Here is a 70012-nt window from a genome sequence, read left to right as displayed (position 1 = left end):
TCTGAGCTGTGATTCATGATCCTCTGGGTCTGGTTTGTGATCTTTGAATGCTTTTGACTGGTGACTCCATTGCAATTTCCCTGGGGCACTGGTAGACCATGCTGCTTCTTGCCTCTCTTTGGACTTCAAAACATTCAAGGCCTTGACAAAAGTAAATCCTAGCCCTCTTCTGAGGACTCAGGCAGCTTTTTGCTGTGCAGATCCTACGCTGGCTAGGGAGGAATTGCAGGCACCAACCTCAGTGTGTACCACTGGCTACCCTCCCATCCCATTTTCCATTTTGCTGGGTGGCTGCTGCACACAGCATGCTTCTTTCAGTGCAACGCAGTGAGACCCAGCAAGGTGAAACCCCACAGCTCCTGGTTGCTGCTGCTCTACTCGTTGGCTGGAGATATGCTCTGCCCCTCCATAGACAGAGGTCCCTGGTGAACCCATCCAGTTTTGTCCAGTATCTCACCCACAGGTGGCACAGCAGGGAGAGGAAACTGATGGTCCAGCACTGGACCTGGGAGCCTCCAACTCCCACCAAACCATGTGGAGCCCCTTGCCTGGCCCAGGAGGAAATATTCAGCCAGAGATCCCTAGTTCTTTCTTGGGGATGATGGGAATTCTTGTGAATTCAATAGTTCATGGGATCAGTGGTTAAAAGCAGCCCCTGGCAGAGCAGAGAAGGTTTGTCACTTGAGGGGCATCTGCTCAAGGGTGCAGGTCATGTTTCCACTCCTTACAGAAGTTTAAATAAAAGATTTGATGCTTTGCCCCCACCAGAAGGACAGCTGCCAAATGCTGTTAATGTTAAAAGCCATCAATTAGGAAGAACACTAAGGGACAACACAGGAAGCCAGAAAGCTGCTCTATAGCTAAAATAACTACTGTGAGGCACTGTGCTAACGGAGTGAGACCAGAGGACAAATTGCCAGAGTGACACTGCCTTCCTGCCTGCAAGGATAGACCCTGCGGTGGGAAGGGTCGGGGACAGGAGCGGGAACATCCCAGAGCACCAGCAGCTGGGACTGCTACCTCTTTGCAGAGCCTCCCTGTACACCGGGGTTAGGCCATCGTGGGCAAATCCCACAGTCAAGGCAAACTAAAGGGAACTTCAGCTTCGCATACAATTGCTTTGCTCTTTCCCATACGTGCTGTGAGACAGGTTTTTTTTATACAGGTTTCCTGGTTTCAGCTGGGATAGAGTTAATTTCCTTCCTAGTAGCTGGCACAGTGCTGTATTTTGGATTTCGGATAAGAACAATGTTGATAACACACTGATGTTTTAGTTGTTGCTAAGCAGTGCTTACACTAGTCAAGGACTTTTCAGCTTCCCATGCTCTACTGACTGAGAAGGCTGGAGGTGCACAGCCAGGACAGCTGACCCCAACTGGCCAAAGGGCTATTCCATATTATATGACGTCATGCTCAGTACATAAACTGGGGGAAAGCTGGCTGGGGGGGGGGCCGCTGCTCGGGGACTGTCTGGGCATCGGTCGGCAGGTGGTGAGCAATTGCACTGTGCATCACTTATTTCGTATATTCTATTATTATTACTATTTTACTTTATTTCAATTATTAAACTGTTCTTATCTCAACCCACGAGTTTTCTGACTTTTACTCTTCTGATTCTCTCCCCGATGCCACCGGCGGGGGGGAGTGAGCGAGCGGCTGCGCGGTGCTCAGTTGCCGGCTGAGGTTAAACCATGACAACAGGCATAAATAAAGAGAGCTGCTTCGAGATGGTTTATTTGGACCCTCTAACTGCGGTTAGAGGAAGGTGAGCTCCCCCATGTGCAAAGAGCGGGGCTAAGGCAGGAGCAGGCTAGATTGAACTGGCTCCATCTGGGCCAAATTCTGATCAGAGAGGGGGAGGAGGAGGAGGCTTGCAGAAAGACAACCAATTTTCTCCTTGGAAATAAAAAGCTTCTGGCATCACCTGCTGCTTATCTTGCTGCAGTGACATGTAGTTTCTTTCCAGGCCTAAAGAGCACAACCCTGACTCCAATAGGGGCTTCATTGCTATTAATCCTGTTAATTGAATTTGGTTCTCCTGTGCCACTTAGCACTCTGACTGAAGGAGGGAAATAGAAAAGGAAAAAAAAAGAAATACTGGGAAACAAGCTCAGCTGACCCAAGGCATGTGACTCCTCTTGATAATACAAATATGTCATGTGTGTCCCCCACTCCTCCTCTAGCATCTGGGGGTCTGCCCTGGTGGGAGGCAGGCTGGGAAGAAGCAGTTCCTCCTGTAATTGGGCTTTGAGGCATCCACAGGCTGAATGTGAGTTCTTAAATTAAGATGAATTCCAGGTAATGATGATATTTGGGATAGTAGAGGACCACGTATACTCTCAGGGATGGCCCTGCTTCTGTAGGGCTTTATTTGAAAGCTGGTGTGTGATGTATGATAATATTTTTGATTTCAAAACCAAGTGTTTGGGGGGGGCAGGGCAACAAAGTGACTTTTGAATAGGTGGTTCCACTCCACAGTGGACCTCTCGCAGATGGCTCAGAGGAACAAGCTCTCCCATCAGAGGTGTGTCTGCATCTGCCTTTCCTCATGGGCAGGCAGGTTTTTGGTGTGTGCCAGGTTTCTAAGGAACCCTGCTAGGCTGGCACCTGCATCAGTTTCTGTGCTTGCCAATAACTCCCACAGCAAGAGAAACAGTGCAGGCTCTTTAGAAACAGGTTGCTTTATTCCTTTTTGTGTTGGAGGTATTTCTGTTAGAAAAGGATTTTGAGAAGGGGCTTTGTGGGCAATGAGCTCCATCCTCATTTTGCAAATGGACTATAGGAAATCTCTGTAGTGTTTGGAGGTTTTGTTCCCTCTGGGGCACATCCAGACCCTGGCTGCAATCTCTGGCTGGGTATTAGATGGCTGTGTAACAGTGGAAAGGTCTGGATGCTGTCTTCCTGATTTCTGGAGTGAGATCTGCCTGTTAACTAAATCCTTGGGCATTCCTCTCATGGAGTTGGAGCAGAGCAATGCTGCTGTGCTACATGTAAACCCACCATAGATGTATAAGGTGGTGGTTGATTTTTTGGGGAGAGCTCTTTGGTTTTTAGCTCTTGCCCTTAGTGTGTTCCTGTGAGCTGCTGATCATCGCCAGGCTGTGGAAGAAGCAGTCTCGGGTGTGTTTGGGGGAGTGCTGCCAAATAACAGCAAGGAAAGCTCTTGTAGTGAAGACCATGTAAACCTAAATCAGAGATCTGAGGTGAGTCAGAGGTTTAATTTAATTAGTTCTAAAATTAGAGTGTCTGTAAGGGGAAGGCAGGGCAGGAGGAGGGAAGATTTGGGGGTATACTTTATAAGTGAGAATTGAGGAGTACAAGATGGTGCTGTTTATACAAACTGATAGCAGTGTCCCATGGTCTGTAATATATTTAATAAGCATGTTTTATACACAAATTAGTGTGCACAGCTCAGTATTGCCATTCATTGTATAACTTCGGCTAGTCAATTAATTTCTGGTTTTGCTTCCACATGTGAACAATGCTTTCTTGTCTTTTGTCTTTTCTCTCTTTACAGTTTCTATAGAAAAGAATATTGCCTTTTAACATGTGCATATTATCTAGTACCTGGCACAATGGCACTAGGGCTTGTAGTGACTGCTGCAGGGTAAATAATCAGTAATAATGGTAGTTCATACGCAAAGAATGTGCCAACGCTCTTATTTCTGGAGATTTTCCCTTTAACTTGAACTTCATTTTGTAAACTGGTTTAAGTATCTGAACTAGTGAATCCTTTGGCCTCTCTTTCACTTCCCAAAGAAGACAAAGGTTAATGAGTGGTTGGTCAAGGAATGAAATAAGATGTGACCTAAGGATCTTATTGGCCAGTTAATGGAAAAGCAAATTTGGGCTTGAAAATGGCTTAGGAAGTGGATTTCTTGGGGAGGGGGATTCTACCTTCCAACCAATTCTTACTAAAAGAAGAGCAAGTTAAAGGCTTATAAGTTTGGGAACATGATGAAGAATAACCTGTCTATTAACAAACATCTTGTAGTGCATGTTAAGAGCCTTCCCAGTCCCTGAGGGCCGCAGAGTCCTGCTGAACTTGGTGGCTTTGCTCCATGTTTTGATTCTGCTTTAGGCCATGCTGCAAATGCTGCCTGGAGGAGTTCATAGGGGTTTTGTGAGGATGTTGCATCACTGCAGGTTCAAGCTAAACCCCACAACCATGATCAACGGCATTTTGGGTCCTTGGGCATGCAGTGTGTTTGCAGTATCCAAATGCACATCTAATCATGGTGCATGAATATGGTGGGGTGGTCTCCCTGCTCATTCCCAAGGTTTTTCTAAGCAGCTTGGGCTCCTCTCCATGCCCCAAAAAAGTGGTGAGAGGTTCAAGGAAGGGAATAGATGATGGCAGTGCTCAAGAAAGACATCTAAGAAAAGGGTTTTTGGTTTGGGGGGAAAGACAAAAGCACACCCAGAACCTGTTCCTTGCTATATCCTAGTGCAGGTACCTGTCTTTTCTTCCTTTCCTTGAAGAACAGTTTTGGCATGTGGTGCCAAATCCCATGCTACACTGATGGTTGTGGCCAGGCAGTGGGTCATCCAGCAGCTCAGTGTCTGTCCCACACAACCACGTGGAAAGGGAGAATGGCCCAATGAGCAGCCAAGAATATTATACAAAACTACTGCTGCTTTTGTGTTCTGACTAGCATGTGAGATATAGTTGTGCGGATGGGCTGGGAGGGTGCCTGGGGGCCCCAGCGGGAGGGATGGGATGGGGACCGGTGTCAGCAGGTGGCACTGTCTGCTGTGAGCCGGCCCCATGCTCTCCTGCACTTTGAGGTGCTCCTGGGGGAGCTGCAGCTCTGCCTCCCCTCCCTGGGGCCTGTTTGCAACCAAGTTGTAGGTGCAGATGTGACACCCTCTATGTAGGTGGGCAAATCTGTTTTTTTAAGGTGCTACTGTGACTTAAGGTCTGTGCTTAGCAATAAATTTAAGGCACATTACATGTACTGTTTAAGCAGGTATTCAGAGTGATTCTTGATGCTAAGAAAAGCCTTCCCTTGGGATGGTATTGTATCTGTAATAGAAGTAAGGCTTCTACCCCTGCTGTCTCTAATAGCTGCAGTTAGAGAATTGCATTTCATCTGCCTGAAATTCTCCTGCTGCTTCATTGAGATGCTGGACTGATTTCAGCTCTTTCCAGTATTGATCTGACATTGCAGAGCGTTGTTTAAAGGCTGCCCCTCTCCATCCAAAAGGCTTTGGGATCCCTGCATCTTCACAGGGTTTAGTGAGCAATTTGGGACCACAGGATGGATGGTGATGAATAATTGTCAGCAGTTAGTGCTGAGCCATAGCCATTGGAAATGATGAGGAAAAACAAACTGGCGCTTCCTTCTAAACCCGGCAATTGCGGGCTCTCCCTGCCACCGGAGCAGCAGCAGAGGAGCAGGAGTCCTGCTCCGGGTTGTGGTGTTGCAAAAGCAGAGGGACTTTCACTTGCGTACTCTGAGGAACCCTGGGGACAGAAACTGTTGCTGAAGTGAAAGGGAGCTGGGAGCAACCTCCCAGCCCTGCCTGGTCCGTCCCAGGGCGTGACGGGAAGACCGGGTGTGCTCCTGTGGCTCAGGTGGTCCCTTCTCCTGACCGACTAGTTTCATCCATGAAAAGGTTATAATAAATGCAGCCATCACTGAAGGTGGGGTCTGCTGTGCAACCCCTTCTTGTGCATGTGTGCATGCCACTTTCCCTCTCCACAGCCCCCTGTCTCTTGGGGCTGTTAGGGACCAAGGTGTTTCCTTCCCTCCTTCTGAGCACACCTAGATGCCCTTGCATGGGAGCTCTGCCCACCTGCCTGCTGGGTGAGGGAGGAGTGCAGCCCATGTCTTCAACAAAGAAATAGTCATTCAGACAAAATACTTTTTTGGCTGGTTGCACCTTGGAGGTATACGATGAACCTGGTGAACGTGGGTGCTGTGCTGCTTGCTGGCAGTGTTTGAGCGAGTCCTGACTGATGTAAAGGATAGCTGAGGGGGAGCATCACTCCTGGTGACATGTGTCCCACCCTGAGTGAGCTGCCAACCACACTGGTGTGACACATGCTGACTTCCTGCAAGTTTCCCAGTTGAAACCAGCTCCCTTTCCAGCTCCCTGCCCTTACTAATGCCTCAGAGGGTTGGGGGTTTCCCTAAACCAAGCTCCACCTGAGCTGGAGGAAACAAGTGTGATTTCATGTGCAGAATGAGCTGGGATATTCTGACCCAGTTTTTAACAAAAGCTAAGCACTGCCAGTAGCTCGTGCTGTGTTTTGGCTGTCTGTCTAGCTTCAGTCATGTCAAAGTTTGTCCCCATACTCTGGGGACATACATCCCCACTGGCCTCTGCTTTTTATTGCAAGATGTAGGACTTTTTATAGGCCTGTTAAAAACACTTACTCTGTGTGTGCCCCTGGCTCTCCAGCTGGTGCTGGTTACTGCGTGTCGGCGGCCTGCTCTGTCTCGCTTGTCTCGGATAATTTTCCTTCCAGGTCACTGACTGATGATGAACAGAAAGTGCTCAAGAAGCCAACTCATATGGGGCGCAGAGGAAAACAAAGGTGCTTGGTGACAGCTCTGCTTAGGCAGCTGTGACTGTTTCTGTAGCATTTCTGCTGTCTGAGGTGTACTGTGTGTGTTCCTCTGATGGCCCCAGCCTGGGGCTGGGAGTCAAGTGCAGTCAGCTGGGAGTCAGCTAGGGATGGCCTTGGGAGAGGCACTTAACTCTCTCCTCACTGATGGGGAAATGGATAAAAATAAAGATGCTCACCTCCCTCTGAGGGTGGTGAGAGGATTAATTGGTTAATGTTTGCAAAGTGCTTTGAAGTTGAAATAGGACAGATGAGTGCTAACCTGGATTGCAAAAGCTAGATGTGTCATGTGGAGGTAAAGGCTGTGCTGAGGAGGCATTGTGAGCCTTAAACCCTCTGTCCTTCAGATGTCAGGCGCCTCACGGGTTGACCTGTGCTCAGAGGCAGTCAAACACAGGGATTAGAGAGAACGGCAATTGCAACACCGAGACTTTTCCCTCCCCATTAAGTCCTGGGCCAGCCTGCACCCCTGCTCGCAGGGACAGGCTGTCATGCTGCAGTCCAAGTGGCAAGGTGCAGGCCAGCTCTTGCTGTGGTGGTGGTAATGCATCCTCCCCGCCCTTGGGACAGAGTTGTGTGGGCAAGGTGGGCTGGCACATTTTGTGAGGAGTGAAATCTGGTTCCGGGTTCAGTGTAGGGGAAACCAGAGCTAGAGCGGGCTTGAGCAATGCAGGCTCCCTCCCAGGGAGGAGCATGAGAACTAGTGCACCCAAAGCAAGAATGTGTTTGGTGACCTGGGTTTAAGCCATGGCGGGTGGGGGCGGTGGTACTGGAGCTGTGTTTAGCCTGGGTGTGTGTCCACCCACTGGTGGTTGCTCAACAGGCTGAAGAAGGAGGAGGCAATGTTTGAGGCTGCTCATGGTGCTGGGTGCCTGCTGGGGGGGGGTGAGCCCAGTGGGGAGCCCTGGCCACAATAGGATGTCACATTCCCAGGGAAAGGGGAGCTGCTGTGGGGTGCTCGATGGTCTGGGTTTGGGGCAGAGCGCTCCTGGGGCCTGTGTGCCAGCCACACTGGAAGAGAGGGTCAAAAACTGTTTTCTCTCTTCTTGAAGTAGTGGCCAGGGCAAGACTTTCCCCTGCAGGATGGGGAGCAGTGACAGAAGCCAGCAGTAGAGCTGGCTATCGCACCCAGCACTGTCCTGAATAAGACCAGACTTGAAACTTTTCTTCTGGAAGGACAGAGCACATGGAGGTGGGTCAGCATTTATCTGCTACCTCTTGTGGACCCTGTTGTCTAGCTCCCATGGCACAAAGTTGCTGGTGGACTGCTGGATGTAGGACAGTGCAAGTCTGGCCTCTGTCCCATTTCTCTGCTGTTTGTGGTCCCTAGCAAGTGGACCACCTCCACAGTCCTTCTGTTTTTTGTCCCTCATGATGCATGGAGAATTGGAGATGGTGCTGGCCTCTGGGGAAGGAAGGTTTGGGTAGCAAATGTGGAGCCAGGCTGGGGTAGTGACCCATGTGAGCCTGGTTTTAAACTAGTAGCAGGAGCTGCTCAGAGCTGTGTCTGGCTGCTGGATGAGCTGGTCGCTTGTATGCATCCACACTGGTTTCAGCAAGGGCAGAAGTGTTTGTCTTGGACTGTCTTGGTCTTAGTACATGGGATTCCCCTTCTCTGTACCTCATGGGATTGGCCTTCTAAGGTCAAGGGCCAGCACGTGGGGCAGGGCTGGTACGGGGATGGGTGAATTTCTGGACCTCCAATGGGCATTTGGGACAAAGCAAGGAAAGACCAGACCTAGAATCCCTGGCCAAGAGCTGAGCTGCAGCCCTGCAGTAATTGGTAGTACCTGGGCAGCCAGACCCTCCTGGAACAGGTTGGGCTTTGGCAAGCAGATCAAGGGATTTGAGTGGGAGAAGATAAGCAGCCTCCCAGGGAGGAGTAGCCTGTCAGAGAAGGCTGGGGTGGCAAGGTTGCATCTGGAGGAGGGTGCAGGTGTCTTTCACTTTCATTGGCTTTTCCTGCAAAAGTGGGACTGTGAGCCAAGAGGGTGGCACTGCAGACAGCACCCTGGTCCTTGCAGGGAGCCTGCTGTGGTCCCCCTCCTGCCTTGTAAAGCAGGTGGGACTGCTCTGCCTGCAACTGCTCCTCGGCACAGGTTGTGTGTGCTGCTTGGTGGTTATCCATGGCTGCTCTGCACCACTCCTTTCCCCTGGGAAGGATCAAACTGCTGTTTCAGCCTGTCATCCAAATGCCTCCAAGCGGGGAAGAGCCTGGAGACCTGTTTTACAAGGGTCAAACAGATGTAAATAGCTTTTCTACAAAGATTTCTGTTCCACTTCCCCCATCCCGAATGCTACAGCAGGCCCTGAGGAGGTTTCCTTTTGCTTCTGTTACTGTACCCTGCTGAGGACACAGCCCACACAGCCAGTTTTGGGCTCTCCAAGGTTTCTTCAAGAAACCAGCCAAATGTTTGTTTTATGGACACCCTCATAATACATATGGGTTCTCCAAGGAACAGCCAAAGGGGGGGGGGGAGGAGGAACTATGAGGAACTCTTCATCTGGGTTGACTCATGCTTGTTGCTTCAGATGTGTTTATTATTCAACATGTACCCATTACTGCCTGGGGCCTGCTTAGCTCCATGCTCAAGAAAGTTTGTTTTTTTTTCTTAAACTACATCGTTGCAGTGCTGCTGAGCACTTGTTTGCTGTTGCTGTAAGTGCTTTCACTCCAAAGCTCTGGGATGAAGCAGGAGATAACTAAATTCTTCCTCCTTTTCTGTAGAAAATAGTTTTGTTCCTGGACAGCCCTAGCCCACCCAGCCAGAGGAACCCTTTCTCCCAGCAGGAAAACTGTAGTGCCAAGTTAAATGGCATGCAGGTATGGTGGTCTCATTTATGGGTCTTTGTAACTACTGCTGCAAGCAAAGGGTAAGAGGGTGAGGTTAAAGTTTTGCCTGCGAGTCCTATTGTCCTAAGCACCAGTTGGATGCAGGATAATTAAAAGAGCAAAACTAATCTTGTTTGAAATTGAGGATTTCCCATGGAATGACAGCTGTGCTTTCCAGTACTGTTGTCTTCTGTGAATAAGTGTGCTCACCTGTGTGGGCACTGCATGTTCCTGTTGTAACCCAGAGGGCCATCTTCTCTGGAGGTCTGCGGTGCCAGCAACAGCAATGCTGTCCAAGGATATGCTGCTCTGAAATGGGCAGTGCCATTAGGGCAGTCTCACTATGCCTACATAGAGAAAATCACCAGAACCACTTCTTGGGCTTTATTTTTTGTGTCAGCAGGTCTTGTAGAAGCAAGATTCAGTGGTCGTGTGCTAGGCCTGGGAGAGGTGGACCTGCAGAGATGATGCTCTTAGGGAGGGAAGGTGGGCGGGGGAGAAAGGAGCTAAGGGCTCCTGGGAAGCAGTGACATCTGGTCTGCACCTGAACTATTAGAATTACACTTTTTGGGCTGGGAATCTCTATCACTGAAAGCTGCTTGTTACAGGAATCATGTCCAGTGAAGAACAGTCTCTGCTGCAGCAGGGTGAAATAGCTGTGCAATAGAAATTCTCCCTCACCTCCCAAACCTCACTGCTGTTATTGTGGAACTCAGAAGCAGATGAGTGTGAGTCTGGGGAGATGATGTGGGACAGTGGAATGAACCCCAGGCTCAGCTCCAGGGAAGGTGAAGAATGTCTTACCCTAACCACTGACTCGTTTGATGGCCAGTGGCAAATCTCTGCTTTCTCCATAGCCCAGCTGATAAACAACAGACACTACTCCCGGGTCACCCTCTTCGGGCTATTGGAAAAATGATTAAGTTGGTGTAAAGCCTCTAGGAGGTGATGGCCAGTCACATAAATGGCAGGTCTTTGTATGCCCTAACAGGAGGGCAGCACCTGGGGCTCTGGGTGCAAAGGTGGAAAGCTGATCGGATAACACCTCCCCAACCAGCCTGTTATTGTGGGAGGGATAGCTTAGTTCCAAAGGTAAGTCCTAAAACAGAAGTCAGGGCAGTAAGGCAGTGGCAAAACCATGCTTTGGGGGGTGTGAGATCCTGGGCTAGGACAGAGCAGTGCTGACAAAGGACAGGTTGCTTATTTTCTTGCCACTAAAATCCTTATATCCCTATATCCCCTGCTTGCTGAGTGTGCCCTGTTGTCTACAACACAAATGACCCAGTTTGAATGGACTAGTTAAATCTTTGAGCTGTGCTGATGAAACAGAACATAAAAAAATCTCAGACTATGCAAAGCATCTTTTCACTTAGATTCACTTAATTTGTGCAGTGCTGAGGCTAGAAGTGAAAAATTAAACTCATGATAGAGAAGTCAAGTTCATGGATGTCCTGAAGTTATTTAAGCATCTTGAGAGTTGTTCTTTATTCAGGGCAGGGGCATGGACTTTCCTATATCTCTTTGGTTTCCTCTTTGTCTTTTGATGCTTTTGAGTGCTGTCTTTAGTCTTGCTTATTAATCCTGCTCGTTGCAGTGGTACCACAGGGAGCCACTGCTGCTGGCATGATGAGCTTTCAGTCTAATTTGAAACAAGATGTAACAAGGGAACACAACCTGGAGTGGGAGGCAGAGGGTGTAATGAGATCCCAGGTTTGATAGCCTGCATGTTGCACAACATGGTGCGTTTGAGTGCCTTGTTTGCAAACCTGGGGTCCCTTTTGGTAAGTTTTAGGGAACAATATCAACCTGAAGGTCAAGATCAATATGTGAAGAATAACAGTGTTGCTTCCAACTGGCCCTGAACTATTAATTTGCCTGTATTTTTGGAGATGGAGAAACTCAGTAGAGGTGGTTTTTTAGACCTGGTGCACAAAGGGTTCAGTGGTGACGCCTGTGGGAGAAGTTACCAAAAGGAACTTCAAAGATTGCTAGTGCTGTTGAAGCAATAATGCAATATGATGCAAAACTGAACAAGAGCAGCCAAAGCAGGGGGTTGCTCTGGGGAAATTTAAGGGTGAGGAGGGCAATGCACCGGTTTTAATGGGAACACAGGGAGTTATTAAAGGAAGGATGAGGGATAAGCAAGGATGGAGCTTATCAGATGCCTTTAAAATGTAGGATGTGGGAAAACTGGGGGAAATGTGTTGGTGTGCGTCCCAGACTGCACTGATTTATTTTTAAACAAGGAATCTATCATTATGAGATGTAAAGACTTACAGCAGCTGTTATCTATGCAGGGATGTGAAAGTCCTTGGGCATCCTGGGAGTGATGTGAAAGTGGATCTTCCTTCTCTCTTCCTTATTCCTCCACCATAAAAGTTGATTAGCCCCCCTCTGCCAAAAGTGAAGTGCTAAATATTTCCCTTTGACTTATTCCTTTTACAATTAGCTTCCCTCTGCCCTTGCAGTTTTTTCTGGTTCAAAAAAATCTGCAGTTACCCTAGTACTGGGGATTTGGCTAGGGTGTTGTGACTCATGAAGTTTGACTTCATCAGTTCAAGGCAGGCAGCCAGCCAAAAGGACCTCGTTAGCTTGGCCCATGTTTATCTGGAAGCATGGGTGGCTTTGGGAGCTGTGTTGCCCTTTTACAAGGGTTTCTTTGCGGTCCATGCTTCAATTCGTAAAGCTACTAAAGGTAGAATTGAAATCGTGGGAGGAAGAGTAAAGGATCCATTGCCGGGAGGAAACTGCCCGAATTTCCCTGTGGAGACCTGGCATGGGGAGATCTGATGGGCTTTGGGGTCAGATCTGTGTATCTCTTTCCAACCTTGGCCAGAAGACTGTGGCTGGAGCTCAGATAAAAGCAAAGTGTGTGGTGGTTGGTTGGCTGTGGAGAGAAGGTGCTCTGCGGGGGGAAGAGACCCTGTCGCTGGCTCTGCTTTGCCTCCTGAGAGCTAGTCCATCAGTGGCTCATGTGGATGTCAGGGTTCAGCTCTCCCAGGCACCAGGCAAAGGGATTATTTCTACCACACATAAAAAGATTGCAAGGTTTGGCATCTGCTTTGAGGTTCTCACTGCCAGGCTTAGTAAAGAGGCTTAGGCGTGCTCAAACCAGGGAAATAAATCTGCTGCACCTTTTATCAAAAATAATGGATAGCAGGCTTCAAAGGAAGAGGAAAATCTTTGTTTTGTAGCCTACTCACGTGTCTGGTCTGACTGATTTTTCAACCTTGTCTTTGTACTGGTGTAACAGTCACTGGGAAAATAAATAGAAACCAATATGTCTAGGAATAGATCTGGTGAGTGGGTGGCCACCTCCAATGCTGGGGAGGCTCTTCAAAGAGAGGAAACATGGTCTCCACCTGGGTTGCTGCTGCGGGCTGCCGAGGGGCAGGGCTGCAGCTCTCTGGGATTGCACGCGGCTGCCTGAGGGGGATTTTTATGGAGCAATCATGGTAATTAGCAAGCACAAGTTTTTCCACGTACCAAACATTGTCAAGGGCAGTAATTCAGCCCCGTGCTTGTTATTGTAGTGAGTATTGGGCAGGAGTGTCCTGGGAATTTGTCACATCCCAAGGGGGGGAGCCCATCAAAGTGTCCTCGACTTGCTGATGTTGGCTTGCCACCCTGAAACAAAGGGCTGATGAAATAACATTAGCCAAGCTGGTCGCTAATGAGGGCAAAAGAACAGCTGGAGCCAGGATTTGTTTATAGTTCTTTGTTTTGTCATTGTTAGGGAGACAGAAGAGGAAGTGTCACTCGGAATATAAATCATGACATCCAAACAAAGGACTGACATCTGGGTGTGATTTCTGGATTTCATGTACTGGGAATCTCCTGAGGTTTAAAGACCAAAATTTTAGCCCAAGATGTTGGCAATTCATCCTGTTTTCAGAAGGTTTAGTGTCACTTCAGGACAGGGACAAAGAGGTAGTCCAGATGTCTAGAGCAGAACTGGCATGTGCTGAGACTTGAGAATGTTCATATCAACTCCAAGAGCCTGCACCAGCTCGGGATAACAACTCCTGTACCTGGGTGCTGGGTCTGAGCATGGTTGGCTGTGGATGCTGAGGGAAATAAAGAGGGCAAGCAGAAAGTAGTTCTTCCTGTGATAGAGCTTCATGTACCTTAGGGACTTGCCAGCCAGAGGCTGCATCTCCATCATCATGTTTAATAGCCACTGATGGGCTAGTCCGTGAATTTGTTTAATTGACTTTTGACTCACTTGATGTGTTTGGCATCCACAACATCCTGGGGCAATGAGTTCCACAATGCAATTAGGTTGTATGGGGAGGGGAAAAAAAACCTTCCTTTTGTTTGTTTAAACCTACTATAGGATAATTTATTTAGTATTCCTTAATTCTAGTGCTATGAGTAATCCTGAACAACATCTACTGTTGGTCTTCTCTGGGTCACTCCCAATTTTTGTGGACTCTGTCATAACCATACCCCCCTCTGTAGCCTGTTTTCCACCATAGGAGTTCCTGTGAGTTTAGACAAAAGCCCTTTCTGTTTATATTCCTCTCTGTGGCCAGGAGAGGGGCTCTCTATGCCCTGTCTAGCTCCCTACATCCCTGTTGTGATGATGATGAGGAAGGCTGTGGTGCCACAATTGTGCAGAATGGTGCATCTGGGCAGACCCAGCAGTTGTACAGCAGCACGATAGAAATAATTTGTTTTATCCTCTCTCTTTCTTAACAGTTCCTATCAGGTGCTAAACCTTTCTGATTGCTGCTCAACTATGAGGTGACATTTATTTGTGACCTTACCCACAATGTCTCCATAATACACCCACCCGACAGTGATTGCTAATGCAGAGCTGTAATATGCAGGTATAGCATAGCTAGCTTTTTCCCTTGTCTGTTTTTTAATACTGTCTGTCACTTTCTTGTCCAGCCACTGTGTCATGAGTGACTTATGCTTTTCTCTGTTGAAGCTTTGAACTCTTCTAAATCATTCCATTTGTCCCTTTGCTAATCACCTTTTCAGAATCATTTATAAAAAGCTGAGCTGCAGAGATGTGTGAGATGCAGTGCCTGTGACTTGGAAAATTCTTCTCAGAATCTTTGGTGTATTTTGGCACAGTTGCAGATTTTACATTTTAGACTTTGTTTAGACTTTTACATTTTCATTATTTGGACAGTGCTTCTACTTAGCCTCATTTTACTGTTAATTGTACCACTTTGTTAAGCATGCTAGCTTTTATTCTACTTTTTTCCCCCTTAAGCGATGCATGTTTACTCTAATGACTTCTTCAAATGATCTTCCCATCTCCTGGGTGTGTTTTTTCCTTACTGGCTTTTCCTTTTTAATTTTCTTCGAACAAGCGTTTGTTTTTAGGCAGCTCCCTCTTCTCAGGTTAAACGTACAGTAGCAGGTTTGGAGGGCTACTCCTTCAAGGGTCAGTTTTAAGGTGCAAAGAGCCACTGGCAATACATTTGAAATTAAACCCACTAGTTCCTGGGTGCTGCTCAGGACATGCTGAAGAAGAGGCTGTCTGCTTCAAAGGTCACTAATTGCTGCAGGAGGGAGCAGTAGCTTCCCATCTCAAATGCAGACATCTCTCCCTCCTGTCAGTTACCCCATCTGTACAGAGAGATGGACATCTTCCGTTGTTTATGCTTGTATCCTCTTATATTCATCACAGCCTCACTCATCTCCCTTAAGGTTTTGCAGTTGTTGCCCTGCTCTGGATGGGTGGATGATGGAGTAACTCTAATACTATAATGTCTGGGCATGGGACTGCAATCCTAGGGACTCTATGGCACTCGTTGATACAATTAACTTGGTTGTGCTCTTTGATAAGCTCTCCTTAATGTATGCTTTAATGCCCAGCTCCTTGATACTCAGCTCTTCCACTTGCACAGCCTACTCTCATTCCTGTATAACTTGTACCCACTCATTACCATGTCCTGCTGCTTATCTTCCTTCCACCAGGTTTCTGAGGTGCTGGTTATGTTAATAGCACCATCTGAAACCAGGGCACTGCTGTTCACTCACCTTGCTTTAGACTCTTGGTGCTTGGATAGAAATGCGTATGTGGTATCTTGTTCCGTTTTCCCTTTCTGCAAGCCTGAGAGGGATGTCTGCTGGGGCTGCAGTCTGCTGTTTCCTCCCTGACTGTTTTTGGCTTCTCTCCTATCCTTTTTTCAAGGATACAAAATTTTCATGACTTCTCCACTGGAGACTGCATTTTCCCAAACCACATCTTGTCAAACTGTTGGCTTTCCCACAATATTTAGTTTAAAAGACCTTCTTTATGTGTCAGTAACCTTGATTCATTTTCTTTTGGACTTAGTACTTGGATCTTTACTGTATAGACTCTACCTATTGAAGCCTGTCTTCAAGGTGCTATATTCTGAACCTTGCAATGACTCTGGATTTCATTATAGGGCACTGAGGGAAGCATTCCTGAGCACGTTACTGCATTCGTCCTGGCCTTCAGCCTGCTAGCTACTAGCTAAATCTTGTCTTCAAGATTGTTCTCTCCATCCTGCATTGGTGGTGACCATGTGGACCACACCATGAGTTCTTCTCCAGCTCAGAGTAGGGGGCAGTCCAGATGTGAGACCACCCTGTTAGCATCCAGCAGGCAATTGATGATCTGGTCCTCAGTTGTCTGTTTCCATTTCACTGACATTTTTCATGCTATTGACAGACATCCCTGTTTTCAGAGGGATATCCTTAATATGAAAGAGTACACCTCCTTCCTCAGTTTTTTTGGAGCTGCTGGTCTGCAGCTCTGCTGGTTTGCATGAGTGCTCCATGGTGTTCTTGAATGTGTCACTGCTCTCTCTCTGGTCCCAGCAGACCTCCAGTTTGGCTGTTCTTGCTATAAGACTTGGACCTCAAAGACAAAGTGCCATGGGCACCCTTCGCAATGTGCAGACCTGAGTGATCTGCCCATGACCAGCCCTAACACATGTGCACAAAGCTGTCCAGCTGCGTATGTGCAACAAGTCTAATGCAGCTCAAATCCTCAGCATGGATCCTCTGCTCAGGCCTTGTGATTCCATTAAGATGGACTGAATGGGATGATCATCTGAAAAGTCTTCAGACATCCACTAAACAGGGATAGACTGAGTAAATTATTCCCTTGAACAGTACCATAATCAGGTGTAAATACTTAGGCTTTTTTCTTTTTATAGGATTTTTGCACCTTTTCAGGGCTGTTGCTTTTTGAGAGGGCCTACAAATATTCAGCAAGAAGCTATAGGGATGTCTTCCATTCCTGAGCAAAACTTGTTTGTCCTGTTGCTCAGTGGCAAGGTGAATTCATGTCCTGTCACTTAGTGATTCAAAATCCCCTCCATCACATTCTCACCACAAATTCAGGATCCCTTGTGTAAAGTGTGCTGTGAATTCTGGGCAATTCCACTGAGTCACGTAGTCTAAGCATCCCACATAAGCCTGAAACATAACCCCATGCAATGCAAGTGTTCATTTTGAATGTGTCTGGGATGTTGCAGTGACTTGCAGTCGTTGTTGCAGTGATATGCATCATTTAAAAGTGAGATATTTTGATTTTACATGAAATGTGGAGTGTAGAAAAGCTCGAGAATGAAGCAAAACATCTAATTTGGCCTGAAAAACTTTTAACTCCCCTCAACTTTTTTTTCTGGAATAGATAGTGATCAGAAGGTGGGTACTAGCACCATTATAACCATGGTGCAGCGTATATGTGTTCAGTTAGGAGAAAATATTACAACAAAAGTTGCCCAGGTTTCTTAGTAAATATGAGAGACTTATTTGTTTGTTTTTAATTAAATCTCTAACCTGGAGATATGCTCGTTATCTTAGATGTCAGTCTAATTTCTAGGAGAGCATCTTCAGAAGCATGTGGGAAAAAGCCTAGGGTGTACGGATATGGTATTTTTGATTTTATTTGATGCCATACCTTGAAAACAAATAATAAATTCCATTTAACTGCTTGCTTTTGTAAACCTAGTGATGGGTGTAGCTCTTAGGGTGGGTTTTAAACCAGTTAGCTGCAGCCAGAAGATTGTTTTGAGTTTTTTCACTCAGAGCAGTGATTTATTTTTTTAACTTTTTCTTTCAGCTTGTGGATTCCTCTGTGTGTCTCCCAGGGAAGGTGCAATTCCTTAAAAGAAATTCCAAGTAAGTGTATTATTACATAGCTGATGGAAACTGCTTTTATTTGTTACCTCTCACAAACCATGTAACAGCAGTCCAGAGATTCCCAGAGACTCATGGATTTGGGGCAGAAAGCCACTGGATAAAATTGTCTTGGCAAAACATTCAGACTAGAGTGAAAATTTGCTGGTGACATGGCATGCCCTGGACTGCTCTTCCCCTACACAGACCCAGGCACTGTTAAATGGTCACCCCTTGTTTCCAGCCTGATGTTGCCTAGTTGTGGCTTCTAGCCTTCAGATCCTGTTATTCCTCTGCCAGACTGAAGAGCCCATTAGCTGTGATAGGGCAATCAAACATCTCCTAATTGATCTAGTGATGTGGTTACTAGTGACGACAGGCAGATGAACTTGATGACCCAGGAGGTCCTTTCCACTTCTGTGTTCCGTGGAGGTAGCACAGTGTTAATGCCAGAGTGAATCATGGGTGTATCTGTCCTACAACTTTGGAAGCAGGCTCCATGGCATCTCCAACAACTGCGATTAACAAGGCAAAGTGTGTCCCCTAAAGTCAGCACACCAGGCAAACAGCCCATGGGACCAAACATGTACGGCAATGAATACAAGAAGAAAATAGCATCTGGACACTGATAGAGCTGTATGTTGCATCTAGTCCTGAGCCAGTGATGTGTGGACAGACCTTCTGGATGGGCAGTAACTCACACAAGGATGAACCTCCGCAGTGAAGGCAGCTGGATAGGAGGACAGGCAGCAACAGAGATCAAGTGTACATGTAACAGATTCAGGAGGGGCAGAAAGGAAAAGGACTCTGCAAATGCAGGAGACCTACAAGCAGAGACTTATTGAAATGAAGAGGGAATTCCTGAGGCATCGGCTGGGTCCCTGCTCCCCAGCCCCAGGGTTCTCACCGGGCTCCCTGTTTCAGTGCTGCAAAGGGGAGGTCTCCTTTTTGGTTCATGCTGTATGTAAAATGTAGCCACATTTGTACATATATACTCACGTGCAACAGCTGGTATCATCCTCAGCTCCATGATCAGCTCCCACAAAAGGTGCAAATGCAAGCTTTATGCAAACTTACTAAATCCTATTCAGAAGGCTCCATTCCTGCAGCCCAAATGTTGGATTATGGCCTTATTTTCAGTTGGAAACAAAAAATGAATACAAACCCAGCCCTGGAAGGGACCACAGGCTGGGAGATCCCAGCAGTCCACCAGGAAAGACAATTTTGCTGTTGGTCCTGCACCCTCATGGACAAACACTTGGAGTATGTTCGGCCAAGACATCGGATATTTTAGGACAAGGTGAACACCAATGGGACCTGGGCTCCTTTGCTGCATACTGCCTATTTGCAGTTTTATTGGTTTTACCCTTCTGCCAGGCACTGACTGGTGATGAAAAGGGCCAGATCATGATCTAGATGTTCCTTGAAAAAACTGAAATAGCACTGATTCAGATCTTTCCCTGGCCTTGTTTCAGGACTGGGATGCTGTTGGTGTCTGCCACATGCCACTCCCACTAGCCAGTTTGCTAATCAATCACTGCTGGTGAACATGTTGCTTCCCACTGCTGTCATTAGGCATTTGTTAGCTGGTCTGCTCCACCACTAGACTGGTGACCCAGCTGCAATGGGTTGCTTATTAAGTTGGATATGGGTGCACAGGCTACTGTGTGTGAAACAGTGTTATTAAATGCAAGCAAAAAGCCACAGGTAGTTAAAGGTAATCAGGTAAACCTCAGGGCTTCCCGTGGTGAGCACATTCCTGCTGCAGGGATAACAGGGTTCTGCGTGTGGATGAGTGCCTATGGAAAAGGCATGGTTTATAACAGTCCTTGGGGAAACAGGTTGGGTTAAATGTGTGCTGAGCTCCCACGAAGTGCATGTGCTTGACAAGCAGACAAAAGGACTCTGAGGACGGCTTGCAGTGGCTGAGGGAATGCTTCAGACAGCACCAAACAGGATGAAAGAGGCCAAAAGACCCACAAACTCTTTGGGAAAGGTTCTTTCCCCCCTTTTTGATGGAGGGTAAGCGGGAGGCCAGAGAAGTGTAGAACAAAAAGGGGAGCCAACAGTGTAGGTGCAGTCCCTGGTGATGTAGAGAAGGAAGATAGCTCATTCCTCTCTTCGCTCTCCTCCAGAAGAAAAGCTGAAAAAAAGACCAAGACTGCCATGGCAATCAGCCATGTCTGCTGGAGATGCTGGAAGGTGCCTAAAGCGATTTCCCCAAAATCCTGATGCATTTCTGGTGATTTCTCTCCCCTCTGAAGCATCAAGGGCTGTGCCATTAGCTTTGATAAGGCTGAACTATTCCTTTATTAACCAGAGTGACGCTATTGAAGGTAATGATGCTATTTGACAGCATGCCTCCCTTTCCCATAGAAAGGTGTTTAAACCTTTTTTTCATCTCATAAAGGGACAAGTCTCCTCCTCCTGAGACACTGCCACATCATGAGAACATTGGGGAAAGGTTGCACAGTGACTGAAAAGGGTGCCTTGAAGACGTTCTGCAGCTTTCAATTTAAAAATAGGGTTTTTTGACCAAATGCAAATATTCATGTCAGTTGTATGCTCTCCCCTAAATTTGGGGGTATAGAAGGAGAAACAGAAGATTATGGAAAAATCCATAGTTCTCATGCAAACATATTCTACTTACGGTTGTAGTTGCTTATTTTTTTTAGTGGAAAGTTGATAGTTTTCTTCAGAAGTTATCCCTGTTGGCTTGCAAGCAGCTCTAGTCAGAATCTGTGGCAGCAGATACCTCTAGTAATGTTACTGTTGTCTTTCAGATACATGCATAAAATGCCTTATTCTCAGTTACCTCCTACAGGGAAAAGAAATTCAGGGTCCGGTCTTCCCATAGGTTCCTCCGGAGGAACGGCTGGTGCTGCAATGGATCACATGCACAGCTAAAGGTACCTGCCATCAGGCTGGCTGTGGGACAGGGTAGAGATCAGTTTCATGGCGCAATTAGCAGAGAGGGGTGTGGTGATACCATAATCTAAGAGCAACCAACACCCACATGGGGTGTGTTTTTGGCCTTCTGTGATGGGTACTGGCACTTAGGCCACCACACCCTTTGGCCAGTTCTGACCCTATAGAGCCTTTGCTACTGATAAAACATAAATAATAATTTTGCAGAGAGAAGAACACTATGTTCTTGTCCCTCATTGTTCAGGTGGGGATGGCTGGTGATGAGGGTTGTTGGATGACATGGAAGGGCTCAGTCCTCACTGGAGGGTAGGTTATTGGTACCCCTCATTGGAGTGGCACTTACAGGGTCCAGCTGGCAGCACAGGATGGGGAAGTTTTACTCAAACAGGTCATTTCGTGCTGCGTAATCCTTTGTGCGCTGTGCTCATGGGCTCTTCAGGCACTCTTCTCGCTGTCCACAGGAAAATAATCTCAGGACACATTTTTCCTCCTCTGTTGAAATTCTGCTGTTTCAGCAGCCCAGTGATAGTCATTGTCTTTTATTTCCATGTGTGAGTTGAAGCCAGAGTCAGAAAAATTTCTACTTTGTTCCCAAACAATGGGGCTGTGTTTTTTTGCATGATGACTCCAGCTTTTTGGCCGGTGTGCCATGCTTCACTTCTAGCTGTGGCCCATGGCTGGTGCTCAACAGAGGCTGGAAAATACCCACAATGAATCCGGGTGGTTATGCAATGCTGCACATGAAGTAAAATTCCTTTCTAACCCCTGCAGGCGATCAGTTTACGCCCTGAATGATGAGATTTTGATTACCCTTATCTAAGCTACAAGTACTGTTAACGGCTGTGAAATCAGCTAGCTCTGGTAAGGCCCATCAAAGCACAGATCTTGGTGGCGTTCTGAGGCTGCAAGCCCTTTGCAGCTCTGTGGGATGCCATGGTGCTTTGCCATGTGAAATCCTTTCATTCTGCAGATGTTTCTTGCTGAGGCCTTGCAGGAATTGGGTTTTGATCTACCATTTCCAGCCTAACAATTTTTAATGATCAAATACTGCCCTGGAAAGAGTTGACAGCAGGAATGGCAGGCTGCTTCCCCAGAGCTGGCAGGGAGAGCTCGTTGCCTCGATGCTGGATCTCCCTCTGAATGCAGAGGTGGTTCCAGCATCTTCAACCCCACATGGCATTGCTTATAGCATGGGGAGCAACTTTGCTCTCCCAGCAAGCGCGGCTTTCCAGGGCAGCTTCATTCTTCTGTGAACAAAAGTTGTTGAGCTGTGGCGAGACTCCTGGCTGGAACATGGGACCTTTCCATGGGCACTGAGACTGCTGGGTGGAATGAGGCTGGATGCTGTTAGGCACTCGGATACATCTCTCCCCCGGATTCCTCTGTCTTATATTTCACATACAGAAAAAGAGAAATATATTTAAAAAAAAAAAATCCAATCCAGCAATAAGCCAGAGCTTCTTGTACCCTTCAACTTGGTGGGAGGGAAGAATTGATAAGCTGATCAGTCTTCAAGGCCAGGAGAGATCAATAGGACCACTCGGTCTGGTGTGCTATGAAAACCAGACCATAGATGATAATAGTGATTCCTCTACCAAGCCTGCCTGAGAGATAGCATTGTTGTTTTGACTTGTGGGAGGATCTCTCGCACCACAGGGATGAATTCCAGCTTAAGACCAGGGATGAATAGACTGAAATAGGTGTGACCCAGAGGATAATGCGGCCTTCTGCATCTTAATATACCCATCTGTGAAATGCAAATAATAACAGGGGAACCTTGTAGGGATTCATTAGTCCTTTGAAGATGGCATGTGTTACACACTATTATTGTGATTTTTCCAAAGTTGGCCTCATCCCTGTCTTTTGGACATACACCTCTCGCTGTTGCTCACTTCCTGATTCATTTCCCCCTCCTCCCTGGCACTGTCAAGCTAAGTCAGCAGTGGCAAAGGCCTGTCCAGGACAGTCAGCCACACGTCATGGTGGCTCATGGTCTGGGAAGGGTTGCAAAGATGAGGCCCCCTGCTCTGGCTCAAGCATGGAGTGCTGGAAACTGCTCCCATTGCATTGCAGATGTGACAAGGAGACCCAGGACCTTTCTGTGCTGGAGGGTGTACAAATGGCATGTGAGACAGTTCATAACCCAAAATGCTTTTTGTGACTTTTAGATCAGAGCTGAAGAGTGGGTTTAGGGCAGGAAAGGAAACCTGGTGACAGGGAAGGGTGTGACCCATGAGATGCTGGGTCCAGAGGAGGATGCAGTAGATGCTGGATTTAGTGGAAGTTAGATGCTCTTGATGCACAGAGATTTGCAACGTAACTGATCCAAATTAAGTTTATCCACATTCTTTCCTTCTGAAGCAGTGAGTCCAATTGACACAGGTTTTTTTGGATGTGTTTTATTTTTCAGTGAAGCTTGTTGTCATGCTCTGGACATGTTTCTGAAAAGCTTTTTGCTGAGGCTCCATGTGCTCTAGGATGCATGGGACTCGCTGTGCACCTGATTCTCAGAGGTGGATGAAATCAGGAAATTCCCATCGTTCCTCTCGGCCTCTAGTAGCTCACCCTCCTTGGTAAGCTGGCAGAGAGGGAATAGTGCTCCAGGATGCTGAGAGTTAACACACTGCATTTGCAGTGATGCAGCCAGGTGGTGAAGAGTCAGCTGCTGAGCTGGGTTGCATACCCAACACAACGGTGGGAAATGAGCAGCCACTTGAAGGACTTTTCACTGGGTCAGACTGCTGGACCTCTGCTTTGGGCTCGGGAAGCTCATCTTGGCTGAAGGGAAAGGACTGTGGTGTAGACCCCGGGTAACTGCAGTGACTGGGATTTCAGGATGACCAAAACTTGTTTCCCTGGAGATCTGGGCAGCAGTCACCTGAGAGCTGCAGCAGCACTAGGTATGAACAGGGGAGCTCTGAGACATGTGGCTATCGCAGTCTGGAAACTCAAACTTGTTTCCCTTATCTTGGGGTTGGCTGTCCTGTTGGCTGATCAGCTACTGGGTTTTGGTCACAGAAGTGCATGCAAGCAGAAGAGTTTTGTCCAGTATCATAAACCTTGTTCTTGCATGGGACGTGTGTGGATGAAGTGCCTCCCAAGCTGCACTGAGGAGGTGGGCGAGACTGGCGGCTCCTCTTGCAGCAAAGTCTAGCCCAGGGTGGGTGCAAAACTGGGTGTCTCTGGGGGGCAGGAAGCCATCCTGACGTGGTTGTTGCCAGCAGAGATGAGTCCTTTTCCAAGGCACTAGGCAAGATGTGCAGAACAGACCCTCTCTGTGGGCAACACTTATGCAGATGCAGCCCAAAAGGCTACGATAGCTTGCAATGTTAGTGTGGCAGCACAATAATCTTCCATTGATGTTTCTTATTTGACAGCTGCAGATGAGCCCAAAGTGAGCTGCAAGGGGCTGCTTGCTCTGAAACTAAAGTGTTAATAATGCTGAGAGACTGATTAAAAATGGGTGTCTCTGAAGTCCCTGCATTTTGAAATGTTTCACTTTGGAAGTGTAACTCATGAAACACTACTGAAGTTGAGAGCTCTGGACTCTGCTTTGGCTGTGAAGCAAAATACCATCTACCCTGGGTTTCCTGTGTTAGATATGCCCAACAACTGTGCCTCTTTTAGCCCTGAGGATCTGAGTTGTGAGAGGGGTGTTGTGGTGGGTTGGAAAAGAGAAGTTTCAATGTTTCAGAGAAAGTAATTGTTAAGCAGTGGTGCTGATGGGGTTCCTCTGAGGGGGAACAGATATGGTGGGAAGGTAAAAAGTGTGTCAATCAGGACAGAAAAGGACAACTATGTTGGGAATATAGGCATGTCTGTAGTTTTTAGAAATACACAGGATCTAGTTTTCTTACTTGTGCTACTTTCCACTGGGTATGAAGGAGTTCACTTCCCTGGAAGAGGAGAGCAGGGGATGGGACCTGGTCTCGAAGGCTGCCTGTGCTGGTGTGAACAGGGCATCTGGAGAGATGGCAGAGCACAAACCACCTGAGAGCATATGTTTGGGACCTGTGACACTGTGAAGGTTGTGGTGGTGTGAGCTTGGCTGGTGCTTGGGAGGAAGAGCGAGCAGCGCTGGCAGTACAGACACGTTTTTCCAGTCTGGTCTAAGGACCCAGCAGTGATGCTGGGTAAAGTCCCCTTTGCTTGCTGAGAGTCATGTCGATGATACTGAAGCCACGGCACTGATTGCAGATGTGAGTTTTCCAGTGTGGGGGGGGAAAAAAGGGGCAAACAGTGCTGTGAAGGAGACTGTCCCTGGCAGCAGTGCCAAAGTAGGTGGTGAAACGTGGGCTGCAGATCCTTATCACGGCTCACTTTGTCCCACTGTGGTGGCTTTGGAGACCTGATCCAAAACTGCCTTGCTCTGGGGTGAGAATGGGGCTGCACAGCTCATGCTCTCGAGCATTGAGGGCACCCTCAGAACTGCTGGGGTGAGAATGGGGCTGCACAGCTCATGCTCTCGAGCATTGAGGGCACCCTCAGAACTGCTTGGGCTTGGAGACTAGTGTTCAAACAGTGAAGAGCTACCAAAGCAGAGATGGTTTAAAAAAAAAAAAAAAACAAAAAACCCCCAAACAAACCTTCACCACCCCCCCCCCCCCCCAACCAGTTATACTGCCAGGAAGCTCTCCCTTGCCAAAAGCATCCCTAGGTGATGCTACACCCATCAGAAAGGAGATGATCCCATCTGCAAAAAGGTGCCATGTCACTAAAGGGAAGAAAAACAATTTTGAGTGGACAAGGCATCTCAATTATTTTTATATACCTATACAGTCCTGTGCAGGCACAGTCTGAAGGAGTGAAATATGGGAACATCAGGAAATGGGAGAATTATCATAGGAAAGGGATGCTAACAACTATTCTGATCTGAGAAATGTGGCAGCAATTTATTACAAGGGTTTATACATGAAAGCATGTTCATCACTAATTGGGGTGTGAACCATTTGGCTGCTTATTGGACTCCCTTCCCCATTCCCCTTGGGACCCTGAAGAGGTGAATGTCCCCTGTGGCTGTGTGCTACCCACCACAGTGCTGGCCCAGCTTGGTGGCTGTAGTACTTTGTCCCTAGGACTTCTCACAACCTCTTAGGTTTCCACCTGACAAGAGTTTGCCTAAATTTTGTTATGTTCCCATTTCCCCCTGTATTTTCCTAGTTGCTCCTCCATGATTATTTTTATCCTGTTTTCCATTTTTTTTCTGGCAGAATGTGGTGGAAAATGGACCCAGTGAGAGCTGTCCTACCAGGCATAGCATCATTATGCTGTTTACTTTCCCAAAATTTTAACTGAGACATGAGTGAAAGGGTCTTTAATATCTCCTCTTGCTCTCAGTGGCTTTTCTTGGTGGCATATTGCTCTTCAGCTGTTCAGCATCATCTTTAAATTAAGATTAGCAAGATCCCATTGCTAAAGCATCCGGATCATCTCTCCTATGGGTCTCCTACAGGTTTGCAATACAAACTCCTATGGAAATTAATGGGTTGTTTGGATTCCAGTGCAGGATTGAGACTTCATTGTGTAAATCATCAATAAAGGCAATCAGGTTAGTCAGGCAAGGTTTATGTTTAATACACTCTTGCTGTCATCCCTCACTATTCTGCTCAGGTTTCCTTTGTAACTCAAGCACACAGGAGCAAATCCTTCAAACCATATGGCTTTGCAGGGTTCTCCCCATCCCCATCACATCTCATACCATTGGTGGTTTTTTTAGGAGGTTGTAGTTATCCAGTAGTAATTGGGAGGGAAATCCTTCTCTCTTTTTTTTTTTTTGAGATTTGGTACTGAACATGGTTCTGGTTTTGGCATCAAGGTGTGTTTGGGCCATTCTGACCTTCTCCCACAGGTTGGTGTGGGTTTGGCTTGTGGACAGTGTGCTGCAGTGGTGGGATGATGGGAGAGAGATGCTATGGTCACAGGGTCGGGGTGGGGTCAGGACCTGGGTCTCTCTTCTCCTCTTCCTTGACTCTGTCTATGCTGCTAGGCTGGGAGCTGCTCTCACCTGGCCAGTCTGACTGGGTCTGGTACCTGCTCTGCTTCCTTCAGGAACAGGGTGGTCAGCCAGCTGTCTTAAATCAGGGGGTTGTTTTGCTTCTCTAGAGGAATAGAGCTTTTGGAGGAAAAGAAGACTTTAAAAACAAAACCCATCTAAAAATGCACCTCCCCTCCCCAAACTCTACCACCTCATCACTGATTCATGGGAAGACACCTCAGTAACAAAGAATGTCTTTTGTTTTTGTCCTTCAAATAGATTTCCAGGTCTATCCACTCTTAAACTACCATGCTTTTTTCTTCTTTTTCCATTCTGGATCTCTTCCAGTCTCTCCCAAGGATTTACTGAGACATGCTACATCAGGTTATTTTCCTTCTCTTCCTATTGGCCTCCCCTCTAATTTCATGCCCAAATACGCATACAGAAATTATCTCATGATTCAGGGCAACACACAGCTCTTCAGATCTGCCGCAAACTATCTGTATGACCTCAGGCAGTTTACTTCTCTGTTCCAAACTCTCCACTGTGAACCTGGACGTGATTTCGCTTTGAGTTGAAAATAAATGTTAGGGATGACCACACACTAAATTAGGACTTTCTACTTACTTGGCTTTGGCTCCAGTTGTAAACACCAATAACTGTTCTGATCTGAGAAACGTGTGGCAGCAATTTATTACAAGGGTTTATACCTGAACTGAGCTGTGTTGGCCTCTCTGGCCAAACACATGTCCTGCAGAAGTATGTTTTCTTCCTTCCTCAGATGGTGCTAACCTGCCTTTCTGCACAGCTGCAGCCTGCTTGCCCATGCTCGAGCCCCTTGTGGCTCTGGTCTGCTCGACTCTCTCACTTACCCACCTGTTTCAAACCTTGCAAATGACTTTTCAAATCCTCCTCTTTTCACTGGAGAACAAGGCACACAGCTGCTTCCCATGTAAGTCACATTCCAAAACTGTCATCTTTATTTTCCCCTCTCGAGTCTCCTGCGAAACCCTGGACAGGATGACAACCTTCATTTTTATCTCTTCTTTGAGAGAGTTCTGAGCAGGGCTACTTTGCTGGACCCTTTGGCATCAATAACACACCTCTGTGAGCACTGATCTGCTTGAACAGTATCTATATGGTCTGCCAGGTCCCACCTGAGCTGAGAAAAGGCTTTCACTAATAATACTGCAATTTCTTCTGAAGACAACAGGGAGGGACAGGGAGGGGATAAGGATTTGGCAGTATGGCTTTCTCACTAGCACAGCTGCTACGTGAACTGTAGCAACAAACTCAGTTTCAACAAGGCCTCAAACCTGATGTTTTTCAACCTTGCCTGGATGCTTACCATTTAGGTTCATTCTGGGGTGCTTTAATAAAAGCAGACTGACTTCCAGAGGTCTTGAGTGAGCTGGCCCTCCTGTTGTCTCTGCTGGAGCCAAGTTACTAAAGTAAAACCCTTTCAGCTATTTTGTTGAGATATGATGGGTATTAGGGGTGTGCTGACTGGGGTACCTCTGTCTCACGGAACCACCCTGAAGATGGCAAGAATTCCTCTGGCTGTGTGGGGAAACTGAAATGATCTATTCATAATTTTCTTACCTTAACAGAATGTAGGGAGTGACTCAAATATGTCCCATCCTTATGGAAATTAATTGTGTTAATGGGATCATTAGAATTTAGAGCTGCTGTCATCAAACTGGTTTTTGCAGCTAATGATGGTTCTTGGGAAGATTATGTCATAATGAAGGCGGAGAATCTGGTCATCTATATATATGTGATCTGACCTGAGCCCTTTCTTTGGGTTTCATTGAGCAATGCACTAATAGAGACAACGTAGGCAAACAGCTGCCACCCTCATCATGAAAATAGAAGGTGCCTCGGTGGTCCTTGCTCTGGCATTTTTCTGCTTCTTCTCAGGTTAGTAACTTCTGTTCTCTGTGCTGAAATCTGGGACTGGCACAGAACACAGCCTGGGAGCTCCTGTAAAGACAGTGAGATAGAGGATTAGAGAGCCCTTATTCTTTAAAAAGCATAGCGGCATAACCAGCAGACCATCATTTTTTACTGTACTACTGGTATTGATTTGATATAACACATTCTTGATAATGGCTTTTTCTCATGCATGTGAAAATGGTGAAGTTCTACTGATAGGTGAAAGTATCTATTTTTATAGAGTTAACAGTTTAAGAACAAACAAGACAACCCAAAACCCTAGTTGTCTAAGTGGAGGAATACAAATTTCCAAACAGGCTGAATTCGCATAAAAAAACTTGGATTTGAACAAAAGTGTAATACAATTTCTGGTAAATTCAGAAAAATGGGAATTTCTTGTCAACACTCTTACTAAGGAATGCATTTTTGTATGGCTACAATAGAGAGACTTCAGCAGGAGCTTAGGCTTGATGCAATGGTCTTTCACTTTACTGCCTATTTACACTGAAAACGAGCTAATGGAGGATTTCTTGATGGTTCCCTGTGATGCCACAGATGATGCAAGAGAAAAGGATGAAACATGTTATACCAGCTCTAAGTGTCTTAGTAGAAAGAAACAGATATCAGCTACCCACCTGCTGACTCATTAATTTGGCAATTTATGTGAAGTACTGCAAATGGAATGGATGTTGAAAAGGAATTTGAAGGTTTGGACAAACAACAATGATAAGGCCTAGCTCTGGTACCCCAATTTTAAGTGAAGATGAAGAAAGCAAAAAATATTTGGGTAAGGTTGATAAAACTACCAAGGCAGTGGGGTAGAATAATAGAGAAACAGTTATTGAATCATCCTTGAAACTTGGATGTTAAGACTGAGAAAAGTAACACGGTAAAGGAGGGCACAAAGATGCAAAAAAGGTATGTGCTTTTTGCATTAGAATGACAAGTGCAATGTTCCAGAAAGTCTCTAATGCGCAGTCCTTTCTATCAGTGTACAATAATGTATTGATTTAGCTTTTTATCTAGAAGTATTTGGGTGGATTAGGAAGCTGCATTAAGTATTTTAATTAAATGCTTTTGATTTAAAATTTCCCTTCAAAGATTTTGTGTGCTTTCATTGGTTTTTTTTTTTATCGCAGATGTTGCCAGCCAAGCTTCAATTAAGGCGAGTCCAAACTTTTCTATTCTGATTCTCCTTTTGTTTTGCCAACTACACTGCTTAATGCATGCTCTGAGCAAAGTCATTTAGATGGACTATACTTAGATATCATAATGCTTTTTCAGTGATGGAAAAAGCAGTGAATTTCTCCATGTTTAGAGACAATGCTTCTGTAATACAGCAGTGGCTCTAGCTGACAGCGTGTCTGGTGCGCTATGCTGAGCACATATCCAAACAGCTCTGGACTGGAAATCTCATGAGATGAAGCTATAGAAATGGCATGAATTGTATTTCTAATGATATATCAGAACTTTGCTTCTGATCCAGCAGAAACCCCTGCTTCTGATAATTCCCAAGTTTGATAATGAAAAGAATTAAGGCAAGTCCTTTGAGTCTCAGAAAATTATTTGATTCAATGACTGAGAAGTCAGCTCTATTCATGTTTTAATCAAACAAGCTTTTGTCTCCTTAGTAAAGACCCTTTTGGAAAACATAGTAGCCAAAAATAACTAAATGGTTCATTGATTCTCCCTAGTCTGCATTTCAGTTACCCAGCAGAAGAGGCAATTGGTTGATGCAGCATTACGCAGTAGTACTGCTCTGCTTCCTAAAAGGATTGTGCTTTTCTGTGCTTCAGTCTTGCGCCTGAATTGCTCTTCAGTCACTCTGGTCAATTCATTACTCTTGCATCCCACTGGCACTTCTAGGGCTATATTTTCCGCTCTTGGCTATATTATAGAGTCCTCCCCTGCAGCGGGTAGCAATTTGCAGCTGTATGCAAATTAAATACGTATTCCTTTTCCCATGAATAATGGCCTTTGCAATGGGTTTTGAACTTTCTTGTTGTCTTTTCTGCCTCGGGAGCCACGAGTGGGGCTCTGGGTGCAGCCTGTACCACGCGTGGTGAGGGATGGGGATGAGCACCGTGGGTAGCCCCAGGCCTGGTGTGAACAGGCTATTGCTGTTGAGAGCACGTAGCCCACCCAAAAAAGCTTAAATGTGAACAAACTGTTCTCACGTTCTTGATGGCCTCCGAGGGAGCCTCCACTGACTGTCCTCTTCTGCTTTTCAGAATGAGTGCATGAAAATCTGGTCACTTCTGCGCAGTGGGAAGTTTTCCTGTCCCACCCACAAGGAGCCTGTCAGCAGCCCGGATGGCAAAGCAGACCTCAACAAGTGCCTGATGTGCCAAAGGCTGCTGTGAGTATCGGCCACCCACTGGTTCATGCGGCTATCCTGCCCGTGTGCAGCATGTCCTCTCCTGTAGCTCTCAGGAGGCTCTGTCTCACTCTGCAGAGTAAAATTTTAGTCCTGGGCCAGATGGACCAGTTTGTAGCTCTTCAGCACACCTCTGAACCCAGTAGTGCTCCCCAGCTCATCACATGGGGGGGAACACCACAGTGTGTGAGGAGCAAATCCAGGGTGAAAACACACGTGGATTTAGTTTCTTGTTTCCATAGATGGTGTTTAATAGAATGGAAACACCTGGATGTTAGGCAGAGAGAAAGGATGGCAAAATGCCCCCAGTGCAGAGATGCTAAATACCTCGGGCATGTCTCACCGAGCTGTAGCCCTAGTGCCGGTGCATCCCGCTGCCTTGCGCAATGGGGAGGTGGGGTTGGCAGGACTGTCCTTCAATCGCTAGCTATTTTGGTTTTATGTCTGAGGACTGCATGCTGCTCTGTCACTCACGCCTCCCTTTCTTGCAGGGAAAGAGACTCAAAAAACAAAGGGAGTGGTGGAGAGGCAAACAGGAATGTGAACTCCTCGGGAGAGGTGAGGTGAAACATCGCTACCAAAGCCAGTTTTATCGGTGCGCCAGGAGCAGGATGATGTGGTGACATTGCATCTTCTGCCTCTGATCCACTTGCTGAGTGTGTTTCCTTGTCTGCGGTGTGGGAAATGCTGGCTTGGCCGATGTGGAAGGGCCTGGCGATGTGTCTGCAATGGGAGCAGGGCAAACATGCTCTGCCTCGGCAAGAGGGTCCGAAGCAGCGTGAGGCTTTGTGCCATCCATGAGCATAAAAGAAACTAAAACTCCTCGCGCCTCCTCCCAGGCAATCTAGTCCCTATCAGGCAATTACCGACATGGCACATATGGTCTGTGCCTGACCCAGAGTATAGGCTAAGGAGGATACCTGCCTATTTATAAGGCACACCATTGGCATCTGACAAATAATTAATAACAATGATGGTGCCTGTGAGCTGTGACTAGGGCAGGGTGTGGGAGCAGGCTGGCTCTAATTGTCCCTTGTTTATCTTGTTGATGCACCTAGCTGGTTTCTTTTACCCATAGCTGTTTTTCTAAGTAGCAGGTCTTTATGTGGAGGGACTTGCCTTTTTGAGCCTTGGGTTTTTATTCTAGGCAGGAGTGAATTGGTTTCCATCAGATAGCGTTGGTTGCAGTGATGTATTTTTTTTTTTTACGTTTGGTTAAGCAGGGTAGCTTTCTAGCTCTTGTGCGTCTGGGCAATTTAAAGGCTTTGTAAAGCATAGCTGTCCTAAGGGAAAGCTTTTTTAAACACCTGACTTGCCAAAGTGTGGTCCTGAAGGCAGAAGGACAGTTTTACAGTGTCAGGAAGAGATGTATGCTGAATTTCTTTGTTCAGCCACAGGTTTTCTGTCTGGCTTTTGGCAAGTAATTTTCTGGACTTGACTTCCCCATCTGCAGAGCTAGGATAAGTTATCAAACCATCTCCTTTACACAATGTGAGGGGTGGAAAAAATGCAGATCACATGGCAGATAACCTTAAAAGTGCTGCGTAAAGGATCCTAAAGGCTTCATATGTAGCATGTGTTTCTTATGCTACAAACCTGCTTGCGCGTCCTGAAAGTCAAAGGAAATATGTTCAGAGGAAATTAAAGACCAGACTGAAATGCTTAAGCAGGTTTTGCTACAAAAGCCTTTTGTGAAAGAGTGCTTTGCTTCAGTTAATGCATAATGTCATGTTAAATGGAAGGTAAAAATGCCCACCTCTTACTCTAGCATACCTGGAAAGAGGGTGTACAAGAATTTTTTTTAATGCCTGCAGCTTCATCTTTTTACTGTGCATGGATTTTAAAATTCTTGGTAGTGTGTTCATTCATAAGAGATGGGAAAACTGATTTCCTCATTCAAAATTCACTAAGAAATTGTTGCTTTTATACTTAAAGCAAAACCTAGGTCCTTTGGGCAGGCTCTTGCATGTCTTATCTATTAGAAATAAGACTACCCAGGATGCAAAAGACAAATGTGCTCATCTAAACATATGGATTTATTTGTTTTATGTTGCGTGCTATAGTTTAAGAGAACACATCAGGCAAACTATGGTTTTCCACTGAGTTATGCCTCAAGGAAATGAAACAGTGTGAAACGTAATTCATTGGTGTATAATTCTTTGTGGATTTGTGGGAGATGCATCTCTCTCTGTCAGCATATCTGTGACAACCCATGTTTTTGGTGCTTCCACAGGATGACTGCAGAGAGTTTCAGGATCTCTTTGAGAAAGGGAAACTTTCCTGCACCAGAGAAAATGACCCTGTCCGGGATTCCTCTGGGAAGCAACACAGCAATAAGTGCATCATGTGTGCAGAGAAGTTGTGAGTAGAGGAAAAAACAGCTTTTTCGGTTAGATTGAGAAAGCGGCTGTTGGAGTGACCCGGCTGCTGATGCCAGTGGATGGGATCACTCGCTCCTCCTCCAGCTGGTGGCAGGGGAAAACCTCTTGCTCCCTGGAGCACTGTGGTGTTCACTTTCTCATCTTGCTTCTCTTACAGCAAAAGGGAGAATGAGCAGAAGTTATCTAAAAACAGACAAGGAAAAGATAAGGTGAGATTAAAGTATTAGGTAGGTCAATATAAAACTTTATTGGATTTTCACCCAAGATGGAGAAAAGACAACATTATTCTACTGAGTTGCTCTGTCTCTACTGATTTAACTTTGAGATCCACTTTCCTTTCCCTCCTTATTTCTTGTTCACTTGGGGGATTCAAGAGCATGAACAACTTGCCTGAATGTTATGGTCTATCCCATTGACCTGTGGATTTAGGGACAGGCAAATCCCATCAGAATAAGAAACCGGCTGTGCTGTACTGTCCTGAAACCTGGCTCGAGGGTGGAGAAGCCAGTGCTGCTGAGGGTGCTAATTAGGTTAAAATGAAAAATCTGGGTGAAAAACTCTGAAAAGTTCAAGACATCATTATATTCTGGGAGGAGAGCTCAGCCCTGCGCTATCTCCATGGGCCTGTAGCTCAGTTTTAGCTTTTCTCATTGGAAACTGTTCTCACCATGCTGCCATTTGCCACCTTTGCCCTGCCACCCTGCAGCCACTGTGCCCCTGTGCACTGATGCTTTCCTGGCAAAAGCAGTTCTGTAAGAGGGGGGAAGAAAGTCCCTTTCCAACACTTACCTTTCGATTTCTGCCATGGCAGGGACTGGTGTGATCCCCTTAAGCTCAAATCTTGGGGATAATCCTGTTTCAGTGCTTTTCCTAAAGATTTTGGCACAAAGAAATGAAAGTGTGGGTGAAATTTGCTGATGGCAAAGCTGGGAGGGAGGATCAGCAGGGGAGGATCAGCAGATCACTCAGGACTAATTGGATAGTGCTGAGGCCTGGAGTAATAGAAATAAGATAAAATGTAATAACAGTGCAAGATCACAGAGCCAGTGATTAACAAGAATTCCTGCTTGTTAGAATTCCTTACTGTTAGAAGTGACAAAGGATAAAGCCCTGCATTAGTGGGTCAGGGGTGCGACAGGCCATGAAAAAGGCAAATGCAAGTCTTGAATGTGCTCAGCGAGGTTTTTGCAGCAGAGGTCGGGAAGTTAACAGAGCTCCGGAAATGCTAGTTCAAAGGAAGGCTATTTGAGAGGCTACTAGGGGAAGGCAGATCCGTCTTGGAGACGGAGGATTGGGGTGCTGGGCTGGTCGCAGGGATGGAGGCACAGAGGGGCTGGGAGAGCTTTTCCGGGCTTGTTGGGGAGGGAAAGCATTGCCTGAACTGCACAGGGGTGTGAGCACACGCTGGTGATGGGGAGAAGCAGTGAGCCTCTCGGGCAGTCCCTCTGAGGTGGGGTGCGACATTTACTTCTGATGAGAGCAATGCAATGTGGCTGCTGACCGCAGCAGGTGCAGGCTCATCCTGTGCTGGATCATCTCTCTCCTACCCATGGCTAGTTTGGCTCTAGGGAGATGTGGGGGTTTGTACTGAGTGTTTTGCCAGCGTTAGTCCAGCAGCAAAGCTGAGGTGCCCCGGGTGGGATGCAAGACACAACGCTGGGGAAATCTTCCCCTGGCAGACAGGACGAGGTGCTGGAAACTTCTGAGCAGAGCAAAGGATGAGGTCAGTGACCTGCTAAGGACCTTAATGCAAGCTAGCCAAAACTCCTATGCACAAAATGGGCAGAAAATTGCAAGTATTAAAACCAATTTGTAAAAAAAAAATAGAGTAAGTGGGATCCAGTTATTTATCTGTACTTGCTGTTTGGAATCTGCTATTGCAGTGTCTGAAATAGTTGAAAGTAGGGGGATTGAATGTTTACATCCATGTTACATAATAGGGGCAAATTAACATAGTTTCTGTACAGTGATTTTGAACAGGGAACAAATTAATCATTCTCTCTCCAAACAACCTTCCACTGCTCATGGTCTATTAAGTATGTTTGCATTGTACTTTTATGTTTTAACTGCTGCTTCTTGATTGACACGTCCCAAAGTGTGGTTGGTTTTGGGGGTACTACTCGCTTTGTAAATGAAATTATTATCTGAGCTACAATCTGGGAAAAGGCTGTAGCTGTGTATTAAGGATGTTGGGAGAAGTGGGAGGGACTTCATTACTGTATTGGTCACATCACTGGCATGCTTTGAATAGCCCGACAAGGAGAATAATAATTAGTTGGACCATACTAGAAAACTCCCAACACGTGCTGTGCAGGCAGAGGGACCCATAATTTTTCTGACTCACTCCTCTGTTTAGATACTAAGTGGCTGGTGCTGCACACCCTCTTCTCTTGCCCACACCCAGGCTCTCCTGTGATGCATTTGTGATGGTTCAATGCTTTCCTGGCAGAAAACCCCACATTTCTAAGATCAATAAGGTGAGGAGGACAGGGTGCCCTAATCGCTGCCTTCTTTCTGCAGGATGACTGCAGTGAGTATCGCTCCCAGTTTGAAGCTGGTGGACGACTGTCCTGCACAAGGGAGAACGACCCTGTTCGGGATTCCTCTGGCAAGCAGCACACCAACAAATGTCTCATGTGTGCTGATAAGTTGTGAGTACAGCTTCCTCTGAGCAACAACAGCAAAGAGGGAAACCTGCTGCTGTGAAACCGCAGCTTCTGCCTGAGGAGCTGCATCTAGGCGATGCCTGGGAGAGAGTCCTGAATCCCAGTGGCCCTCCAAGAGATGCTCTGGCAGTAGGGCTCCGGCCATTGCCCCTTTTCCCCACTTCCCTTTTGGCACGAAGGGCCCAGGGGCAGGTGAGAAGCAGCGTGGAGTAGAGGAGGAGAAGCAAGGTTGATAGAGAGCAGCCCCTTTCCCAGGGGACTGGCTGGTGCGAGCAGCTCCTGAGGAGTTTCCCACGTGTGTACTTTGCCTTCCAGATGCGCTCTCTCTACATATGCATATGCCCATAGAGCATATGCAGAAGGAGCCCTGATATGAAAGCAGCCACCTGGATCCAGGATGTAGCATACAGTGGGAATGGTGAGGAGAAGGGAGAAGGCTTAGGGGTGGGAATTAGGAACAGGACCACCAGGAACAGGGACTGTGGATGGGGAAGTGGTGCCTAATGGCATGACACTTACTTACAGGGCAGCCCTAGATCCCGGTGGCACTTGCACTGCCATATCGCTCCCTTTTCCTCCTCTCCCCTTCTTTCAGCAAAAAGGAAGCTCAAAGAGGAGGTCAGTCTGGTGGAACTGCCCAGCGCAACAAACCGCTCACTTCGGAGAGAACAAACCAGGTGAGATGGAACTTGGAGCCTGCCCTGAGCTCAGATAAAGGGGCTGGTGAGAGTCTGTGGGATCCTGATGGCCAGGGACTATCTGTGGTTAGCTTGGGGTGACCATGGTGCTTGGGATGCTGGAGCCAGCTAATGATGGGGGAGAAGCAGATTGTATTGCAAAGCCTTGCTAATTTGTGGGATGGACCTGTGTGTAAGCATACAAAGTGGGCATGTTTGGACCTGACAGAACAGCCCCTCTTGCTTTCCTGATGGTGTGATGCTATATGTGAGATAAAGGGCAGGTTCAGACTCCCCACAGTCCTGTCAGCCCTCAGATGATGACACTTGGTGGGTATTAAAGCCTGTATGGAGCAAGCATCAAACCTGCTTCTCCAGGAACAGCCCTGCAACATCCTAAGTCTGGGAGGAGGAGGGGGGGAGGACAGGAGCTGCTTTAGCTTTGCTTCTTCTCTAGTTGTATAAAAGTTGTTTCTATGCTTGGTTGTTGAATGTGATCCTGCCCCTTTTGCAGAAGAGCTGCGGTGGTTCAGGATCACAGCAGGGTGTGAATGAGAGACGTCCCTTCTCGTCGAACAGAGGGTGAGTACAGCAGCAGCCTGTCCCCCTGACCACCCCACAAGCCCTGGCACTGGTTTCTGCTCCCTTCTACCTACATGTTTTTTTTCCTAGGGGTGGTTAGGAGGTTAATTGGAGCAGGAATAGTTCAGTAGCACGCAAGTGGCACTGCCTGGGATGGAGAATTGAATGCTGCAGTGTTTGGTGCTTAGTACAGCACTTCTCCCCACTGGCTAAGCCGGTGATGGGGAAGAGATGTGTAGAGTGGGGCATGTTTTTCATGCAAGCAAAGCAACCCTTGCTCCTTTTTGTCCTTGACTTTCCTGTGCACGAAGCACCAGTGATTGCTGTGCTCAAAATCCTTCTCAGGACACCTTTGCTCAGCAAACCCTGTCTCCTGACAGGGCATGTCTGCTGCCTGGCCCTGGCTCATCTTCACCCGCTGGCTCAGAGGCAGTGCCTGGTGCACCATGTGCTTTCTGGGCACTGGTGAGGCACTCCTGTTTGTTTTATAGCTGCTGGACCTGAGCAGGACTCGGTGCTTTTTCAGAGCCTTTGCTGGGGAGCTCTGAGATTTCTTGCTTTTGGCTCCTGTAGTCCCTTCATCTCCCCACCCACCAAGCAATGCTGGTGGACAGACAGGGTTGCAGAGACCTGGGGTGGTCATGCACTTGGGTTGTGCAGAGGGCAAGGTTTGTCCTGCTGTTGGCTGCCTCCCTGTTAGCATGTGGCTGGGGGCTTCTTGCCCTCTCCTCTCCTGGTGGGTGGGTGCTTCCATAGTGCAAGCAGCTCCCCAAGGGCTGTGGGGGTTTGTGGGGAGGGTGGGTTCACACTGTGCTCCCCCTGTTCTGGAGGGGTGTGATGAGCTGCCTCTCTGCTCTCTCTCCCTGACAAGCCCACAAGGAAATATGGCTCAGAGCGGCAGGAACTGCAACCTGGCACCTGGCCACAAGGCGCAGAACAGAGACACCGACACCTACCAGCTGGTAAACCCACCTCCTGCATCTCGGATGGCATCTGCATGGGCAGAAACAGGGACCTGTCCTGTTGGGTGCTCCTTCACTGGTGCTGAGCCCCTGCTGGCTCCTTTCCCAGCAGCTGCTCCCATTCCTGCTGTGACCCTAAAGCTTCTCACTTGGCCTCATGTCCTTGGAAGGGTTTGAATGAGTGAAAGCATCTGTATCTCAATGCTAGCCCCTGTATCCCCTGGCACTGAAGCAGAGGGAAGGGGAGCAGGGCTGGATGTGCCCATACAGGACCCTTCTAAGCCAGTTTTGCTTCTGGTGTTGGTTCCTTATGGAAGTACATCAGCTGTGAGGGTACTGGCCTTGAGCTCTGGCTACGTGTGGGGCAGGCATCCAGCCTAAGTGGGGCAAGGAGTGCCACCCCTCACATGTTGACAAGGTGCTGAGTCAAAGGCCGTGGCTGGAGCAGGGTGATGGAGCTGACCAGGGGATGAGGACAAGGTTTGGCAGGGGAGGGAGTGCTAAAGGGGGAAACACTTGAGTGATAGATGTGTATGGAATAAGATGGGAGGAAGATGAAGGTGTCTGCTTTCCCTTGTCTCCACAAAAAGAAAATGCAGTAGTTTAATGAAGCTAAAAGTGGAAAATATGAAACTAATAAGAGAAAATAAGTTACCATAAAAAGAGAGGCTAAACTGTGGATCTCGCTGTCACAGGGTGTTGTCAAGGGCTAGGATGGTTAAAAAAAAATGACCTGATGTTTTAATCCCTCCAGCATTTGTATGCAGTAATTTAAATAACATTTTGGCAATGTGTTTCTGTGGGGCTGGAGGGACCTTACTATGAACTGCCTTAACTCTCTCTGAAGCCCCTGTCACTGACCACTTCTAGAAAAGGGATAACTGAGTAAAAAAAAATCCTGGTAGGTGGTTCAGGTACAGCAATTTTGATGCATTCCAGAGGAAACATTAGGCGTAATAACTCCAGTCTGTCTCAGGGTTTAGTGGTATTTCCTGGTAGCACTGGGGGAGGAGTGGATGCTGATGAGCCTGACTGATGAGAGGTGATTCAGAGAGCAAATCTGCTCCGCTCCTCTCCTCTTTCCAGGGCCACCCGTGGGTTTTGTCACAGGCAGCTCCAATTCCCCAGAGCCAAAGGAGTGGTGGTACTGGCTGCTGGGACCTGTGATATGTGGGGCTGCTGGTGGGGTGGCTGCCTGCCCTGGCAGTAATGCAGGCACACGGGTCATACTGCAGGCAGCAATGTCTTGCACATAGGAAGGCATCTAGCAGTGAATTGCAAAGGTCAGTGTTGTCTGCTTTCATGTCATCAGTAATTACCCAGATGAGAGAGGAAGCAGCACATTAATGAAATTAGCAAGTGATGCTTAACCAGCAGGTGCTATCACAGCACCCCAATGTCACCAACCCCCCCGTGCCGCCTGGCATGAAACCTTCCTTCCCTGTGGTGCTTCCTGCCCCATGGTGCTGTTGATAAACCATCAGTTTGTGCTAAATGGTGCATCTCTAGGTGGGACAGGAGGCCGAATGTCCTCTCCGTCCCAGCTGCAGCTCTCTTCTGATTGCACCATTTGCAGTTGTTGCAACATGTCTTATAGCACCCGGAGAAGGGGATGGGAACCCATTAGTCACTCCTCATCTCGGTCTTTTTTCAACACCTGGAACAGAGGTGGGTGGCCAGGCTGAGGAAGGGGCTGTGTGTGTGCCAGGGAACAGGCTGTGGTATCTCTGACCTCTGCTGTTTGAAATTTGCTATGACTCTGCAAGCACCTGCCCTGGTGTCCTTGTAGGGTGGAGACCTAAGTGTGAGAGGCTTTTTGGGGTCCCCAAAGGCCACTCCTTCTGTTATGAGTTTGTCCTGGTTGTGCCACGTGTGGTTTGTAAGGAAAGCTGTGTCTAAATGTTCCTGTTGTCATGCTCAAGAGGAAACAAGAGGGCACCCTTAATTAGTCATAGCTGCTCATATATGTTTGTGTCTCTGAATTCATTGGGTGTCAGAAGTTGTGCTGCATGTTGCACCGCCCTTGGGCAGTGGGAGTCTGCTGTAGAGGTTTTTCAATAATTTTGGCCAATGGGTTTCATCTTTGTTCTTGGAGATGAAACGGCATCAAAGCCCTGATAAGGAGGACTAGGGACAGGTAGCAGAAGTTTTCATCTTCTTGTGGATCCCTGGTGAGAGAAATAAACCTGCCCTGGACCAATGTGCCAAGGTGGATCAGATGAATGAGTCTGTGCCGGGCAGGGAGGGCTCTGTCCCCAAAAGCTTGGCTGGCTGGTCCTACAAGAGACACTAGATCTTTACAAGCCTGGCCTTGCTGGAGGTGTGGTGGATGTGCTGCAGGGCAGAGGGGCCCCATGGCAAAGCTTGGTTTGTAAGCGCTTTTAAGTCACGTAAAGGAGGATCTTGCAAGTGAACCAGCACCAAATGTGATTTCTTTCTCTCTTCAGCTGGACTGTGATCGAATTCTGCACGGGGTAAAGGGTGGAAGGATTTTCTGCAGCAAATCCTCACAACCAGTCTGTGGCACTGATGGGAAAACATACAAAAATGAATGTGACTTGTGTTCAGCTGCCATGTGAGTAGGCGGAGAGATTTCAGTAATACAGGGCCATCCACCATTCCCGAGTGTCTTTTGCAGCACAGTGTTTGTTTTGATATATCATGACTCACTATCAAGTGTGTCCTTGGTGCCTTGCTGTTAAGCAAACATAGATCAAAATGCCTGAGATTAATCTGATGACAGCTAATTAAGATACATAAGTTTCCAGAGTCCCCTATTCCCTTTCTGCCAGATCATAAGATTGTTTGGGGAGTAATAAATGAGATCATATTGGAAGTAGCATCAAGGTATTAAGGAGTCCACAGAGGACTGTCATGCCGATGGCAGAGAGCTGTGGCATTGCAAGTGAATAATAAGCAATGTCTTGTCCTCCCTTTGCAGGAGAGCTTCAAACTACATTACGGTAAACTATCGAGGTGAATGCCGAAAGCCTGCACCTGAAGTGGTAAGTGGCATGCCACGGCTGGGCTGGGGAAACATCAATCTCTTCCTTTCCCCTTGTGAAACTCCGCTCTTGGCACCATCTCAGCTTGGGGGGGCCTGATCTGGGCAGCCACAGTGGAGAGTGAAAAATGAGAAGTAGTTGGCAGCCAGTCACCAGCTGCCCTGCTGTGTTCTTCAGCAATAGCTGGGGGGGGTCAACACCTTGACCCTGCAGGCGGGTTAACTAACAGGTTAATTGAAAGAACAATTAACTAAACTAATGGGTTAATTAAAGCCATGCTCTGTGGCTGCTCTTCAGCCATGTGGTGCAGCACACTGCAGTACTGTTAGGGTCAGCCTGGGGAGTCCTGCAAGTTGGGAGGGCTCGGCTGTATCGCAGGCTGGGAGGGAAGAGGGGTATTGGAGCCCCCGATCTCCTTTTTTTTCTTTTTTTTTTTCCCCTGGGGTGAGGTGTTGCTGACAGGTGGGAAAAAATGGCCACCCAAAGTGCCTCTTGGCATCCTGTTTCTCACTCCAAGTGTGTGCTGGGGACCCAGCCTGGCCCCCACATCTGTGGCGGGATCATTAGAGTCCCAGGAGTGGGGTGCTCATGGTCCAGATGTTTAAATACAGGTTCAGACTTGGATTTAATATATAACCTGGGCATGGTCTCCATGTTTTACCTAGGCTGTAGGGTAGGAGTGACATGTCTGGGAAAACATCTGGCTTTCCTCTGGGGACTTTGGTGAGGCCAGAAAGACTAGAACTGCATCAACCATAAAGGGCTCATTTCCTAAAAAACATTCAGAGGGATGGTTGGGAAATGAAAATTATTCACTAAGTGGCATACTTTTGGGAAAGGTCTTGAGCCTTGACATCTTGTGTGATCCCATATAGCAGATGAGTTAAATATTTCTCAGTCGTGCTTTGTCTTTCCACCAGTGGCAGCTTGGCAGTCTCCAGCACTTTGATTTGCAGCCAGGGTCTGCGTTTGTGTCTCTTGAGTGTGCGGGATGCTTTGTAACACCCAGGGGGGACTGTCTTCCGTATTGGCATGAACTCTTGAGAAACTGAATATTCATCCCCAGGGGAAATAGTAAGATTTGTTCCCACTCTCCAAACCTGGAGAGAATCAAAATATTGAACCAGCCAAACGGAGAAGTTCTGTAAAGTTTTGGATAGGAGCTTTGGCTTCTGAATATGAATTTGGTATCAATGTGTTTGTAGGCAACAAAGAGCTTTCCTGTGGGATAGCTATCATGCCATAGCATCATGCCATGCCTTCCTCTGCTCAGTGCCAGGATGCCAGCAGATCCCCAAAACACTAAAAAGTAAACATCCCAGCTCCTCTCCCCTTCTTCTGTAAAGCAGCAAAGTGCTCAACTTTGTTTAAAGTTGATGAAATTGTAGCCCGGAGAGAAATAATTTTGCCTGTTATCTTACTGGAGGCCTTCATGTATTGACCTTTAGTGTGATGGAGCCACTCTTGGCTCGTGTATTCTGGGAACGCAGGGAGACCAGGCACTATGCAAGCCTGTTGGTGACTGTGCTTACACTGCCCAAGACAGATGAGATTTGGTATACTATGAGATTTGGTATACTATGACAACTGAAAAATAGAGAGGATTCCCACAAAACTCTGCCTGGTCTGGAATTCCTTACTGGTTTGTGTTTTACCAAGCTGTTACAGCTCTCAAGCCTTTGCAATTAGAGGAATACGCCATTTACTGAAAGTCAGACAGCTTGTAGCTATGTTAAGTATTCCAAGGAGAGTTGAATGCAATTAAAAGGGAAAGTGATGAGTTTTTTCCCTGGGGTAAAAAAAAGCCAACCCCCCCCCCCCAATGATTTATTCCTTATTTATGTATATTATGTTACCTGAAGAATCAGATTGGAAATTTATGGAAGCCCATTTCCTTGGAAAACCTTTTGAGTCCTTCAAAGACTTTCCCTATTTCTCAGCTGGAAGCTTATGAACAATGAACAGAGCAATGTTATTTTCAGCACTGAAATTCACAGTAACTTGCAGTATAATGAATTCTCTTTTCTACTGAGGATCCAGGCACTCAACATATGCTACTTAAAACCCAGAGGAAACCAGCTCCAGTGGTGCTTTTGGCATCAGAAGTTGTTTTAGACAGTTGCAATGTGCAGAACGAAAATGCAAAGGCCTCTCTAAGCTTTGGAGGAAGATAAGAAATTGTTACCCAAAAATGTAGTATTTCCTCGAGTTATATTTTGAAATTATCCATGGAGGGTGCTGGGTTGACTGACAAAATGTGTGTCCAAGTTGCCTCATTCCTTCACAGCTCATTATCTGCATCCACTCCTGCCTGCAAAGCTCCTACTGGATTTCCAGGTGTTTCTGGCAACTCTGCCTGCCTGGTGACCAGATTGCCATCAGGGAGGGATGCTCGTAGGAAGGGATGAGAGCAGTGTGGATGAGAGAGATCTGACACTAAAGGGTGTGTCTGTGCACTGCTGTGGTGGAAAACCTTGCTGCAGAGAGCCTGTCCCCGGGGCCTTGGGCTGGCTGGTGTCTGGGCTCACCACCTTCCCCGGGAGGTCTGTGCCATAACCAAATTCCTTTGATCCCGTGCTGCTTTACTGTGGATGAATGTAGGTCTGAGTCCTGGGTTTAGATATCTTTTTTGGTAAGCTAGCTGGCCACTAGGTCCTGCAGTGCTGTGTCATACGGGTGAACTAATTATGGGTCTTTCCAGTACATTTCACTTTTAATGCTGCATATCTTGCAGTTCCTTTATTTGTTCAAAGGTTTTTCCACCAATCACCCATGTGATAGTCACCAGTCTGCCCATGTTAATCAATAGGTCAGGAAAAAAGGACATATCCAGTTTATCCTTTTTTTTAAATTTGTTTCTTAACAGATAACTCCCAGGGTTGCAATGGGCAAGTCCCAGTTTTCTTACAATGCTCTTTATTTTGTCATGTTTCTTTTTAAGGTGGCAGAAGGAGGAAAAAGAAAAAGCAGGACCTTTCCCAGTTAGGTAGTAGGTGTGGAAAGCACCTAGCTTCAGGCTGAAATTAGTCTTGTTTTCCTAGGCTGGCAGCAACCCAATGTGCCTGCCCTGGTGCCAGGCTCTGCTGCAGTTGTTTCATGTGGCCGCTGAGCTGGCCGGAGGGGCTGTCACACAGATACTAGTGCTCTGCAAGTGTCACACAGCAGTGGTCATGCTTGGGGATGGACTTATTTTTTGCTCTTTCTTTCCAGAAATAATGGAGTTCAAACTGCCAGCAAACACCAGGGATCTGCTGTGACCAAAGGTACAGAGGGGGGGGCAGTGACTTACCCCCTTTGAGCCAGCCTGTCCTTTGGAGGTTGCATTTCACAAGGGTTGGAGTGTTCAACCTTGCCTGGGGCAAAGGGCTCTGCAGTGTGCTTTTTCCTCTTGCTGCAGCCAGGGGATGGTGGGGCTGAGCTCGTGGGAGTGTGCAAACTTTTCTAGTGCTTGCAGTGGTGGGCTCTGCCCATTCCTTTCCCCCCCCGGCTCTGGTTTTTCAGCCAAGCTGTCCCTGCAGAGCAGGAAGGATGCTGGCAGAGCAGCGTGCTGCTGTTCCCCATTGCGGTGAGAGAGGGGTGGCTCAGAACCCCTACAGAGCACAGGAGCATCACAGCTTTGAGGTTTCCTTGTGGTCCTTTCAGGCCCCTTTGCTGTCTGGGACTATAGTAATAAACTGTCTCCTCCTGTCTTCCTAGGGCAAGTAAAGGAAGAGTTGATGTCAAGCATCAGGGGAGCTGCTGAGTCCCCAGGACTGCCAGAGCTGCCTTCATTCCCTTCTGCAGTGAATGGGGCCTGCCCTTGCTCAGGTGGAGGGCGAAGGGCTGTGGGGACCCAGTGGTGTCTTCCTGGGTCTGCCCCACACGTGCCATTGCGGTCTCTGCTGCCTCGCTGTGTCTTAGCGTGCTTCTACAATAAAGATAACTCAGCAGCTTCATGTCACTCTTCTTCACTAAGCCTCACAGGAGGGACGCAGGGGTCCCCACTCCAGCTTTACACCACGTGTCCCTTAGGCAATAAGCAAGTGCAGAGGCCCCTGGGGTGCACCAGCTGCTGTAAATACCCAGTGAAGATATTGGACCTGAGGAGGAAGAGCGTGGTCTGGGGTTTTGTGAGGAGGAACTGGGGCTCAGGTTATCTCTGACTCATTGTGGGGTCTTGGGTCAATCACTTCACCGCCCTTTCAGCCCTTTTCTCTTGCCTGTAAAACAGACATTAAAAGATACTTACCTACCTCAGAGGGTTGTTTTGAGATTTAATTGGTTTACATTTGGAAACCCACAGAGGAAAATTGGTTTTAAAGCTCCCCAAGTATTGGGCTGGCAGTTTAACTGTTGCAGTAAGTGGCCTCTTCTACCCTCCTCATCTGAGGCACTGGGAAATCCAGACCACTTTGAGCAGTTGTGGGAAGTTAGATACACCCTGACTAGTCATGTTAGATGGTGGGCAAGCCCTGCCCTACTGAAGCTGGAGTTGGGGGCACAGCTGGGAAGGTCTCTGAGATCTGGAGGTGTGAATTTGGCCAGCAGCATTTCTTGCTCTAAGAGGGCAGAAGTGCTGATGGTGCCCTTGAGGCAGTGCTGACCAAGCAGAAAGCTCAGCCATCTTGGTGGACCATCAGCACGTGCTTTTGGGTCATCCTTCTGCCTTGGCCTGAACTTCCTTCCCCAAACAAGGCCCTGTAGGCACAAGGGCTCTGCCAGTGCCTATCCCAGGAGCCATCTCCTGCAGGGGAGGGGTCCTTCCTTTGTGGTCCTGGTGCTATGGGGAAGATAGTGAAGTGAGAAGTTCCATGGTGTTGAATGGCTTAAGTTATTTAAGGAAAAGTATTGTTGTTTTGAGATGTAACTGATTTACAGACAGTTCTAATTCATTTATAGTCTGAGACTATTTTAAGATGAAGCCAGGGCTTTGAGCTGAAGGCTTCCCTGGCTAGTTGGGGGCAATGCATCAGAAAGTGGGGCGGGATTTACAAAGCAGGAGACTCTGGTGGTGGGTTAACAGAAATCTGCTGGCAGTTTGCACGCACTTCCTGTACTTTCTTCTATAGCTGTTACTTAAAGCAAATACATTCTTTATTTGTGTAAACTTTATTGTGGGGCATTTCCAGAAGACCTTGAGTGAACACACACAGTGTTTGAGTCCATTTTAGCTGTGACCTGATCTGTAAACATTTTCTGTTGTGGATAAGGCTGGAGTGACTTTCCAGATTTTGGCAAGATTTTACCTAATACCAATTAATTTCACTCCCACCAAAGACAGATTTTTTTCTTTTCAATTAAGTTATCAAATCCTTTTTTTCTACTGCAGTTAATGAGAATTGATTTTTAAACTCTCAAAATGCTTACGCATGCATCACATTTTATTTCTGCTGGTAATAATAAAATCTGATTTTATTATCAGCAGACTCTGACATAAGTAGTTGTTAATATTTTGTATGCTGATTTTTAATGTGAGCAAACACTATGATTTAGAAATAAATTATTAATGTGTATCCCTATGTGGAAAATCCCCTCACCAAGTACAGTCACCAGGTTGTCACCTGATACAGTCACAGGTGAAAGTCACCAGTTTGCATCCCCTAAAACAGCTAACCAGGACCAGAATTTGTCTGCCTTTGAGCTGTGATGAAACAAGTAAATTCTTGAATGTTATTTATGTAGCCTGAGAATGATGAATATCAGACAGTAAAAATGTTCTCTGATGATGTCTGCTCACTGATTCCAGCTAAAATCATGTGCAGGAACATCTATATGATTTCATAAAAGCAGTGCAAATTTGTGGCTTAAAATAAATTCTTGCAAATGAAAATCAGTGCACTTGAAAGGTATTATGATTTGTAGTGATTTCAAGTATTTAGGTATTGAAATAATCACCTATCAAACCTGCAATGGCCTGATGAAGACGGTGCCCTAGTAGCCTCTTCTGTCAGTATTTGAGGACCTTCTGAATTTCTCCTGCTGCCAGCAGAAATTATCATCCACAAAAATCGCAGCTGGTGATAAGGGTTCGTTAATCAGATTCCAAACCTGTCTGTCGAGAATGCGCAGGACAGTGACTTGCTAAAACCACCTGTGCTGTCGTTAACAGCCCTACCAGAGGTAGCAATGCTAACTCCTTTCTGCTCTCAGCAGCCTGCCTGGTCAGTCCTTTCTTGCTTTCAACCCCCTTTTGCAGATCGCTCCAAGGGCTCGCCGATCATGTCTGTCCTGAGCAGCGCTGCGTGGAGCAGAGCTCCAGTGGGACTCTGTGTGAGTGATGCCACGCGTTACTTCTGTGAGGTTCCTGGGGAGAAGGAGGCAAAGGCTCGAGGTATTGGGAATTTATCACCCTTTCTTTTATGTTTGCTTTTTGTTACACTTTATGTTGCCCTCTAACACAGTAACGAGACCAAAACAGTCCTCTAAGAACCTGGAAAAGTACCAGCACTCTGGGGAGTCTTCAGTTTGCTGTAAATTACGCTTTATTAAGGGTGTCTCTTGCCAAGATCCACAGACCCTGTGTGGTTCACAGCAGTTTCTGAGATTTTGCAGAACTGGCGTTATGAATTGGCAGCTTCAGTCTCCGGGCCTCTCAACACAGTTGGGTTTTGAGCTAAACTGTTCTCTGCAGGGGCCTTGAGTCTCTTGCTTCCCCCCCCCCCCCCATAAAAGGTGTCAGGTACTTACGCAATTCTTCAGGGTGTGCAAATGCTGCTCTTGGTATATAGTGAGGACTGTTGACTCTGGCAGGCGACTCAGCAAACCTTGAACTCACCGTGGTGTTTCTCAGTCCTCTGCAGTCTGTCCTTTTGGAGCCTGGTAGCTCTGCCCACCACCTTCCAGCTGCTCTCGCAGCTACCATGGAGGGAGAGCCCACACATGGCAGCATGGTGTGCTCCAGCCAGGGGATCCCTCTCATTCTGCCACTGTAGACAGTGCCAGAAATCCTGCAGTTTAGGGGCATTTGCTTCTTCAAGAACTGAGTGAGTCATGATGTGGAAAGCCTGATGCTTTTTGTGCATTGAAGCCCCTCTGGGTCTGTGGCAGAGCTCTCCCTACATCCCTGTGACACTCAATCCCACCAAGCAACTGCTGTGTATGGGTACCTGGGGGTTTCAGCATTATTCGATTGATTATTCAATAATTGGATTATTATTTTGATCACGAAATGATAGCGTTTTCAATTCTTGGAGAAGTAAGGAGGGGGGTCAGCAGAACTGCTACCTCGGACTTCTGGAGGGCAGACTTTGGCCTGTTCAGGAGACTGGTTGAGAGAGTCCCTTGGGAGGCAGTCCTGAGGGCAAAGGGGTCCAGCAAGGCTGGACATTCTTCAAGAAGGAAATCTTAAAGGCGCAGGAGCAGGCTGTCCCCATGTGCCAAAAGACGAGCCGGCGGGGGAGAAGACGGGCCTGGCTGAACAGAGAGCTTTGGCTGGCACTCAGGAAAAAAAAAAGGAGAGTTTATGACCTTTGGAAGAAGGGGCAGGCAACTCAGGAGGACTACAAAGATGTTGTGAGGTTATGCAGGGAGAAAATTGGAAGGGCCAAAGCCTAGCTAGAACTTAATCTGGCTACTGCTGTAAAAGACAATTAAAAATGTTTCTATAAATACATTAGCAACAAAAGGAGGGCTAAGGAGAATCTCTATCCTTTATTGGATGCTGGGGGAAACATAGTGACAAAGTATGAGGAAAAGGCTGAGGTACTTAATACCTTCTTTGCCTCAGTTGTTAATAGTACAACCAATTGTTCTCAGGGTATCCAGCCCCCTCAGCTGGAAGACAGGGATGGGGAGCAGAATGAAGCCCCCATAATCCAAGGGGAAATGGTTAGTGACCTGCTACACCACTTAGACACACATAAGTTTGTGGGGCCGGATGGGATCCACCCAAGGGTACGGAGGGAGCTGGCAGAAGTGCTCACCAATCCACTTTCAATCCTTTGTCAGCAGTCCCGGCTAACCGGGGAGGTCCCAGTTGACTGGAGGTTAGCAAATGTGACGCCCACCTACAAGAAGGGCCAGAAGGAGGATCTGGGGAACTATGGGCCTGTCAGTCTGACACCGGTGCTGGGGAAGGTTATGGAGCAGATCATCTTGAGTGCCATCACATGGCACGTACAGGACAACCAGGTGATCGGGCCCAGTCAGCATGGGTTTATGAAAGGCAGGTCCTGCTTGACTAATCTGATCTTCTACGACAAGGTGACCCGCTTAGTGGATGAGGGAAAGGCTGTGGATGTTTTCTACCTAGACTTTAGTAAAGCCTTTGACAGCATTTCCCACAGCATTCTCCTGGAGAAACTGGCTGCTCATGGCTTGGACGGGCGTACTCTTCGCTGGATAAAAAACTGGCTGGATGGCCGGGCCCAAAGAGTTGTAGTGAATAGAGTTAAATCCAGTTGGTGGCCAGTAACAAGTGGTGTTCCCCAGGGCTCATTATTGGGGCTAGTTCTGTTTACTATCTTTATCAATGATCGGGACAAGGGGATCGAGTGCACCCTCAGTAAGTTTGCAGGTGGGAGCTGGGTGGGAGTGTTGATCTGCTCAAGGGTAGGAACGCTCTACAGAGGAATCTGGACAGGCTGGATCGATGGGTCCAGGCCAACTGTATGAGATTCAACAAGGCTAAGTGCTACGTTTCAAGACTACCTTGCAAAAATGTTTCTGAAGTTTGTCATCTGGTATTGACCACCTGTACCGGGAGGTCAGCAAAAATGCAACCCACAACTTGTTTTCCTGTGAAAATGTGACTCTTTTCAAGGTATGTCAAAGAAGTGGTGTACAGCCTCTGTAGTGACATGTAAGTCTAAAATAAAAGAATTTTTCAAAACATCTATCTCTGTATTTCTGTGCTAGTTGTCCATATTTTCTGAAAAGAGCTAAAATTTTATCTAGAAATCTATGTACCTTTTTTAAGTGAGCCTGCTTTTAATAATGACACAAAACTAGAATTCTTCTTTTTGACCCTGTTGTTACTTAACTTTCCTTCTTTGTCACTAGTTGTATTTCAGGGGGTCCCCATGTGTTTTCAGCACTGCAGCTCAGCAGAGAAGTACAGGAGATGAGTGTGGCCCAGAAGATCCCCGTGATGAGCCCAAGCATCCCCTTTCTGACTGTGCCTTAGAGCACAAAGCCATCAAATTGGAAGAACAAGTCCGGGATTTAACTGTGAGTGTGCTGCTGGTGGCATCATGATGTCTTTCGTTCAGTCCCCTTGACTTGGTCTGTCTTTCAGCCCTAGCTTTTTCTGTAAGCCCTGTAACACGCACACAACACCGCTTTGCTATGGCAGCCTTCAAAGCAGCTGTGCTCTAAGTGTGAGCGGGTGCACTGTGAAAGTACGGTCTGCCTTCCCCAGAAATGCCATCTGTTAGTAGTACCTAGGAGCAAGACACTGATAGTATGATCCTGGCAGGCAAAACTGTATGTTGGAGATGGTCTGGTCAGTTCTTTCACAGTATTGTACAGAGGGAACGGCAGTAGATGCGTCCTGACTAGCATCACATATGGTGTCGCACTGGATCCAGATTGAGAAGGAAAGTCCTCTTTAGTGACAGTGGTGTGGAAATGGTAGGGATCATGTTATAGGGACTTTGAAGAACAGATGTGACTAATAGGAGGATTAAATACTGCAGCACTGGGCAGGCAATTCTGGAGATAATCGCCTTGAGAGTACTACCGCACAAAGTGATAAATCAGCTGGTTGCAGATCTGTTGCTGAGACCGCCAACTTGCCTGCTGGAGAAAGGAGTGTCTCAGTAGCCGCAGTGAGTCATGCAAAAAGCAGCATCCTGACAACGCGGTGTTCAATTGAGCTGCGCCCTGAATGCTTCTGGCCTTCACTTGGGTCTTTTGAGGGAGTTGCAGTTGTGCTGATTAATCAGTAGGAGAGGGAGGGACTTGGGTTTGCATGCAATGAAAATGCAGGAGCCCAGCACAACCTTCTGACGTGAAGGGGGCTCCTCTTAAAGTGTTTCTAAGGGATTGCCAACTTGTCAGGAAATGGGGTTTACCTCCTTGTTTGATGTCTCCCCTTGCTATTGCGGTTACAGGAGCGATACCGGAAAGCTTTGGCAGATTCTGAGAAAGTCTGAAGGAGAACGCAGAAGTTTGTGGAAGATGCGAAGCTCTTTGGTAAGCAAAGTGAGGCAGAGCTGTGTTTACTGCGGTGGCCTGCCTGCCTGAGCATAAAATGCTGATCAACAGCTTCTCTCTTCTCTCATCCTGCCCTTGTTCATTGTAAAGTCTGGCATGACGTTTGGCCTGCACTGTTGGTGTCTGGGCTTACTTGCTATTTTGTCTGTATGTCCAGCTGTGTCCTACCAGGTTTATCTCAGTGACTGTTTTGTGACCTTTTTTCTAATAAAATAGGCCTGGTGCAATTGAGTGTAGTTCTACTGAGTTGGTTGAAATTACAAGTTCTTCTGTATGCTGAGAATTGGCTCTGGCAGGGTGTATTTCATACTCTTAGCTGTGTCATCAGGTTGTGATTTCCTTTACTGTATTAACAGCCTCTTCTCTTCTGCTCTAGCTTTTAGGAGGTAGATACTGCCTGGGACAAAGATTGTCAGTTCCTATATCAGATGTTCTTTAAAATTTCTATAATAAATATTTTCGCATCAATGAAGTGAGCTGGATTTGTAGCTTTGGCAATGGAGGCAGGTGAAGGGCGAAGAAACTGCTGTTTAATCATTGCACTCTGCCAGCACCATCTCTGAGAATGAGAAACTGTTATTCTCCACAATGCATGAATCTCAGAAGTTTTTTTGTTAGTTAATTCCAGTAGCTTTGAAATTAGAGCTGCTCTATTTTTCTTACCGTTCTACCCATTGTGCTGTAAAATGGTTGTTGAGTTCTGGGATAATCAGCACCATTGGTTTTGAGAGGGTTTTTTTGAGCTCTTTGAATTTTATGTGTGGTATGCTTCAGATTTGAAGAAAAATTAAGTTCTTTATTAGAAGTTGCTCATGGAGTGAGGTGTGGGGGTCTGTAGAGCATTAAAACAGACTCTGGTACAAGAGAAAAACCTGAAAGGAGGTTGTAGCGAGGTGGGCGTTGATCTCTTCTCCCAAGTAACAAGCGATAGGATGAGAGGAAACAGCCTCAAGTTGTGCCAGGGTGGGTTTAGACTGGACGTTAGGAAAACTTTCTTCACCAAAAGGGTTGTCAAACATTGGAACAGGCTGCCCAGGGAAGTGGTTGAGTCGCCGTTCCTGGAGGTATTTAAAAGACACGTAGATGTGGTGCTTAGGTATGTGGTTTAGTGGTAGACTTGGCAGTGCTAGGTTAATGGTTGGATGTGATGACCTTAAAGGTCTTTTCCAACCTAAATGATTCTATGATACTATGATTTCCCTTGATTATCACAACTTCTGCTCCATGGCCCATCTGCTTTTATCCTGGGGACTGGTGAATGGTCTTCTCTCTTTCCTCTCTTTAGGGCTCCTGTTTGGCATCTGTTAGCACATCTGTCCTTTCCTGCGAGGGCCTCTCTGCTACAGCAAGCTCTTGTCCAGGCCATTTCCTTGGGATATCCCTACTCCAGTCTGCTGCTGGAGCCCTCCTGCTGCCCAGCCCTCCCACCGGGACTACAACACACGAACTTTCAACGCTTTCCCCTGCATGAAGGTATGAGCAATTCCACTCAAGTTGTTCACTGAAAATAGTAAGATGTAAATGCAACTACTTGCAAATTACAAATCCAGATGAGAATTCATCATTCGCCTTGACATTGAAGGTCCCAAAAGAAACAGTTTAGTGTTAGGTGTAGTAACAACCTCACGCTTGGTTTGTGGATGGCAAGCATAGACAATTTCTACTTATTTTTCTGAAAAACAGGTGAGTTGGCTTTATTGCCTTCTGGCCTCAAAGGGGTCGCTTCTTTTCTTGTTATGTGTCAGTGAAATTCTGCAGAAATGGTAACAGACGACTCACAGCTGTGACTAGAGGTAACCTGGAAAGGCAGCAGAAGAAAGGAGCAGAGTGCCCATGTCCAGGGCTGCTCGGCCAGGTGGGCTTTGCAGAGCCACCCTCTCCCAACACGCCCGATGAAGGGAAAATAAATGGGTAGACATCAACACAGAGTGACTGCAAGTGGGGGTTGCACAAACACAAGAATGTAAACACATGGGGGCAACCAAAGGTCTCCCTCTTCTGCAGCTCCCTGTCCAGCCTGGGTGGGATGTGCTGCACCAGAAGGTGCAGCAGGTCCTGAAAGGCTCTGTCCTGCCAGACAAATGGCTGGTGGAAAAATCTCTGCCAAATTGCTCTCTGTGAAGCCAGCGGCTCACTTGTAGGGTTGCAGCATAGATCTTCCTTGTGCACAAGGCAGGGACCTGAAGCTGAGGCAGGACTTCATACTGAGGCACTATGTGCTTCGGCCGAGGTGGGGGACAGCAGGCACGTGCTATTGCTGCGGTGATGTTTTCTAGATCCAAATTTCTTCTGTAGATCCTTGACAGGTGTTTGCTGTTCTGTCCCTTTAATCTGTCTCCTATTGCAAACTATTCCCCAAATTTAATAACTTAGTTGGAAGAGAATTGCTTTGATCTTGACAGAACATGCTGAGTCAATCTATTTTAACTGCAGATTTGGTTTGCAAATAATATCTCCTTTCTGATAAGGTTCAGGTGTCATCTCTGTGGACATTGGTAGGAATTCGCTTGACCATGACAGCTTTTACAGAGTCGGGCAATTAAGTTGTCAAGATACATTTTCCTCTGCCAGGAAGCATTAATTGACGATAGTCTTGGCTGGAATAAGCCCTGAGAGACGGATATTGTAATCAGGATGAACAGAGGTCCTTGTAGCTGAGGCCTGCATTGGTCCAAAGGTCTGGAGTCCTTGACACTTGGTGGAACTGAGATAAGGGACAGGGCGGGAGATATCGAGGTTGAATAGCAGGGGGAAGGAAGGAAAACAAGATATATGAATAGAGATCTTTCTAATGTCACTAGAGATTAATGTAGCTGGAAATGCTGGTATTTGGGGAGACTTTAGCTTTGCAGGTGCATGCTGCAAACTACTAATATTAGCAGAGCTCCTGGATATGAAAGTAAATAGAATTTTCCATTAGGTAATCCCCAAGATCATGTTATTGTGTATTTGCTTTTCAAGTGAGAAAGATGATGGAGATTTTCTTCTCTTAGAAAATAAAACTGAGATGATTCAACACAAGCTCGGTCTGTTTAAATTATGTCAAAAACAGATCTGCAAGTAAGGATTTTGATTACCAAGTACAGAATTTGAAAGATTAGAAGTTAGTGAGAAATTTGGAGAATTTAGGATCCCGATTGAGAAGACTGGGATTAAGACTAATCCAAAGAATTGCCAAAATCTGCTTAAATTATGGACAAAAAAAAGTGTTCAGGACCAATCCAAGTTCTGTTACCTTAATAGTGGGCAAACTTTCAGGAGAAATTTGAAGAAAACTAAAGAGATAAAGTGTAAAGGGATAATGTACACAGTGAATTTTCAGGAAGGAAACGATGCCTGGGCTAATATCAATCTTTGCAAAGTTGGCTGAATTCCTAGATAAAAGAAATACAGTACATCTAGTCTATGCAGATGTCAAAAGCTTTTGGCCTGCTGCCCTGTGGGATGGTGTCACTTAGGCTTGGCGAGGTGGGTCAGGAACCGGCCATGGGGGAGGTGGTAGCAGATGAGCAGAGGCTACCATGGGAGTTATCAGCGAACAGCCAAGAAGATGGATTTTTAGGATGAAACTTAATATTTTTGCTCCTTGCTGTAGTACAGAAAAAGTTGGCATGTGGAGCAGAGCACTGCTGAGTTTTTTAAACCAGCAGAAGAGCAGGATTTCTCCCACAGAGCACAGGGTGACCTTCTGGGCTGAAGTTGCCTGGGCTCAAACTGGGATGAAATACAGCAGTGAAGAGTACAAAATCATGCTCTGAGGTTAAATAATGGGGGTTTTGGCTATCAGCTATCAGCTTAGTTGAAAACTATAGAGGAGGAGAAAGATCTAATTGCATTTAGCCAGCCGCAGGGTAGATGTGAGCCTGCAACGTGCCGCAGCCATGCAAGGGGCAGCCCAGGGCTGGGGCAGATCCATCTGGGAGGAAAAGGGTCCTGGCACGCTCCAGGCTCCCCTCGAGCCACGCAAAAGGCCGCTTCCTGGTATGCATGCCTGTGTCAATCATTAGCTAGAAATCTAGAGCTGGGTAAGTACGTTTCTGGCTTTGAATGTTGATGACAGACTTGGAGCATTACCTAATAAGGTGGGACCACTTGATACCGTGGTGTGCTATATATTCCTGCTCCCACCTGCAATCTTCCTCTCTGGTACAGAGAGATAGCAGGCTGCACTAGAGCGGTACCTCTGTCTGCCATGAAGGTAACAGGGGTTTTCGTGAAGGCGGCTCTAGCCCTTTGCTGCTGCTTAGGTGAGTATTTCCTGGGATATTGCAGAGATCAATCTAGCTGAATTAGAGCTGAATTTTCATTTCAGTAAAAGTATTTGGGTATTGTAATGTGGAGGAGAGCCTTATTCCATGAGGTAATATTCTTCCTGAGACAGTGTAGCAAAAAATTAGACTTCAAGACTGAGGAGGTTTCAGTAAACCTCATGCAGGAGACTGTTTTCATCTTCTTGTAGGAGCAAATTGCTGAAGGAGCAGTCCTAGTGCAGGGCAGGAGCTTGCACACGGGAGTACTGTGTATAAGGGCAAAGTAAAACTATTAGAAATGGCATCATTATTCATGTGAGCAATATGAGTGAAAACTTCAACCTCTAGGACTGCTCTGTAAATTTACTGTGCTGTTCCTGGTAAGCAAGAAGGATGAGTTTGGAGATGGACAGTGCCAGTCATCGACAGTCACTTTAAACATGCATGTCCAAACTTTTGAAAGACAAATATAAAGCCTCTTAGAAGAGGTAAAAATCCAAGAGTACCGAATTGAAAGTACCTGTAACATCTTAGGGATGGATTAATATATGTGCTCTCCCCTGTTTTATCTCTTCTCAAAAGTGCAATGAAACTTTATTTAGTAACTTTTAATACATCCTATGAACATTTACTGGCATAATGTAAAACTCCATATTTTCCTAGTCAACAACAGTCACTGAATTTAACAGTTTCATGAAAAGATTTACATATATCTTCTCTGCATATCAATAATTTGATTTTTTTTTTTCTTTTCCATCTCTTTTTTTTTTTCCAGGTGTTGTCTTTGGAGTTGAGGTGAGCTACAGGTCTATTTATTCTGTTCTATTCCAGGCTTCTGGTAAAGTAGAAACAGTATGTAATTACCTGATGAGCAAGTGGATTAAATCTAATGAAAGCTTGGCTGTTCAAATAATATTTGCCAGTGCATGATTGAATGATATTGCCAATTTCATGAGAAAGTAAAAGATCCCCCATTTTTAATAATATTTTTAGTTCATTAAATAAAATAAAGTGAGAAGTAATTATGCAATCCTATTATATTAACTCTTAGACATAATTTAGTTTCTCCAAGCCAAAGGCAGTAGGTTACCTCCCCATGAGGAATACTGTCTTAAGATGATATGCTTGAAAACATCAAAGACTGTGGTTCTGATATTTTTTTCTATACAGTAAGACCCGCAGAACTGTGTTCCTTGCATAGATTTTCTGTACCTATATCATAGAGAGGAAAACAGCAGGGTCTGTGCGATGGATTTGCAGGTTCTCCCCACGCAGTTACAAGACTCCTGTAACTCACCAGAGACTGCAGCACAATTTGAAACAATCAGATTTTGAGCTGAGGGGCTCTGGTGTACAGCCCGTCTCCCAATTACCAGCTGCCTTTATTAGGCACTGTCTCACCCACAACAATCCTTCCTCCGTGCCGTGCCTCCCCCAAACCCCAGCAGGAAAGCATAATCAGAAACTTCTGTAGAGAAGATTCACTCCTCCTGATTGCCTGAGCAGATTCAGAATAATACCTCTAATTTATCTCCCAGCAGGAGCTGCAGGTGCTGTGGCTGCGGTGGTGAGAGGCTGCATGGGGGTTTCTTTCCATGAAGGAGCCAACGTTGGGACTGATTCTGTGCTGCTTTTGCAGGTTGATTGCAGCCAGTATAATAGCGGCATCAGCAAGGATGGGATGGTCCAGGTAGCTTGCCCGAGGAACTTGAAGCCAGTCTGCGGCACCGATGGCACCACGTACAGCAACGAGTGTGGGATCTGCCTCCACAACAAGTGAGTATTGCTGGAAACCTAGCAGATGCCTCAGGGCAAGGGGCTCAAGGTAAGGGTGGCAGCTTCATCCCCTAAAGATGGACTGGGCAAAGGAGCATGTGAGTTAGCAGCTGGGTGCTAACACCGCCAGCCTTGAGGCGATGTGCTCTCTGCGATCCCTGACACAGGTCTGCTTTCTTCTAGGGAACACACGGCCAGTGTGGAGAAGGCACATGATGGAGAATGTGAGCCAAAATCTATTATGGTAAGACAAAGTCCATGGAAAACTTCAGCTGGCTGTAAAAAGGGACAGCTCAAATACCACACAAGAGGAAAACAGAATGTGCACAGCTGGTCTGCACAGCCTGAAGGGAATTAAAATCTGATGATAACCAAAGCTGAGAGGGTTTTGATGGGCTATCTGGTACCATGTCTCTGTGCTTTTCTAATCTGGACTTCTAGCCTCTGTAACTGGGAATAAAATGAAAATGGGTTGGCTGAAGGTTGGATCTCAACACCTGGATAGCTCCAGCAGGATCTTATGAAGGACCTCACAAAATCCAAATCACAGTCCTTCTTGCTATGCCATTTTTTTTCAGCAGGAGAGAATTCACACAGAACTGACTCTGGCTTCCACTTTTGATAGTGGAATTAGTTTGATGATGGATTTGTCCCCAAAGGCTGAGAGAGAGTAAGCAGACTACATAGGAATGTTATATTTTTATATCGAAAATGTGTTTTGGTTTTTTTTTTTCTCTATTCCTGCTGTTTTTACAGATTGATTGCAGTAGGTACCCAAGAACTGTAATAGATGATCGCGTCCTGGTAGGATGCCCAAGGATACTGGAACCAGTCTGTGGCTCAGATAGCTTCACTTACGACAATGAATGTGGGATCTGTGCCTATAATGCGTAAGTCTTGTGCATAGAACATCCTTCTGGAAAATTAGCAATAGTTAAGGCTCTCAGAAGCATTTCTGTAAAACACTAGTCTGTCTTAAGGCAGGTGTCTCTGTAGGTCTCTTTGGAGCTGGCTGCTTGTAATTCTCCAGCCCACCTGAGTTTTCTTCCCCATTTTCTGTCTGTGCTCGTGAGGGGAATCACAAAAGAACCAGAGGACAACCCAGAGCAGAGCCACGAACAGATCAAAGTGTTACTTGCAACACCTAATTACTCCTAACACTTAATTACCATGTGATATGGAAATACCATGCATTTGCTGCTACCATCTGTGGGGCGCATTCAGACAAGTCAAGCGGTTGTAGTGTCCCACAAGGCAGGTGGGACCTTGCTTTCTCATCCCAGTGCCTAGAGTGTAATAAAAAAGTTATTCTCAAGGCTTCCTAACCAAAGCATTTCTTTCAGAGAACATCACACCAACATTGGCAAAATATATGATGGAGAATGCAAGCAGGAGATTGTCACTGTAAGTACAATAGAAGTAAAAAATCCACCTCTTAGGGCTGTTAATAGAAGAACCCCACAGATTTCCCTAGGGAACTGCAAGAGGACCATATGACAAGGCTTACAAGGGTCCCAGTCCATGCTTTGCTTTTCTGCACAGTGAGGGTGGATTTTGCATTCTCCCTGCTCCAAAGTGAGAGTCACCCCACACACACCACACCAAACCAATGAAGGAGAAAGGAGATGGATATGAAATGAATTTTGGCACCAAAATTCTGGGATGTAGAAAGTTAATTCTCCAACTGATAGATAACCATTTTTTCTCTATCCTTTCAAACCCTGTGCTTAACTACAGGGAATCTGAAGTAATAAGTAATCACAGAGCTGGAGAAGCGGGGAGAAAACCAACACAAACCAAAACAGTATTAGTCAGATTTCCAGCTGGTGAAAAATGTTTCCCACTAAATTCAAGACCATTTTTTTCATGAGAATGGGCCCAAAATTTTGTACATGTTCTTCTGCCTGAAGGATCCCTTCTCCAAGATAGTCCTTTTTCTTGATTCCTAGAGAACTAGGATAATATTCAGAAAGCTCATTTCTGATTGAAGATTTAGCTTCAGTGTATCAGGGCTTTGTCCTGTTGCAGAAATAATGGAGGCTGGGATACAGAATGAAAAGGTTTTGCATCAACTTTTCTCACATAACAAGGGCTCCACCAGAGCTAATTCTCCTTATTTTGACAGATTGACTGCAGTAAGTACCCAACAGCAACCAATGAAGAAGGCAAAGTATTAGTATCCTGTCCAAGGATCCTGAGTCCAGTTTGCGGCACAGATGGCATTACATATGATAATGAATGTGGGATCTGTGCCCACAATGGGTAAGTGCCATACATAGAGCACTCGTTCTAAGTAGCCAGCAATGCTTTGCAGTCCTGAGAACCATCTTTCTGCGTTTCTGCTTATGCCTATTTCTTCAAGTCTCTTAGAAACAGGACTGGTTTTGGATTTACCTTGAATTTCCTTCTGATACCTTCTTTGTGCTCATGAGGGGAAACGTTGAAGAATCAGATGGCAGCTCCTTGGATTTGTCCATGGGGTGGGCAGTGACTGAACAGAGAAAGGAATAGTTCAGAATATTGCTTTAAATTGCATGTTATGAGAAGATGTGATGAGCTTGTTAATGAGTAAAGTAATGTAGCTATTCTGATACACTCTTAGAGGGTCTGAAGCTGTGGTTTGCTCCATTTTGCACGTGACTGCAACCAAGAGGTTAAGCATTTAGTTCCTCAACTTTATTGTTTCCCTCTTCCAGAGAACACAGGACCCATGTTGGCAAAAAGCATAATGGAAAATGCAGACAGGAGACTTCTGAGGTAAGTATTCAATATAAGGCATATTTCTCCTCTTAGCTGTATCAACTGAAAGGTTCCCTGAGGCTACATCTACTCTGAAAGTGAGCTGGCCTGAAGCCTGGCTTTCTCCACATGTCTATTAAGTCTTGTCAGCCCCTTGTGTTGAGGATGACTACAAATCCCATCTGCCCTGAGGCAGGTGCCCTCTGGGCCCACCCTTGCCTGCACAGCCCTGGCAGATGGGCTGCATGGGAGCTAGGCACAGAGTTTTCATTACGAATTCATACCTACACCAACCTTTGGGGTGGGGATATGTGCTGGTATATGGAGCATACCTGAAGTTTTGATCTGAGGGTATCAGCTAAGAAGTCCCAGAGCTGGTGTCTAGGACATGCCAACACATAAATATGGAAGATGGTCAGTTTGGGCTTAGATCTTCCTTTGAGGATGCTCTTCAAATGCATTGTCAGCAAAGTTCAAATTCCTTCACTATTTTTGTGTTTTGTTTATCTCTATACTGCAGTATGAAAAGGGGACTATGTTTTTCTCTTTTTTTGCTTTTCTGGCATATCTTGCATTTGGGATTGACTGAGCTGCTTACCCTAGTGATTTGGCATCTCACAAACTATGCAGTGCTGTGCAGTTCCTTCTGGGCATGAGAGGATTCATGCAGAACTGACTCAACCTGGTTTGAGAGAACTGAGACGTAGCACTACTGTTGTCTCAGCATCCCAGCATAAAAGACATGCCAGGAGGTTATGCGGGGGTTTTTCTCAGAGAACAAGGACTTCCCCAGGTTTGACACTCCTGCTTTTTGTAGATCGATTGCAGTCAATACCCACCAAGAATGATTAAGGGTGGTAAAGCCCAGATACGCTGTCCAAGGATCCTGCTCCCAGTCTGTGGCACAGATGGATTTACTTATGACAATGAATGTGGCATCTGTGCCCATAACCTGTAAGTACTGTACATAGGACTCTTTTTTGGAGTGACTAGCCATGGTTAGTGCTCCAGATGGCTTTTCTTTTGATACCAACATATCTGTGTCTTTTTCTGTTTCTCTTTCAACCTCCTGAAGCCCCTGTGACCTTGATTTTGTTCCCTGATGCTCTGTTTGTGCTCCTTTGGGGAGCTGTGGGAGAGCCAACTCTCAATCTGAGCACACTGTGAGGGCTGCGGTATTTGGGCAGAGGAAGGAGTGGATGGGGCTGCTGCATAGCACACAGTGAGGAGACCCGACAGAACTGTTACTGCTTAGGATTACACTTGCTAACGACCAGGGGAAGCTGGCTCGTTAGACAATCAGATGCCTCCTTTATCATATATATTGGCTGTGAGTTTGGTTTGCTTTCTATGGCACCTGGGTGTCACAGGGCTTAGCCGGTGAGCACGCTAACACCAACCTCTCCCTTTCAGAGAACATGAGACTCACATTAAGAAAAGCCATGAGGGAAGATGCAAGGAGGAAAGTATTCCTGTAAGTGTAACTAGCTATAAAATAAGTGCCATCTCCTACTCTCTCTCCAGTCTCCAGGAAGACCCTGGCTGGGCTCAGTGCACCCGCCGTGCTCCCGGATGCATGGAGGGGTGATGCACGGGGCTTGTGCTGATGCTGCGGTTCTCCCTACCTGCTCACAGTGGCTGCTGCCAAGGTGCTGTACATAAGGGCAAGAGAGAACGGGAACAGGCCGGGACTTCAGAAACAAAATGTCCCAGTACTGCAGATCTCTGAAGAGAAATTATCAGAGGCAGCCCAAGAACCATGCAGACCATTTTAGCACAGTAGGAAGGGAAGACAGAAGGCTATGTTAGATGTCCATGTATTCATTCAGTGCTAGGATTGCCATTGCACTAGACAGGTTAAAAAATCCTCATGCTCTGGTCAGCCACGAAAAATCTGCTCTCAGGTATGTATACAGAAATAGCTTTATTATCCTGCACAGTAACAAGGTGTGCTGATAATATCTCAATGCATTTATTCTGCTTATGCAGAGCAGCTCTAAAGCACCGAAAATAATTTCATGCATCCTGAGGGACTGCTATATATTTTCTATAGTAAAGACACATTGTTAAAATGTTGTCTTTGCTTTAATTTGCTCTTGGACCATGTGGGAAATATGGGTAATAAGAGACACTGCATTGGGGAAACTATGCAAAATGACAGTGAAGTGTCAGTGATGCTTAGCTAGTGTAGACTGACTTCCAGTATGTGTTTGTCTATTTATCCTCAAATATTTAAACTGTTAGATTTTATATATTGTAAGTATTTTTGCAACAGAAGCTGGTGAAACAGTTCTTGCGGCTGTTTTGAAAAAGCTGAAACAAAATCTCAGATTTAGTTAACTATGTCAAGCTGGACTTAACGTCAAACACTTTAAATCAAATTCCTTGGGTTAAATGCTTGTTTTAAAACTTGCATATGTACTACTCTAGGAAAATAATCTTTTTGGCCAGCTGTTCCTTTCTTCCCTCTGTTAGCAGACAATACCAAACCCAACTACAATTACTTAATTAATTTCTAATGGAAGAATAAACTTAAGCTCTGATTTCCTCTGGCAGAAGCCTTTAAAATCTGGAGGATCAGAGTGGACAGACTGCAGATGAGCCACTCTTCCATCTCCCAGCAGCTGACCCAGCATTGTTATTTTATCTCCCCAGGTTGACTGCAGCACATATCTGAGCAATACCAAAGCCGGCGAAGCCATCGCAGCCTGCCCCTTCATCCTGCGTGAGATCTGTGGGACAGACAGTGTCACCTACAGCAATGACTGTGTGCTGTGTGCCCATAACATGTAAGCCCTGGAGGTCACCCCCTGAGAGCTCAACAGAGTTACTTGTGAAGCATTTTTAACTCTGCTTTCTTTTCCAGTGAATTTGGAACCAATGTTGCCAAGAAGCATGATGGAAAGTGCATAAAGGAAGTTCCCCAAGTAAGTGAAACCTAAAGAAAAATAAGAGCTTGAGCTTGAGCTGGTGCTGATTGCGTAACTTGAATAAACGCTGGTTGGTTTTGATGGTGTAGCCTCTACCGGGGGGGGTCACAGCTTGTGCTGTCCTTCCTTTTGCGGGTGAATATCACCCTCCCAGCAGCAGGAACATTGTGCACTTCCTGCACGCAGTCAGGAAAAGAAAGAGGAGAGGACAGGTGAGGAATGAGTTATGAGACAGGTAGCATAAATGATTGAAGGCTTTACAAGAAGAAATCCCTTTCCCACAGCAGTTTATCATAGCTGCCACAGTAACTTAGCAGTCTGTTTTGGCTATGTGGGAAGGGGACACAGAGGACCCAGGGTATCCGGTGCCTTCTGGATGCTTGCATTTTACAAAAGTATGTTCTGCAAAGATTAGAAAATTGCCTGTGTTTTGAATACTGATACCTAATGTACCCAGGGCATTTAAACAGCGCTCTGGTTTTTTTTGTAAATGCAATGTAATCTAATGTATACCAACAATGAGTCTTGTAAAAATACCAGATTAACTGTATTTGGCTAGCTCTAAACTATTTACACTCACTGGGGAATAGAAGAACAAAGCCATCTCATTAGCATGTGTTTGAAAGAGTCAACATCCTGAGTCAGATATTTCATTTCTATACAAAGAAACTATGAAATGTCATTCCTTTGTTTCCGAGTACACTCTGTGCTCAGACCAGGTGAGATACATAAATCAGGGAGGAAGAGTTCACACTGGAGAAACTGGGAGTGCTAAAACGCAAGGCCAGTTCTTCAACCAGTGTAAATCATCTTCAACTGCTGTCAGTCCTGCTGGCAGATTTCAACACTTGGAGCCATCCCGTTGCAACAAAAGGCCTGTCAGCACATGTCCCCTCTGTTCTTGTGGGCTGTGAAAAACTCCTTGGTCACAGTCAGCTCTCTCCTAAGAAGTGCATAAATCATGCCATTTTGATTTGCAGATTATTTCTGAGCTGCATTTTGTAATATCCCGGTAGGTTCAGCAAGGTATAGGGGCATCATGATAAATACAAAGCTGAATGAGTGATGTCTACCTTCAAGCCTTGATTCAGTCTTCTCTAACATAAGGCTATGAAAGGAAATTGCTACTTTTACATGAAGAATGAGTTAATATACAGCCATAATTTGTCCTATGGCAGATCCTAAAAGGCAGAGGCATAAGCAGGGCGGGTTGTGTCCAGGTGCCCTTGCACAGAGCAGAGCCTGTGCCGGAGCTTTTACTGTCTTTGTTCCCCAGCTTGACTGCAGCCAGTACCCAACTTCCACGCTGAAAGACGGCAGTCAGCTGATGGCCTGCACGATGATCTACGATCCTGTCTGCGGTACCGATGGTGTCACTTATGCCAGCGAGTGTACACTGTGTGCCCACAACCTGTAAGTACTTGTCCTTCTCCCTGGGGGATGGCAGTGGTGGTGGTTGGATCCGTCCTTGAGTGCCAAGTAATGTGCAAGGGCTCTCTCTGAAACCCTGTGCTGGATGGGTCCTGTCTGTCTACCCCTGTTTTCCTGGTTGGTGTTTGACATGAGTGTTCGACCCCAGAGCCCCACAAAGTGGGATGCATGAACTGGGGAGAGCGTTATTCCAAAAGACACGTGCCTGGTCCATGAGGGCACATTCTTGCTAATGCTGTGTAGGCAATGCTAAGTTAATTAATCTGAAAATCTCCTGTGCACTATGTGGGAGTGAGGTTATGTTCTTGCACTGCAGTTGTAATGGGGAAGGTTGTGGCTAACGACAGTCGTCTTCCTCCAGGGACCATCGGACTAATGTTGGCAAAAGAAAGAACGGACGCTGTGAAGAGGATATTACAAAAGTGAGTGGGAAAGGATGGGAACGAAGAGTGAGGTCCAGGGTCTGTTACACTCATGGGGGACTGTCTTCTGCTCTGGGTTACAAACTGGGGGAGTGCTGGTGTGCAGACCTGAGGAGATCCCTTGGGAATTTCATACTGGTCATAACACAGCCAACATCCATCCCATTGCGCTGTAACTGTGCAGGAAAAGGTGTGGCAGTGAGCAGAAATAATAGGAGATCACATCTGCCACCAGAAAGAAAAGTTGAGTTGGTTATTATGATGTTACAGACAGTTTCATTTCTCAGTGGGGTGTCATTCCTTATGCTGGGGGGACCACGGTTTTCTCTCAGGCAGAGAGACTCATGTCTATCTTCCGTGTGCAGGAGCATTGCAAGGGCTTCCAAGAAGTCTCTCCTATCTGCACCATGGAATATTTGCCCCACTGCGGCTCTGATGGCAAAACATACGGCAACAGATGTGTTTTCTGCAACGCCTACCTGTACGTACAAGAGCAAAACCTTTCCTTTCATGATCAATTCCTGTACCTACTACGAATGCAGGGCTGTTTTCATAATGCGTTTTTGATTAACTGCTTATGGGCATATACCGGACATTTCTTGTGGTGCCATGACTTGTGCAAGGAGATGGTTTTTTTGCATTTTAAGGGAAAATGAGAAGGGCCCATTTCTGTGATCTGTACATGGCCTCCTGTTTGTTAACTTCAAAGATATTTTAGTCATTTTCACCAGCACATAATCTGTCCCACAAGCTTATCAGGGCATGTGGAAAGTACTTCACCGAACCAACTGGATTGTATCAAATGTGTGAAACCTTTCATCTTTCCTTTAATGATAATAATGAAAGGGAGTATTTGGGCTTTTGAGACTGTTCTTTATCTCCAGTCAACACTAAAACAACATTTGGGCTGGTGAAGTGAGGAACAGGGCTTCAGCACTGAATATGCTCTGCATCTAATCCTTCTCTCTCCTTTTCTCACCAGGGCAAGCAATAGGACTCTCAATCTCGTGAGTATGACTGAATGTTAAGTCTGTGCTGGAGTCAAGCCCAGGAAGACAAGCTCCCCTGCATGTGACTTCCCATGGGCTGATCTTCCCCAGCAACTTTCCTCCAGTTTGTGTCATTCCTTAGCTCCTGAAACATTTGTTCAATAAACTCACTTGGCAACATTTCTCTGTCTTAATGCTATGTCTCATCTCTTTTGCCCTTTCTCCTCCCTGACACAGTACTTCTAGTGGTGCATGTATTTTTCTATTGATGTTCTGCTCTACCAAAAAATGTGGGTAAATCTTTTCCTGCCATGTGACAGTGCCATCCCTGCTCTCATGAGGGCCTGGCCTCCCCTTGGAGCTCCCAGGCACTTCCTTACTCCCCAGAGTCGCCCTGTCAGTATTAGCCTCATCTAACCTTTAATATCTCTGTATGACCTGATCATGGACTCCATCTTTATAGTCAGCACAAGGAGACATTCACCTCAAGGGCATGGTCCACCTCCTCTATAGGGCAATGTCTAGGACGTCGGTAGTGGTTTGCTCTCAAGAAGAGCACTTTCTTGCTGTGGGCTAGAAAGGGAAACTTGCTGCCTAGCTCAGAGGTGACCCTCTCCTGGTTCCCACTGCCTGTGCAGCCTGTCCCATGGAAGAAGCAGCAGCTGCTGTCAGGAAAGGTGATCTCAGCCTCCCTCAATTGACCTCAGTGCCGCGTTATAGGATATAATCTACAGGAGGGGAATGTCGAGCTCCCTTTAGGGTCACAAACAGCAGAATATCTTGATTTATTAATGCAACAGAGTATCTCTGGGTCTGGTGGGCAGAGATCACCCCTGGGGTGGGGGACAGCCCCAGTACAGCCATCACTGCAGCCACCTGCCTTCTAAAGCCATTTGGGAAGGAAAAGGATGCAGAGGTTCACTTGTGACCAGTTTTAACTGAATAGATAGCAAGTAATAGGAAAGCAGTTCTGCCTGATAGTCATGTTTTGCCTACTTTTTTGAGGCCAAAGAGCTCAGGACCTGGTGATACAACTGCTGTCACTTTGGTGTCCGTATGGATGGCAGGGCGGTAGGGAGACCTGGGGGCTGCCCTTCATCTGTTGGCAACATACGTACAGCCACCACCACTAGCTCCACACCAGGTCACCAAAGCTATTGCAAGTCCAATATTTCATAGAATCATAGAATAGTTTGGGTTGGAAGGGACCTCTAAAGGTCATTTAGTCCAACCCCCCTGCCGTGGGCAGGGACATCTTCAACTAGATCAGGTTGCTCAGAGCCCCGTCCAACCTGACCTGGAATGTTTCCAGGGATGGGGCATCCACCACCTCTCTGGGCAACCTGGGCCAGTGTTTCACCACCCTCAGCGTAAAAAATTTCTTCCTTATATCCAGTCTGAATCTGCCCCCCTTTAGGTTAAAGCCATTCCCCCTTGTCCTGTCGCAACAGGCCCTGCTAAAAAGTTTGCTGCCATCTTTTTTATCAGCCCCCTTTAAGTACTGATAGGCTGCAATAAGGTCTCCCCGAAGCCTTCTCTTCTCTAGGCTGAACAACCCCAACTCTCTCAGCCTTTCTTCACAGGAGAGGTGTTCCATCCCCCTGATCATTTTCGTGGCCCTCTTCTGGACCTGCTCCAACAGGTCTGTGTCTTTCTTATGCTGAGGGCTCCAGAGCTGGAGGCAGTGCTCCAGGTGGGGTCTCACTAGAGCAGAGCAGAGGGGCAGAATCCCCTCCCTCGACCTGCTGGCCACGCTTCTTTTGATGCAGCCCAGGATACGATTGGCCGCCTGGGCTGCGAGCGCACATTGCTGGCTCGTGTCCAGCTTTTCATCCCCCAGTACCCCCAAGTCCTTCTCGGCAGGGCTGCTCTCAATCCCTTCATCCCCCAGCCTGTACTGATACTGGGGGTTGCCCCGACCCAGGTGCAGGACCTTGCACTTGGCCTTGTTAAACCTCGTGAGGTTCACACGGACCCACTTCTCAAGCTTGTCCAGGTCCCTCTGGATGGCATCCTGTCCCTCTGGCGTGTCAACCACACCACTCAGTTTGGTGTCATCTGCAAACTTGCTGAGGGTGCACTCGATCCCACTGTCTATGTCATTGATGAAGATATTAAATAGTACTGGTCCCAATATGGACCCCTGCGGGACGCCACTCGTCACCAACCTCCATCTGGACATTGAGCTGTTGACCACTACCCTCTGGATGCGACCATCTAACCAATTTCTCACCCACCAGACAGTCCACCCATCAAATCCATCCCTCTCCAGTTTAGAGAGAAGGGTATTGTGGGGGACCGTGTCAAAGGCCTTACAGAGGTCCAGATAGACGACATCTGTAGCCCTTCCCATGTCCACTGATGTAGTCCCCCCATCATAGAAGGCCACTAGGTTAGTCAGGCAGGACTTGCCCTTGGTGAAGCCATGCTGGCTGTCTCGAATCAGCTCCCTGTCCTCCATGTGCCTTAGCAGAGCTTCCAGGAGGATCTGTTCCATGATCTTCCCAGGCACAGAGGTGAGACTGACTGGCCTATAGTTCCCCGGGTCTTCCTTTTTCCCTTTTCAAAAATGGGGGTTATGTTTTCCCTTTTCCAGTCAGTGGGAACTTCACCAGACTGCCACGACTTCTCAAATACAATGGATAGTGGCTTAGCAGCTTCCTCCACCAGTTCCCTCAGGACCCATGGATGGATCTCATCGGGTCCCATGGACTTGTGCACCTTCAGGTGCCTTAGATGGTCTCGAACCTGATGTTCTCCCACAGTGGGTGGCTCTTCCTTCTCCCAGTCCCCGCCTTTGCCTTCTATGGCTTGGGCGGTGAGGCTCGAGCACTTGCAGGTGAAGACCGAGGCAAAAAAGTCATTGAGTACCTCTGCCTTCTCCATGTCCCGGGTAACCAGGTCTCCTGTTTTGTTCTGGAGGGGGCCCACATTTTCCCTCGTCTTCCTTTTATCCCTGATGTAGCTATCAAATCTTTTCTTGTTGCCCTTGATGTCCCTGGCCAGATTTAATTCTGTCAGGGCTTTAGCTTTCCTAACCTGATCCCTGGCTGCTTGGACAATTTCTGTGTATTCCTCGCAGGCTCCCTGTCCTTGCTTCCACCCTCTGTAGGCTTCCTTTTTGTGTTGGAGTTTGTCCAGGAGCTCCTTGTTCATCCATGCAGGCCTCCTGGCGTTTTTGCCGGACTTCCTCTTTGTTGGGATGCATCGCTCCTGAGCTTGAAGGAGGTGATCCTTGAATATTACCCAGCTTTCTTAGGCCCCTCTTCCCTCCAGGGCTTTGTCCCATGGCACTCTACCAAGCAGATCCCTGAAGAGGCCAAAGTCTGCTCTCCTGAAGTCCAGGGTAGTGAGCTTGCTGTGCGCCCTCCTCAGTGCCCTAAGGATCTTGAACTCCACCATTTCGTGGTCACTGCAGCCCAGGCTGCCCTTGAGCTTCACATTCCCCACCAGCCCGTTCTTGTTGGTGAGAACAAGGTCCAGCATAGCACCTCTCCTCATTGGCTCCTCTACCACTTGGAGAAGGAAGTTATCATCGACGCATTCCAGGAATCTCCCGGATTGCTTATGCCCTGCCGTGTTGTCCCTCCAACAGATGTCGGGGTGGTTGAAGTCCCCCATGAGGACCAGGGCTTTTGAGCGTGAGGCTGCTCCTATCTGTCTGTAGAGGGCCTCATCCGCTCGGTCTTCCTGGTCCGGTGGCCTGTAGCAGACCCCCACCGTAATGTCACCTGTCCCTGCCTTCCTTTTAATTCTGACCCATAAGCTCTCGGTCGGCTCCTCATCCATCCCCAGCCGGAGCTCCATGCACCCCAGCTGGTCATTGACATAGAGGGTGACACCCCCTCCTCGTCTCCCCTGCCTGTCTTCTGGACTACAGCTAGCACCTCCCTGATTCGATGTCCCATTGTAGTTTACCAGAGAATCACACAATTATTTGGATAGGTTTGGAAAGTCACTCTTTGAATTGTTGGGCTAGATGAATAGGCTGAAGGCAAATGTTCCTGACTTGGAGATACTGTGGGTATTGTACCAGGGAATGAGGCCGTAATACCTCCGTGCTACTGGAGTCCGTGGCTGGCAGGCACTTTTCAAGATGATTTGTAACTAACAATGGCTTATTGTACTTTTCTTGGATCTGTGTCCTAATGTAAACGTTCCTTTGGTTTATATAACCTTTTTGCCATTTTCTGTTAAGGTGTTTTTGCAGAACATGCAGCTTTAGTATAGTTTAAGTGTTACTTGGTTATCCTCAAGGATAAGACCTGAATAATTTTTTTTTGTGGACTTTGGCAGACTTTCACTCGGCCTTAGCTCTGACCGCTGGCTTTT

The 70012-nt window shown here is 46.7% G+C and overlaps 2 protein-coding genes and 1 long non-coding RNA gene across 3 annotated transcripts; all 3 read left to right on the top strand.

Annotated features, from left to right (window-relative positions):
* The first annotated feature begins 28243 nt into the window (after positions 1 to 28243).
* Positions 28244 to 45245, top strand: LOC143166127 (serine protease inhibitor Kazal-type 5-like). The gene is made up of 14 exons (XM_076350228.1): positions 28244 to 28344; positions 29499 to 29524; positions 30591 to 30718; positions 31228 to 31294; positions 32970 to 33097; positions 33275 to 33326; positions 35638 to 35768; positions 36379 to 36460; positions 36975 to 37042; positions 37914 to 38004; positions 40452 to 40579; positions 40946 to 41009; positions 44220 to 44272; positions 44706 to 45245. Exons 1-13 carry the CDS (start codon positions 28287 to 28289, stop codon positions 44223 to 44225), a joined length of 1029 nt encoding a protein of 342 aa, XP_076206343.1. The 5' UTR covers positions 28244 to 28286; the 3' UTR covers positions 44226 to 44272; positions 44706 to 45245.
* Positions 45246 to 47131: 1886 nt separating this feature from the next.
* On the top strand, positions 47132 to 52597 carry LOC143166148 (uncharacterized). Its single transcript, XR_012996372.1, has 4 exons — positions 47132 to 47319; positions 49989 to 50156; positions 51041 to 51122; positions 52429 to 52597. It is a non-coding gene; the product is annotated as an uncharacterized LOC143166148 (long non-coding RNA).
* A 2688-nt stretch (positions 52598 to 55285) lies between these two features.
* LOC143166041 (ovoinhibitor-like) lies at positions 55286 to 65860 on the top strand. Its single transcript, XM_076350052.1, has 16 exons — positions 55286 to 55390; positions 56169 to 56188; positions 57033 to 57169; positions 57353 to 57413; positions 57926 to 58059; positions 58513 to 58573; positions 59295 to 59431; positions 59866 to 59926; positions 60726 to 60862; positions 61322 to 61382; positions 62564 to 62697; positions 62775 to 62835; positions 64115 to 64251; positions 64631 to 64691; positions 65057 to 65172; positions 65674 to 65860. Exons 1-16 carry the CDS (start codon positions 55336 to 55338, stop codon positions 65717 to 65719), a joined length of 1419 nt encoding a protein of 472 aa, XP_076206167.1. The 5' UTR covers positions 55286 to 55335; the 3' UTR covers positions 65720 to 65860.
* The last annotated feature ends 4152 nt before the right edge of the window (positions 65861 to 70012 follow it).

This window comes from Aptenodytes patagonicus, chromosome 12 (assembly GCF_965638725.1).
Source record: "Aptenodytes patagonicus chromosome 12, bAptPat1.pri.cur, whole genome shotgun sequence".
NCBI lineage: Eukaryota > Metazoa > Chordata > Aves > Sphenisciformes > Spheniscidae > Aptenodytes > Aptenodytes patagonicus.
This window is presented reverse-complemented; position numbering and strand designations above follow the sequence as displayed.

What these genes read in the sequence shown, in the direction of transcription:
- LOC143166127 (XM_076350228.1), top strand. Translation starts at nt 28,287, where the DNA reads ATGAAAATAGAAGGTGCCTCGGTGGTCCTTGCTCTGGCATTTTTCTGC. An exon ending in ACAGACAAGGAAAAGATAAG is followed by an intron (nt 33,327 to 35,637) that starts GTGAGATTAAAG and finishes TTCTTTCTGCAG; the next exon opens with GATGACTGCAGTGAGTATCG. An exon ending in CTTCGGAGAGAACAAACCAG is followed by an intron (nt 36,461 to 36,974) that starts GTGAGATGGAAC and finishes CCCCTTTTGCAG; the next exon opens with AAGAGCTGCGGTGGTTCAGG.
- LOC143166041 (XM_076350052.1), top strand. Translation starts at nt 55,336, where the DNA reads ATGAAGGTAACAGGGGTTTTCGTGAAGGCGGCTCTAGCCCTTTGCTGC. An exon ending in GTGCTGTGTGCCCATAACAT is followed by an intron (nt 62,698 to 62,774) that starts GTAAGCCCTGGA and finishes TTTCTTTTCCAG; the next exon opens with TGAATTTGGAACCAATGTTG. An exon ending in GTGAAGAGGATATTACAAAA is followed by an intron (nt 64,692 to 65,056) that starts GTGAGTGGGAAA and finishes TTCCGTGTGCAG; the next exon opens with GAGCATTGCAAGGGCTTCCA.